We start from the raw sequence: 71,919 nt of genomic DNA on the forward strand, positions 1-71,919 counted from the left end.
TTTATATCTACATTTCTATTTATTTTTTATATATATATATATACACATATATACATATATATATATATGTGTTCCAGAGGCCTATGGACCATGTAAACTCTTTGCAGCCTGTCCTGCCTGTGGAGGAATGGGCAGCTGAATATATGAATATTGTGAAATCACATGGTTTTTTTTCACTAAGAGCCTTATTCCTGCATGATTAAGTAGTTGTGCAGTGCTCAGAGGAGGGCAGGAGAATCACAGTGGACTGACAGTCAGAAGCTGATTCCTCTTTCATCTCCTCTGCCAGAGGAGGGATGTAATCAGCATCTTTCTCTCCATTTGCAGCGTTGGAAAGTCTCTCAGGGTTAAGAGAATCCAACAGCTACTGAATGTGCATTAGCACATGTGGGTGGGCAGAAGTTTGGATCTGAATTCAGAACAGTTTATCTGACAAGGGACCCAGAGAAGATTTCTAGTTCAGTGCAGTGAGGAGAAGAAAGAGGCTCAGTAACCTTCCCTTCCTGCACACTCTGGGTGCTGCACAATGACTCAGGCAGGCATCTCCTTTGTGGGTGTCCTGCCTTTGTTCAGAGAGCAAGGAAGCCTCAGGAAGACTTTAGTTTCCCAAGGCAGCACGTTAACAATGCTCTCTCACCCCGGGTGGGAATGCAGAGGCGCTTTCCTGGGGCTTTGAAGGTGCTCAGTGTTTTGTGCTGTCTCTGAGAACCGGTGGATATTCAGTTCAGAACTTGGTGCTCTCAGTTTAGCTACCCTGGAGTTCAGTCTCTCCCGTCTTTTTTGGGATTAATATAGATGTATCAGGGTCCCAACAATAAGTAAAGATGATATAATGTTCATTCAAGGGGTTTGCCAGCCATAAATCCAGGGATTTAAAATAAAATATATACAGTAGTTCTGGACTAAAATTTGCTCATTACAGGGCTTCATATGGATGAGGATGAATGTTTTAAAGAAAAGATTTTGCAGAATGAATCATTGAAAAGAGAACAATAAATACTATTAAGACCCAGAGAAGTGGGAAATGGCAAGGTCTTGCAGAATAGTTTTAAAACAAGTAAAGAGATAGTATGAACAAAGAGACCTTGGATTAGGTACTAAAAACTGCATTTGGCTTGTGCAAGTTTTACTCATTAGCTAAACCAGCTGAAGTCCTGTGATTTAGAGGGACTTTGACCAGTAATGTGGAACCCACAGCCCTGAGTCTGCCCACCCTCAAATAAAGACACCCCCCCAGAACAAGCACAATGGATCTAGAATGTGCTGCACCTTTAAATCGAGCTGACAGAGAGGTGAGCCAAGAGCAGCTTTGCCAAGAGTGATGGAGATTCACTGTGCTAATCTTGTCCAAATACAACTGTACACATCTGTTTTTGTATTTGGCCTCTGGAGTACTGGCTTTGTGAGGACCACCCATCTCCCTGTCCGGGAAAAACACTAAATAAATCCAACACCTCCATCCTGTGTGTGGGTCAGGTGAAAGAACCCAATTTGGAACAGCAATATGAATGTTGGTGTGGGAAGGCCTGTCCTTTCCCAGCAAAATAAGGGAGTTTTGAGGCACTGCATGTTTAATACTGGCTGCTGTAGGCTGGGCTGTGAGAGGAGCACCCTGTGAGCAGTGCCTGTGTTATTGTGTTTTGGGACATGCCACAGTGATTTTTTTTGGTAGGTTCTGCATCCCCAGCTCCTGTCACTTCAGTGACAAGTAGAATAGGCCCTGCTCATAGTGATGCAGTTCAGGCTCCTTTGAGAAGCATCAGAATCAAATGTGCCACATAAACACATACAGTGTGGAACCTTGGTTGTGCACATGGACTTTCTGTTCTCTGCCAAATGGAGTCCAGTTTAGCCTCATTTGAAGTGTGTCAGCTCTTAAGTTAAAATTCTACATGAAAATGCTTCCAAGGCTGATCCCTTGGATGTTACTCCAGGCAGCTTCTGCCATGGGAATGAAACCTTCTCCAGCTTTGGGAACTTCACAACTCTCTTGGGATGACCTTTCCAGGGTCAAAGAAAATATTAACTAGATGTGAGTGTGTTTCAGAAGTCCTTTCCTGTGCTGTAAAGGACTGGAACCAGAGGCCTTGGAACATTGTGGCTGAAAACATCAGAGATGGGTAGAAATTAAAATAATGTAATCCTACTTATACAAGAAAACCAGCTGAGTGTTGGTTCATTGCTGTGGTCTGGAAAAGGGTAATTTGGGCAGCTAAATTACAGGTCTGACATAAGGACTACACATGGCCAAGATAAACATTTGCTCAGAGGCAGATGAAAGGCACTGAAACTTGAATCCCTTGACTCAATGTCTTTGTCCATCCCATATGGAGCCACGTGAGGTATGTTGTTCTTATGTTTTGCATCTCATAAAAATAAAACTTATGCTTTATTTCTCACCAGTGTTTTCTGCATGCAATCAATACTCTTTGTGGCTATGCCACAGATTTTAAAATTACACGGTAATTTTAACTTCCAGATGTGATGTGACTACCTTGTTTTAACACTCCCTCCTGTTAACTGTGTTACCCATCACTCTGGCTCACAGTGACCTGTGCAGTGCAGGTTATGCTACAGGTTTTCTGTTCACTGCAATGACTGTACATGTCATGCAGAGTTGTAAATAGGTGCAGGGGAGGGTGTCTTAATTATGTCTCCATAGATATTTTGCAAAAATATCTTGTGGCTGGAAGTTGCTGTAAAATTATGACTAGTAGTAAACTTTCATCTTTAAAATGCATAAACAGTAGAAAATAAGCATGATTTAGAATGGTTTTGTGCATGTTCACTAACCCTTGTGGTGCTGGGGGAGGTGTGTATGTGTGTGGTTGCTGTGGCACATGAAAGGGAATGCAGTGGCCAGAGGACCTTTCAGAAGGGAGTTGCACTTTGAACACTTGGTGTGTAAAGGCAAATGTGTGGGCTACACATGATGCACCTGAGATGAAAAGGGAAGTCTGGGTATATGAGCCTAAATTCTGCTCTTGAAAACAGGCTTTATTAGAGCATGTTGTTTATAAATGACAAATTTTCTCCTGAAATATGTCTACATCAAAGGCAATCAGCTTTGGATAGGTCTGTTTGGTCACTATTTAATGTTCTGCCAGATATCCTTCTCCTGGAAAGTGCTGTGGTGCTTCCACTTCCCTCAGAAGTAACACATGTGACAGCAGATGGGTCACTCAGCTCTGCCCACAGACTGCCTTGTCTGCTGGCCACGGATTTGCACTGACATGCAAAGAAATCCAGATGTTGTGATGAAATCCAAGAAAACCAGTTCTAATTAGGGTTAATTAGAAGGCTTAAATAGGCTTAATTGCCTATTTATAGGAAGGAAGTAATCATGTAGATTGTTCACCAGGATTGAAGAGAACCTCCTAATTTTTCTAGCTAACTCAAAGCTCTTCTGTTGAAGGAAGCAGAGGAGGCTGGCCGTGTTCTTTTATGGCTCCTCACTAAGGATTTAATGCTTTGTACCCACCCCAGAGGATTGCCCTGCCTGGCTTGAGGAGCAGTTTTGCCAGATCTGGGCGCGTCCTGAGAGACAGATCTGAGGCTGCTCAAGGTGTGATTGCTCAGTCAGGTGACAAGTGTCACTGCCAAATCAGCAGAATGAGATAATGATCTTTTTGCCAGCATGCTGCCTGGCACTTCTGACTGCCCAGTGTCCAGCCCTCTGCCAGCTTTCCAGGAGTGTTCCTTGGTGCCAGATCTTTTACACTCTTGACTGTCTCAGTGGATCCCTGCTGGCCTTGCCTTCTGCTCCTGCTGGCAGGTGCTGGCTGAGTGCTGGAGGCAGCAGGACTGGCCATGGTCATCATGTGTTTCTGAGCCTTGTCTGGGCTGCACTGGTCACAATGGTGGTGGGTTTTGCTGCTCTGGGTCCTCACCTGGCTGCAGCTGCAGAGCTCATGTCATTCTCAAGCTCAGTACTGTTAAGAACCTGTGCTTGTCCCATGGCAAAATACTCCTGGTGTGGGAACTCATCAGACACCAGAGCTGGAGTAGTCAGCAATGACACTGGGGGTGTTGCAGTGTCCATGTGGAAAACTTACCCAACTGGATGATACAGAGGAGACCTTCTTAGTCTCCCCAGCTGTGTTACATACTCATATGATCCATCTTATCCATCCTCCCTCCTGTTCAGACAGTAATTCCCCAACCAGGAAGGCCCCTCCTCATCTCTACACCAAGGCAAGGCAAATCCCAGAGGCAGCTGCACAGACGTGTGTGAAGAACTTCCCCTGGCTGCCCTTGGAGCAGGCTGAGGCTCCAGGGATGATCTGCAAGGGGTGCAGGACCTGCTGGTCTGAGTGAAGCCTGCGAGTTGTCACTCCTGCTTGGCAGTCTGCCAGGACTGTGGTTTTGTGAGGAAATCCTTGCTCTTGCAGCTGCAGGCACTGGTGAACTGCCCCTGGTTCCCTAGGGGAGGAGGAGGCCTGGCAGGGTGGGGTCAGTGGGATGTGTCCCCAGGCCCTGGCAGCTGCACACGGTGTCTGTGGGAGGACAGAGGAGCAGAAGGGAGCAGGATGGGACCTTGTGCCTCAGGGCAGCAGATCTGAGAGCTGAGCAGGCTGAGGTGGCTCAGCTGCAGCTGGGGAACAGGGAAGCTGTGTCCCTCTGGGCAGGCTCTGCTTACAGAACATTTGCTGTTGCACATGGCATAACTTTTTGGATAGGAGGGAGAAAGAACTTGTTTTCCCTCTCTCCTGTATTTGACCTACAAATTCACCTGCTGCTGCTTCCTCATCCTAGCAGGATGTGCTTGCTGTCCAGGGCTGTTATGGGGCAGATTGTGTGCACAGTCCCTTATCTGCCATAAACCTTTATCATAACCTTAGCCCCATGAAATATTGCAAACAGATCTGAACCTGGCCTAGGTGTTTGCCTGTCCTTCTTGGGGCTGACCAGCTGGAGCTCATCCCTGTGACCTGCAGATGGTTCTGTGTCCCAAAGGCAGAGCCTGCTTTTCCCACCGTGCTGCACACGGAGCTTGGCAGAGCTGGTGGACCAGTAGAGTTGCAGGAATCTGTCCAGAGGAGTCTGATTGAATTATGATTACAAATACTGAACTGAATCCCCTTGCAAACAGTCTTTGACTTTTGTGTAGCTGTTAAACTGTGATTGTGTGACAAGTGATTTCAACTTTTAGGTGGTCACTGAAAGGTGCCTTGTACTGGTTTGTTTCTGTGACTACTTGGGAAAATTTTGCTGCACGGTTATAATATAGAAAGAATTAACAAATAGTGACTAGTGGATAATGAGTGTGTTTGTACACAAATATTCTCAGTCAAGGCAAGGCAAAACATGACTATTCTACAAGAGTCACTGAAAATAAAAACTATTTGGTGTTGCTTGAGAAAATCCTGTTTAGTAGTTGTAGTTTGGTTTGGAAGGGAAATATTCTAAAAAAGTAGGGTTGGCCCTTCATCACCAGAAGCAGATTGCAGTTGTCATATGACAAAAGAGCAGGACTTGCTGTTTGACTCCTTCTGGCAAAAGGCAAACACAGCCCAGGAAGGCTGATCTGGACCGACGTTTGAGTAAAGAAGACATCTGGCACTGGCGTCCTTCCCCCAGAGCTCTGTCCCTGCCCTTTCTGCCCTTCAGAACTGCTGCCCCAACAAGGGCACTGCTTTCCTTTACAAATCCAGGCTTTGCTCCTGCAGAGAAAAGTCTGAAAACTTCAGAGAATTCAGCGCTAAAGTGTGGCCCGGGTGGAACGGCCCTCGGGGCGTTATTGGTGTCCCCGAACAGGCTCAGGGGCCGTGGGAGGGGACACAGCGGAGCGGATCCAGCTGGAATCCCGCGGCAATCCGAGCGGGATCCAGGCGGATCCATCGGGATACGGGGGCTGCGCTGCCAGCGGGCGACACCGGGCGGACACCGGCGTCCATCGGGATACGGGGGCAGCGCTGCCAGCGGGCGACACCGGGCGGACACCGGCGGCTACTGCCGACACCGGGCGGACACCGGCGGCTACTGCAGCCCCTCGGGCCGGGATACAGGGATCGGGCCGAGAGCCGGGACACGGGATACAGGGAACGGGCCGAGAGCGGGATACAGGGAACGGGCCGAGAGCCGGGACACGGGATACAGGGAACGGGCCGAGAGCCGGGACACGGGATACAGGGAACGGGCCGAGAGCAGGGACACGGGATACAGGGAACGGGCCGAGAGCAGGGATACAGGGATCGGCCCCGCCCCGGGACACGGGACACGGGGAACGGGCCGAGAGCAGGGATACAGGGAATGGTGAGGAATGGTGCGGAGAGCAGGGACACGGGATACAGGGAACGGGCCGAGAGCAGGGATACAGGGAATGGTGAGGAATGGTGCGGAGAGCAGGGACACGCGATACAGGGAATGGTGCTGGTACTGAGGGCAGGGACACGAGAGGAAGAGAAGTGTCCCAAGACGGGCAGCAGGGACGGGGAATAAAGAAAAGTGTCCCAGCGGCAGGAACTCCGGACAGAGGGCAGTGTCCCGGGCTGGCTGTAGGGACGTGGGATGGATGAAGGTGTCCCATGCTGGCTGTGGGGATGTGGCATGGAGGGCAGTGTCCCGTGTTGGCTGTAGGGATGTGGGATAGAGGGAAGTGTCCCGTGCTGGCAGTAGGGATGTGGGATGGATGGAGGTGTCCTGTGCTGGCTGTGGGGATGTGGGATGGAGGGAGGTGTCCCGGGCTGTCTGTAGGGATGTGGGATGGAGGGAGGTGTCCCGTGCTGGCAGCAGGGATGTGCAATAAAGCCCCCTGTGCTCTCCTGCCATGACACCAGCCTGCGTTTCACACCTCTGTGCTGGGGGACACACCCAGTGCAGTTCGGGGTTTTGGCATTTTTAGGTTCTTCGGGTTTGCTCTTTAATGGGGAGAGGGAAGCATGGACGCTTGTTAAGGCTCTTTTAGATGACAGGTCTTGGGCTCAGTTTGAGGCTCTCTGTCCTGCCCCAGTTAGGGCAGTTTGTGGGGTGCACAGTGTCCCCAGGAACATCTGCAGTGAGGGAGGTCTGATGGGTCTGAGCAGAGGGGGTCACAGGGGGCTCCCTTTGACCCTTCCCGACTGGGAATGCACTGGTTTGTAGGGACACTGCAGGCCAGGCCTCGAACTCTCGAGGCTGCCAGAAGAGCTCTGGGACTGTTTGCAGCCCAGGTCTTGCTGACTTCCTGAAAAACCTTCCTTGGCTTATGTTGTTTAGGTGTTTTTGCCTGGGGAGCTCTGCCTTGGCTCGTTCTGGTTGTTCTGGTAACCTCACCCTGAGCACTGGCTTTGAAGTGGAGGTTCCTTTGTAATGAGCAATTAAGGAATTGCAGATATTGCTGATTGATTGTGGCATTGATGAAGGGGTTAACTGGAATGAATTAAGAGAACCTTGTGGGAAAGCAGGTGGGACAGCAGGTGGGACAGCAGGTGGGACAGCCTCTCACTGAGGATAAGTGGAAGGAAATGCTGTTTTTCCCTTTTCCATCAGATCAGGCAGAAACAAAGTCAGGAAGCTGAGAGAGGTCAGCAAAGAGCTGTGGGTGTTTATTGCTCATAAAAGAACATTTTTGGTATTATTTTCTTCTTTCCCTGATGCAGACCAAAAGGGTGTCTTTATGTTTTGCTTTCTGTCATGCTTTTTCTATGGGCTAGATTCAAACTAAAGCATCTGCTGTGATCTGATCAGACTCTTATTAATTTCCTGGTAAGATTTGATGACTTGTGGTACAGTAAGATTGTGATAACTTCTTCAGTGGGGAAAATATCACCTTAGTGATGTCTTTCATTCCAGGAAGTGTGTGAAGATAAAACCACCAGAGTTTTATTTCTTACTTTCTCAAACTTGAAATGGTTATTTAAAAAATTAGGTAGAAAGAGAGAATAGGTCAAAAAAGATGTTAATTTTCTTCTTTTGTGCTCGCCCCACCTGAAATATAATGAAAATAAATATAACTATTATTTCTAGCAAAAATAGGATTGTATATCAGCACGTTTACTACCACCAGAGCATTTCCCCTGCACGTGACATAAGTCTAGCAGTGAAAACATTTACAATAAATGTTCATAGGTGCATTTGTGCTCTGAACTCTGAGCTCCAGAAACCAACAGGGCTTTACATGGCTTTCCCTCCAATCAGTGCTGGCTGGGGCACAATTCCTGTGCTTGGCAGGACCCTCCTGGTGCTATTCCAGGCTCCTCTTGCCGAAAGGAGAAAAGGGAAGAACCCACTTATTGAAGAACAAGAACTCAGAGAAGATGCTTTGCTTTCTCTTTTATGACTGATCCTTCTGTTCCCCCTGGATTTACTGTTGAATTCCTGTGTCCAGCATGTCAGTTGGACTGGACTGTGATCAGATAATGTGTGATAGAACGTGTTCTTTCTTTCTCTGAACAGTGGAAATTTGCTTTGATCAGGGGACCTTTGCTCCCCTGACCTACCTGGGACACGTGGCACTGGGCCAGGTGTTCACACTCAAAGAGTTTTCATGGCTGCTTTGATACCTATCAAAGATTCTCATCACAAGTCATTATTTCATTGAAAATTCTAATGGGGTGGGAGTAAAAAAACCTTTATTAAATGGCATGAACTTTGGCATCTGAATGTAATAAAATAATAATTTATGATATATTTTTAAGGATATGAGATTAAAATGCATATTAATGAAATGATTAATGAAAACCTTTATGAGACTCTGCTACAAGTTGCGAGTAGCTGTTTAATCAAATTCTTTCTATGGAAAAATGCATTTCATTATAACATAATTAGCACATCTATTGTGTTTTTAATATGACTTGTGCTAAAGTGTGTTGGATCTGGAGTTTGCTTACGGCAATTAGCAGTGAAGGAATTGAACTTTTTTGCTTTATTCCAGGCTTTGTAAATTATAAGTGCTGTATCTGGGGAAAATTGATATAATTTTTTTTTTTTAAGTGCTAGAATAATCCTGGGAATTGTTGGGGCAGTCTTTAGTTGCAGTAAGAAGGAAGGGTAAGAAATTGTGCTATGTGGAGCTGCAGATTTAGGGATAATTTATTTCCTGTTGCTGATGTGTGACAATCCTGGGCTGTGAGAAAGTTGGGACTTTTTTGTCCCCCAGAGTAATCCTGCCTGCTGTACAGGGAGTGGGAGAAAGCTGCTTTTACAGAAAGTCCTTTGGGGTAATTATGGCTAGTCTGGGTTCTCTTAGAGCACAGACACCAGTGTTTTTATGGTTGAGGTCAATGTGGCACAAAGCCTGATATTGTCCTCTGTGTGAAACTTATTAATGCACAGAAAATACAAATTTGAGATTCACTTTTATGTAGTAAAAAAAAAACAAAAACGGTACAGGAATATAAAAAGGAACTTTACATCTTTATACAAGGGAACTGCATACAGGCTTCCAAAAAAAACAACTTTAAAAAAACCGAGTACAGGTAATACTTAAAAACAAGGATTACAGGTAACACTATCTGGGTGATGCCTACCAAAGTACTTCAGTTACTGCACTACATAATTTAACAACTAACTTTACCTGTTGATACTCAATACCTTAATTACTGACAAAAAAATTAAACTGTATTAGTAGTTAGCATTCTTTATAATGTACCAACATGTGGAACCCCAATAGCATACACTGTTGGCTGGATTAAGCAAGAGAGAATGAACACATGAAAAATAAAGCCAAGGCTGTCATCCCAAAATGTGCTTCTTTTTTTTAGTGAAGGAAGGGATCCAAAACTGATTTGACTGATGGACAGAATTCTACTCAGTTTTCTTTTATCTCATATTTGAAAATTTGAGTGATTGCATAATTGATGTGACTGTGCATTAGTGTCCAGGCAAGTATTTTATTGGATAACTTTTTTCCAGTAGTTATCCAGTTTAGGAGTAATGTGAGACCATATTATAGTGCATTCCTGTTTCCTACCAAGAAAGAATTATGGAGTGTAAATTAGAGATGACATGAAAAAGGGAAAAGCAAAGTTGTGAGGTTCCACTATACTGGTTTAGGAAAAAAATAAAATCTAGTGTTATTTGGTTAGCTAGCAGATTTAAATAATTAAATCAACTAAACTAATACCTACAGCTCCAGCACAGATGCTACCCAGGGCAGTATCTGGGTTCAGGGCTCTGTTCCTGCTGAAGGCAACAGGAACCTGTGTTGCTGCAAGCCAGGGACAGGCCATTGTCCTAAGAGACCCGTTTTTTCCAAAAAGTGTATTTGGCTGGGGAACTTCCCCCCCAGGAACTTTCATTCTGGCCATTCTGTGGCTCTTCCTCAGGTGAGACACTAAACACACAGGGATGGAGAAGCTGCAGCTCCAAAACCTTCCTTCCACTGGTGGTTCCTTATGCAGATGAGAGTGTGGGTGTGTAGCATTCAGGTTTAGAAGTCTGCAGTACTTTCCTAGGAGGAAAATACTGGTTTTACAGTACCCGCTTAGAAAAAGTCACAACAGATTCACAGTAATGAGGCCCTTCATTTGTTTGTCCCTGAAAAAGTACAACTGCATTAATAACACTGAATAAAAACCCTATTCAGCCTCTTTGGAAATATAGAGAGACCTATGCTTCCATCTAGAGATGGAAAAGTACAGTATTAGAGTCTTAACATTCCCCTGATGTCCCCATTTCCTGCCCTGCAGGATATATTCCATGGAGTAACACTAAAATCCTAGTTACAGAGAGAAAAAACAATTTTGCTGTTAGCTAGAGCAGATTCTGTCATGCCAGAAAGGTGCCTGAAATCATCATCAGGCTGTTAAAAATGACAGATGAAACCAGATTGTGTGTCTAAAAATCCTGTCTAATTTTATCTTGAATAACTCGAATATGTAATCAAAGACTATAAAACAAAAATAATTAATAGAATGGAAAGAAGGAGAAAACATGCCTCTTTTTGAAAATGATGGAATAATTTCTAATATTAAGTGATGGACCATATGTTCCTCCTCTCCTCTACTGAGTAAGCATAAGTGTGGAACATCAATAAAGATGTTCCAGAAGGGGCAGGCAAAGCAGCCAGCTGGAGATACAGGGGGCTTAAAACATCCCTTAGCAAGGCCACTGAACCTCTCTCTCCCAGTGGATGGTGACCTTGGATACGTGGATGTTTCCATGTTGATGGAAACAGTACAGGAGGAGAGGAATGAAAGAGAAACAGGGGGGAAAAAGCCCACTTTTTAAGAATTGTCTACCTCGATGGGAATCCTAGGAGACTTGAGCAGGTCCATGAGAAGCAACTTTGGGGACAGAACTGAATGTTAGCAAGGACAGCAGTGCTGGGGGAAGTTAATACACATGGTCTGTGTGCCTTTTTAACCCTACTGTTGTCAGGTTTTTCTCTCACGTCTGTTTGAAATCCTAGTATGGCTTGAGGGAAGAGCCGTGAGTTCTCCTGTGGCCACTGACAGTCTCCTGATGTCTGTGTGTGGTGGGAGGGAGAAAACTCATGGCTAATTTGAACTTAATACACAAAATCTTCACTAGGTTCTGATCCATAGAGCTCAGCCAACATTTTAAACCTGGGTCCCCAGTCATTGAGGAAGTCGTAGTCGACGTCGGAGTCCGAGGAGCCCGACTGCAGGGAGCTGAGGGACTCGGCGATGGACTCGGCCCCCTCGTAGCCGTAGATGTGCAGGGTGTCGTAGGGCAGCAAATCCCTGTCGTTGTCAGCTTCGCTCTTCTTCTCCTCGATCATGCTTTCCATTTCTCCAGCACCAGAAGTCATAGTCCCAGGAGGCTTTTGGACTTGTGCATACGGAGAGGGAGCAGCCTCTGCCTTCCCGCCGTTCCTGCGCACGGAGTTGAGCACGGACACGTCGTAGCTGGTGGTGTCCATTTCCCCCCCGCCTTCCTCGTCATACCTGACCAGCTGCTCGTGGATCTCTGCCACGCTCCTCCCCAGCCCGCTCAGATCCTTCTTGTGTCTCTTCCTGAGGAGAAGCAGCATTGCAAGTACTGCAAAGAGAACTTAAATGAGCACGTGAAAATAGAGAGGCAAGGCAGTGAAACAAATTGCATTTAAGATATGTAACACAGTCTGAAGTGGTTTTTTTTCCTGAAGTGATTTTTTTAACACCTATTTTTTAAAGGAATAGTTAAAAATACTGCTTAGCTGTAGGATTACTATGTTTGAAGAAGTTCAGTCTGGACAGGAATTGCACCCCTGACTCTCGAGCTGTAATCACAAGTACATACATACATACATGGTGCCACAAGTTCATTGAATCACCTACTGCCTGCAGCTGGTAAATCTTTTAATACCAAGCATCAAATGCTACTTATGTGGTACTTGAAAAGTACTTCAAGCAAGAAAAAGCACTGTGCCTTCTCTGATAGATTTCAAATGCAGCAGATAAGCACTGCTCTGCTGGCTTGTTACAGATATATTTATGTATGTATGTTCACTGTACTGTTTAAAGGGCTTCCAGACAAGTTCAGCCTTTGGAAACAGGAATCCTATTGTTATTGCCCAGCAAAAATTTCCTATTCTCTAGCTACATGTGAGCCTGGCAGCAGTAAATCAAGTCTATTATGCATATGTGCAGTAACCTTTCCAGTGACTCAGCCTGCCCAGTGGAGGGAACAGCTTTGTAGCTGAGCTCTGTAACACACCAAAGAGGAAGAACACGTGAGATGAATCAAATAGTTACAGAATTTCTGGCTCTGTGGTCATTTTATAGGTACAAAGCTTTTGTAGATCTCAGTTCAGAAAGAACAAAACCCTTTAATGCAGAGAATGTTACCCAGGTCAGATCCTTACCAATGATGGTGAAGATGCAGATAAAAATGGCCACCAGTGCTTGTATGCTGACTCCCACTTGTTTGGCTCTTTCCTCACAGAAAGTGAAGTTGCCTTTTTCGTTGCACTTGCAGACACTGATGACAAGAGTGTTTGTGCTGCTGAGCTCAGGAACACCGTTGTCTGAGATGATGACAGGGAGGTAGTGGATTTTGGCAAGTTCACGATTAAACTGTCCGTATTTGACAGTGATATTTGCTGTGTTATCTGCAAGAAGTAATGACATCTAATTAAGTAATAATCTCTGCCAGATTTTCCTTAAAGTTTCCCAGTCTGGTGCTACATCTTCCCCTTAGACAGAGCCAGCCTTTAGAGAAACTCGGCTGGCAACAAACAGATTTTTTTTTTCCAGTATGTTAAGCCTTTAAAAATAAATATTACTTAGCTCAGCCAGACCAGTCACAGGTCATTGCTGCAGTTTTTCTCCCCTGAGCCCCAGTGTCCCACTTGGAGCAGCTGAGAAAGGCATTGCAGGGATACTGTACCGTAGTTCTCAATCAGGGAGAAGTTGCTGTCTTCTGTGGCCAGGGAGAATTTGAAGAACCCTCTGGGTGACAGTTCATCCTTGTCAGTAGCTGAAATCCTGACGATCACCTACAAAGATGGAAGAGGTCACAGCTTTCATTATGCATTTTCTCCAGTGATAAAATCATGTAAAGTATTTATGGAGCTGGGCTGTGTGTCCTGGGTAACCCTTCAGTAACGGGCAGGACACAGATATCTCATGATGCTCCTCTTCAAGTTCTTTCAAGGCAAGCAATTCCTTTGTAGGTCTTCTAAAAGATCAGTTTTGCCTCTTCAGATTGTAATGAAAGCATAAAAAAAGCTTTATGCTGAAAGATATGTGGCTTCTTTAAATGCCTAAGGTGGCTGTCTTCTCAAGTGTTCAACCTACCTGGGGGTGTGACTGTCATCCTTGGAATGTCACTGAGGCTGCCACACCTGAATGACATGTTGGGTTTGAAAACCTCAACCTAGCATAGATTAGATGTATAGAATAAAAAAAAAAGTGTGTAATTATGTCCCCGAGATATTTTAAAAATTAAACTAAGGGTGAAATGAATACCTTCTGTGTTATATCAGATTCCCTCAAAGAGTCCAGACTCTGACAAAGTCTCTTAATGAAACAAATATTAAATGTATGGGCTGATGTCCCGGTTCTGGCCCAGACACTGATGTTATTCTACCATCTTACTTCACTGCTGGGGGCAGGGGAAAGGGCCTCTCTCTGTGTCTCTCCTGAGAAGAAAGGGCATTCCTTTTGGGCTGAGGGAAGTGTGGGGGGCAGAGGGTCTGTCCACCACTGCTTTTCATTGTCCCAGGCTTGCTGAGCATTTTGCCTGTACATCACCCTCTCTCTGTACACTTGCAGTCAGTATTGCTGATGGTACTGTCTGTTTTCTTATCTCATTGCTGTTTCCAGTGAATTGTTCTGATCTCAATCTTTGCCTTTTGGGCTTCCAGCTGGAGGGAAGGGAGTGCCAGTGGGAGCACTAAACTGGGGAGTACCATTTCTAAACCATGACACAAAATGTCTTAATTAAACAAATGTTACAACATGTATGGGCTGAATACTTGTGTCTGAGGCTGAACATGTAAATCCAAAATACTAGCATAACACCATTTTTGCCAAGCACTAACACTGTTGTACCTGCAGATATGTGCACTCTGCTGACCACTACAATGATGTCACGTGCAGCAATGTTTCTCTTGCTATTTTAAAGTGGTTTCCTTCTCAGTATCACATATGAATATTTATGTGATAGAACCGAATTGCTGATTTTTGCTCTGCAAACTTGACTGTCCTTCATGGCTCAGCTGCTAATGCTGCTAATGCACCTACAGACTCGAGAGCCTGGAGGGAGAGGAGCAGCACAGCCCATGTGTGTGAGCAGATAAAAGTCAATATTCCAGCAGTGTGATGTCCTGAAGAGATTTTCCTGTCCACTGATGCTTTGGGAATCAGTGAAAAGTGCAGGTGTTCCGGTGCAAAAACTTTTATTAACAGACAACTTTCACTTGAGCTTACAAGTAGTAATTCAGGTTTTGGGGAAAAACTCTCCCGGTCTCACCTTTCCTGGTGCAGCATTTTCACACACTCTGGGTTCCTCAGGATAAACAAGTTCTGGAGCATTATCATTTTCATCACCAACTATTACATGAACATGGGCATGTGATTCTCTGTCAGAAAGACGACCTAAAATGACAACAACAGTGCAGGTCTCAGATGTCTGGAATCCCAGGGCTGGCTAGATCCCCCTTTCTACCCTTTGTGCCCCCCTTTGTGCCTCCTGCATGAAAAATATGGAGAATTTGTAGCTCCATCTTTAATTTAAACTTTTCCCTTGACATTTAGATATTTCCCTACAAAACTTTCCTAATGGGTTAAATCATCAAGGATCTTTGAGGAGTAAAATGACCCTTTTGAAGTTCATGGCTTCCTGATTCTTCACACTGTGTGGCTGTGGGAAGATTTGGAAGATTATTATGCAAACCCTGAAGCATCCATGTAATTTGTAGCTTAGGGGGAACAGGCTGGCAGGTTGTGGCTTTCCTTTTTGATAAGCTACAGCCCTGCTGGAAAGGTGTTCCCTGATTTCTTTCAAACAGGGAAGTGGGTGGCACTTACCATCTTCAAGGACTTCCTGAGCTGCTACAGTGATGTTGTATGAGGAGCTGAATTCTCTGTCCAGGGGCTTGGGAAGTTGAATAATTCCAGTATCAGACACCCTGATATAGTCTCCATTAGGACTTGCTTTTCGTCGAATAAATCTGTTTTTTGTTTAAAACAAGATATGTCAATTCCAGGGGCTAAAACTATGTTTCACTTCATTTCTTTTAGTGGAAGGTCAGAGAGTTCTGGTGTGACAAATTACATTAATATCTTGACCAGGCAGGCTGAGAATATTTCCCTAAAACTATGCAAGCTGTGAGAGTGAAATACATCTCTTGAAAGAATTTCCAGATTATTGTACTTTGCTGTTTCAGAAGTCTATTTTCTTCTCCAAGCACATGCTTGGGAGACTTCTTACAATAAAAAGTATAGCACTAAACTGTAGCCATGGGAAGATATCCAGGATTATACATTTTGCCCTAAATGTGCAAATGTTTCATCAGTAAGTTCATGTGGTAATTATAGGGGTAAGTGTAATTTATGTTCAGTTTTTGGTTACCATATATATCCATGGCTGCAGTGCTGGAAAAATTAAATTGTATTCTTTCTGGTTTTTGTTTGGCATTCACATTTTGAGAAACGGGGCCCAAGCCTCAGTTCTTTGTCAAATTCTTGGCATCCTAAAGAATTCTTCACTTCAAAGTAGAATTACTAAAACTGGTGTTGTCTTACCTGATTTTCCGTTTAGCTGCGTCGGGGTCGTGTGCCCAAACTGAACCAAGTGTTCTTACTTCTGCATCATTTTCCATGACTTTAAATTCATATGGTAGTTTAGTGAAGACAGGAGGCTCATCCACATCAGTGACTTCAATGGTGACTGTTGAAATGCTCCTCGAGCCACCAGATTTAAAATACCGGAGATCAACGGTGGGATCTGTTGCTTCAATGTCAAACCTGTATTCTGCTACTTTTTCAAAGTCCAGGGGCTAAAAAAAAGACAAATACAGAAATTCTTCCATTGGAAATGTCCAAGCAAATGTTGCATTAGCTAGCTGTGCAAACTTAAGCTCCAAGCTCTAACTCGTGTTTGGAAACATTACCAAACTGCATCTTGGCTGGACTGATGGGAGAGCATTTCCCAGCTGAACTTCTGTGTCATAGCGTGGCTTTAACAACCCCTGGTTTGGAACGGACTCATCCAGCATTCTAAGTTCAGTAAGTATTTCTTGGTTTCAACACTTTTCTTTTCATAATCCTGTAACAACCAAACCTGGTTAAGCTCCTTTTCCCCAAGGGCTGGGGACCAGGTTGTCTCTTGGCAAAGCTTTCTGTTCTGAAGGCATTCCAGGCAGACTGCATAGCTGCACTGACTGATAGCTGGGGCATTTAGTGATAAATGACATCCTCTTCCCTGTTCTTCCCATTGCCTGAGATTGTAAAAGGAGTCACACAATGGGAGGAAGGCTTGGAGCTCGGGCAGCTATGGCTCATTTCAGTCTAGGGCCTTTTATGATATTGCCTGAGATTCTAAAAGCACTCTGAGATACACAGGAATTAACTGTGGTGACTCTTGTTTTCCTCTTTGAGCAGACATTGCAGATGGAAGTGATAGTACTTACCTAGCAGCTGAAATTTTATCTCACATGGCTGCATATTTAACATTATGACATGTGCATGGCCAACATCACATTATGAAACAGAGGGGTGAACTCTGCCTGCTATGTATTAAAAGAAGAGCTGATTCCAAATCCCTCTGTAGTGGGGAGTGTTTGTGTGGGGTCTCCTGCTGCTCCTCCTCTGGGCAGCAGTTGCAAGCACTGCATTCCTCAGGTCATGGGAAGACCAGAGGAAGGGCTGCATTAGGTGAGGGAAAGCTGCTTCCTCCCGATGTGAGCCGAGGACTTCACTGCCAGTCTTGAAGTACTTGGTAGTTTTTCCTCCTTCTTAACGACATTTCTAGTCTTAACAGTTACAGAGAGATATTTGGAAGTAAAAAACACATTCCTGTCAACCTGAGGATTACAAGAGGTGATTTATAGTCCTCCCTACTCCTTTTTTTAATAAGTCAATGCAATCAATGAAGGCTGGTTTGGCAGAGCTCTGCATGATGTAGGAAGGTCCCTTGATACAAATCAAGTAGGTTTGAGAATTAAAAAAACCCAAAGAACAAATGATAATATAGGCTTTGGAGAGTCTGGGCCTTCTTAATGAGTTGTAAGAAATTAGTGGGGAAGCTCTGAAAACACTCTGAGGAAGGTAAGGGAGCTGTGGCTCAGACTGGAGCAAATGGCAAACTGTAAAGAGCACTTTTAGAAGTGGTCAGGTGGACTTGTTTGCATTTTCTGCTTTGGTTTCACCCTGGCTGCAGAAGGGAAGGATTCTTTGACTTGGTCAGTTGGTTCAACTCTTAAAATCACTGATTCTTTGAAGCAGCCAACTACCTGAAGTTTGAGAGGAGCCCAAGGTGTGTAACCTGAACATCTGAGTTAGTCCCCATTGCACTCTGCAGCAAGTCTACATTTTTTCAGGACTGGAGATTGAAATGGACTAGAAATCACCAGCTCTTTTTCTCACAGAGCTTACAAAGCAGGTGTTCAGGATTAACATATTTCATACTGACTTCCACACACTTCCACTTTTCCTGCTGCTAATGCTAAACCAAATCAAACAGTCCTGTGAAAAAACCCACAATAATCATCTTTGTTACTGGGAAAATTACCTTCTTTGGCCTAATGATTCCTTCATTTGTGTATGGATTTGCTACAATTTCAAAGGTGTCCCTGTAATCTCCTCGGACAAAACTGTATTTTGTGTTTCTATGTTGTGGTTCATCGACATCTTCTACTTTGACTCTGCCAACTTCTCCTCCTACCGAAATGTTTTCAGGCACTTTAAAGTGAAATGATGCTGTTAAAAAAAAGAAAAAAGAAAGACATGAAGAGTGTGTTTATGGAAAACTTAGTTAAATTCGTGCTTAGCTTAGAAATGTACAGAAAAATATTTCACTGAGAATTCAGCATTTATATCTCTAAGACAGTACTTTGATGTATTTTTTCTAAAAGTATAAGTAATACCCCAAATTGTCAAGATCTTGTCCAAAGTGATGAAATTAATAGAGATTTTTGTTTTCTGTTCTAGGGGTGCAAGTTGGGACGAAATACAGAAGACCTTCAGAATATGCAAGATTCTTTTGGCCATTTTTAAGATAAGTTGCACTGTGTTGAACCAGGACCTAAATTCGGTTTAGTTGTGTCAATGCCTGGATTCCAAGTGCTCCAGAACTTGCATTCCACTCACAGTGTTTGAACACTGGGAAGTTGTCATTGATGTCAGATAAAGTGATGACGACTGTGGCTGTGCTGGAATCCCCTGAAGTCCCTGGAGCATCTTTTGCTTTGACAATAATTTCATATGTTGATTGAGTCTCTCTGTCTAAATCAGGCCTTGTTGTAAAAATCACACCTGTGAAAAAATAACATTGAATATGTTTAGATTTTGCATGTCCATCATCTCTTAACTTTGATAACAAGTTTTTATCTTATGCCACACATTCAGCTCTAAGTAGAATTTTATCAGGGGTGTTTTTCTGAGGTTAGAAATGTTAAAAATCTTTCTGCATGATGGAATATTAGGAGATTCTGTGTAATATTTAAACTGATTTTTTCTGCTTAGAGCAGTCTGACAATGTCTAAACTTGGTCACTACAGCCTCTAGAAACTGTCTGAGCACCTCTTTACCTGCATTATTTGCTCTATAAGACTAGTGTGGTTACAAGAGATACTGACAGGAATTCTAAAACTGGGTAAAATTTAAGCAGGAAAGTATAGGAGATTGAATGATTATTGATTATTGAATGCTGCTTCAAAATTTATGTATTTTCTTTTCCTATTTGGTCAAAGGAATGATATCTCTGGTGAACTGAAAACATGAACTCAGTTCCTGGTCAGTCTTTTCATCAGTGGGAAAAACATGACCTTTTATCTTCTCAGTTCATTAAAGGCACCTGGTATCTTGACTTTTTTAGCTCATTTCCAGATTCAGGTGGTGACACTGCGTGGGTGTGAATGAAAAAATCTTTCTAAATCATGGTTAAAATTATATTGCTTTATTATTATTCCTTTTTTTCCAGAATGAAGAAGGCTTAAAACCCTGTGTTTTCTTCACAGGGTAGGGTAAGGACAAAGTGTAAGGATATTCATGTATCTCACTTACCAGAGTCATCAATGGTGAAATATTCATCTCCTTTAATGACTTGGTAACTCACCGTGGCATGACCTGACACTGTTGGGTCATCAGCATCTACAGCTGTCACTTTGGTGACTGATGTTCCTAGAAAAGGATTTTCAAACAGCATATTTAGTATGAATTCTGCATTTTAACCAGAGACATGAAGGGAGATGACTGACAGAAGAACATACCTACTGGTGACATTTCTGGGACAGATCCATTGAACACCTTTTGTACAAACACAGGGACATTGTCATTGATATCATAAACCTTGATGATGAATTTAGATGGGGGTTCCAGTGACTGGTTGTTTCTTCTGTCAATAATGAGAGCTGTCAGCTCATACTCTGCTTTCTTTTCCCTGTCAAGCCTCTCAAAGGCATAGACATCCCCACTGGTCTCTTCCACTTTAAAGATGGTGTTGGCATATTCCCCTTCGATGATGTACTTGGCGTTGTTGTTCCTCACACTGGATGTGATCTGGAAGGAAAGGATAATTCAAAGAGATAAAAGTGGGCTTTGGCACCTGGATGCAGCACAGTTTCTCCCAGCAGATACACAACCAGGATTCCTTCAGTTCAGCTGGAAACCAGAATGGCCAGCAGGACTTCTGCTGTCAGCTGGAGAGTTACTGAGCTAAAGCCCCAGAGCAGCTACAGTGGGGTTACAGGATGAAACTTGCCTCCAGACTGAAACTTGGTTATATATCAAGAAGCATTTTAAAAAACATATCTTGTATTTCTTGAAGATATAAATGGTTCATGCTGTTAACACATACGAATCATTAAGTGCCTGCAATAACACACACCATCAGGTTCACTTTGAGCCAGTCTGGTTTGCAAGTGCCTTTCTGACCCTACCGGGGCTTTTGCTCAGGTTACACAGGGTTACAGGGGCAAATCTGCATTCACAGCTGCTGACATTGTTTAGCATCAGTCTCTTTTCCTTAGCATTTAGCAGGATTCCTGCCACAGCTGACAACTTGCTTGTGTTTAGTCACATGCAATTTTTTACTGGTCAGCCTTCAGGCTCATGCTACGACAGTAAGGTTAAATGTCACCCCATAGATTTGAAAATTGAAGATCACATGCAATGAAAAAGGGATGGAGCAAAAGGAATGAACATTAATCAGTTTTAAAATGTAATTTAATCCAATTCCAAATGCTTTTGTGCATTATTTAATCTGCAGATAATCTGGTGATTCTTCCCTTTCTATACCTTCACCCATATAAGGACACTGATAGAACATTTAAACCATAATTTTCCATGCACTATGTAAGCATTCTTATTTCAGCAAGCTATTTATCAGGGATTTCTGGGTTTGGCCAAGAGTTTCTGGTCTTTTGTTACTGATGTTATCATAAATTTCAGCTGCTGAGCATTCAGGATTTGATTTATCCCGTAATTGTCATTTACTGTCGAATGTTTTTTTAATTTCAGTTTTCTATTTTGAAATGTGTCGCTAATATTTCCTTCCCTTATTCCACATATTTCATCCTGTTTCTGGCTGCTGGAGAGCAGGTTACAACTCTGGAGATGTAACAGGAGAAATAACCACCCCCTTGTCTCAAAGTCTGTGCCTTCTTATTCCGTGTAAAAAGTAGAGACTTCTGAGAATGCCTTTTCTAATGCTGAGGATGAACACACAAAGGAAAGCACCCAAGGCTGGGAAAGATAAAATCAGGATGTATCAGCATATTCCTGCAGCTGTCACTCAGTTGTGCTCCCGTGGCCTTTCTCTAAAGGGTTTATCAAGTGTTCAGAGCTGCAGATGTGCCCACGCAGCCCTGGCAGAGCAATCAGATGCTGCTGCACAAAGGGAATCCTCTGCTTTAGAGCAGCTCAGCAGTGGAAGTGTTCTCCTCAGTCTGGGCTGAACTGGGCTGAAATGGGCCCCAGATGCCCTGTGTGAGCTGAGAGGACCCTCTGGCCTTTGCTTTGTCCCTCGTGCTTTGTGCAGGGACCAGCAGTGATGCAGAGGAGTCTGTTCCCCTGTGACACAGCCCTGACTGATGGGATTGTTCACCTGGGAGGAAAACCTACAACTGCATCTGTCACAGTGGCTCAGCTTGAAAGACTAGATTGGAAGAACTTTGTCTGGGTGATACGCAGTTAACCACAGGATTTTATGAGCACTGCCCTGAAGAAAATGAGTTTGCAAGCAGGTCAATGCTCATTATTATTTTTAAAAATTGTTTTCTTTCCCTTTGTGAAACAGTTTTTTTGATTGTGTAACAGTACTGCTAAACATAACACCTCTGTTTAGTATCCAGGCTGAGATGTGAACTGTGTGTTTTTTAATGCATATGTTTTTATTTGCTGATCTCTGAGGTTTCTGAAAGAATCTTGTGCTGCCAGAAAAATACTGACAAACATCAAGCACCAGACTCCTTCCTGAGTGTGCCCTGTACACAGTGTTCTTGCACTGAGGATGCTCCATACCTGCCATTCCCTAGAATTTATTTGTATTCTCCAGAAGAATTAGAGTCCCTTTGACATTGTTATTGATTTACTCTTTGCCCAAGATTTTAACACTTTAATACCTAAGTAATAAATCCCATTCTATTTTTTTTTCTCTGCTGCCCAGACTGCAAACAAGCAATGCTTTCCAAGATCCTCATTTGCTGCTTTCTGCTCATTCTTGCTGACAGATTGCTGCTTACCTTGCCCACATGGTGTGGCAATGGTGCATCAATCTCCTCTTTGATGTGCATTTGGTTCCATATCCAGTCTCTCTTCAGCCGTTTGTGACTGGCCTTGTTTGCAGAAAGGTTTTGGGTTTTTTTCTGACTTTCTTTGTCAGCAAATGCTAGAGTAAAGAACAATGAATGGAGTAGAATAATGTAGTCCATCTTCTTCTGCAGCCTAGAAAGTAATATAAAAATGAAAATATATAACTAACGACAGAATGAGATTAAGCAGAGAGAGCACATGTAGAAGTGCAAATGGACATTCCTTCTGTAGGGGAGTTTAATTACTTTATTTCTTTGCATTTGCCTTAGCACCAACATTTGAAATGTCAGGCTTCTTCCTTCCATGAAAGAGTTTTAACTGTAAAAACAAAAAAAATATTTCAATGAAATAAAAAAATGTGTTTTGAAAGCTGGTGAAGAGGTGACTTGAGTGACCATTGTTAGTCTGAGGAGCAGATTGAGCAGAAAGATCCCTATGGACAGTGCTGCCCATGGCAGAGGTCAAAGTTTGTGTTAACTCCACTTGAAATGAAATGTTCCATCTTGACAAACCCCAGTGCAATGTTTTGACAATCCCTGACACAAAATATGCTGTAGTCAATGTCTTCATATGGAAAATATTGACTTAAAATAAAAACTGGTTTTTTTTTGGTGGAAAAAGTGATTGGTGTGAGATTTCCAATCAATTCCAAGTACAATACAGCAAATGATCTTCCTCAAAGAGCTCATTTATTGACTCAATTAATTGTGTTTTGAAACTTTTGAAGACACACATGAAGTTTCCTTATGCCCTCTTCTCAGGCTTTACCATCTACAAAATGATAATTTGTGAAATGATTCTCAGCTGAAACCATATTTTTGCATCATGTGTTAATATTAGCAAACTTCAGGTCTGACTTTCATATCAGATTTGAGGAATTATTTTAATGTAAATTACTAAATTTCCCTTTCCCAATATAAAGGACTGTCAGGGAACTTTAACACTCAAGTAATCAGATTTTAAATTGCACATAAATGACTTTCCATTAGCTTTTAGGAGCTGTCAGGTGCACATCAAAAATAAACCCGTTAATTGTGATGAGAAGTTGACATCACACAGGTTGCTGGATGTGAGATTAAATTAATATTTTCATCAGGAAGGTGCTGAGACATTTCCAAAAGTACTCTTTGGTAACCAGGCAATCAGTGTTATCCTGTGGTGCAGCATCACTGTCAGGAAAAAGATTTTATTTACCATGAAATTTTGCTTTTCTGTACTTTTCTCTCTCCTGCATTGTTATACATAAGCTGAGGAACATTCCTCCTCTGTGGCTCTGGAGGAAGTGACCGAATAAGGTGGCTTTGAAGTTGCTTTTGAATAGCTAAACTGTGCTTAATACAGTTTTCTGGATTCAAACAAAACCTTTTGATTTAGCTAGTTTTTTGTATTCTATGCACTTTGAATATTTTTAGAAAAATTAGTAAGATTTAGTTGGTTTTGTATGTTTTATTTGTGTATATGGACACTTTACAACTGGAAACTGGAAGGCAGTGATTTGATTACAAAACATGGTAACCAAAGGAAGCCAGTTGGCTGATGTCAAGTAGTACAGGCTGTGGTTTTGCAAAAACCAGAGTGTAGTGTTTAAAAAGTCTCTTTCTCTTGTTGCTCTGGTAAGTGGAGCTCTCCTGTACTGCTGTTGGGAACTTGCCCACTAATACAGAAAGTGCTGACTGAATCTTTTTAAATATGTTTGCATTTCAGCTGAAACTTAAGCAAGCCCTTTAACTCAGCAGATCCATTTGTGTTCTTAGATTTTAAGGTGGCTTCACTTCCTTTAACTCTTCATTAATGGTTTCCTTGTTAATACTTGCTCCTTGGTAAGTTAATATTCCTTTGTGGGTAATTTGGTGGAGCTTGGCCTGCCCTCTGGTTCCCACAGGCTGGGATAGCAGAACCTCCTGCAAAAAATGGCTCCTGCCTGGCCTTTGGCACCTTTCAGAAGTGCTCCCGTTGGCAGCAGTGGCAGTGCCCACTCACACTGTGTGTGCTCTGCTCCATGGGACAGGCTGGCTCTGAGGACACTTCTAGGATACCATGCAGGTTTGGCATTTGGCCATTGTGGAGTCTGTCACTGAATTCACCCCAGCATCTCAGAGTGCCCTTCGTTGGCAGCACACACGGGCACTCCCGGAGCAGTGAGGGGACGAGGGCACTGTCCTGGTGTGAAGGCCATGCCCCGTGGATGGCAGCCCTTGACAGGTTGTACTAAATGCTCTCTTTTCTGGCCTTGATAGTTTTCCTTCCCAGCAGATCTCACTGGAAATGCCAGAGGCAGTAGCAGAAGGCAGACATTCCCATGCCTGGGCAGGAGAACGAGTTCCCATGGAGTCACAAGAGAGAAAGTTCCTGGGGGGTGCCAGGGAATGACATTTCATCCCTTCCCATGCCTGCTGTGGCAGCCAGGACTGAGGAGAGGAAATCACATGCACCCCTGCAAATAATGACCCCTGTGGCCACAGGCTTCTGGAGAAGGGCAAGCACAGCCTGGGCTCTGCCCAGTCTCTGCCACGTGGCTCTCCCTGGTTCTGCCAGGAGGTCCCTTCCCTGGATGCTGCCAGGAGGTCCCTTCCCTGGATGCTGCCAGGAGGTCCTTCCCTGGATGCTGCCAGGAGGTCCCTTCCCTGGATGCTGCCAGGAGGTCCTTCCCTGGATGCTGCCAGGAGGTCCCTTCCCTGCTCTCCCCTAATGTACAGTCCCCTGTTATCCCTCTGCCCTTGACTGATTAGCCCAATAATTCAAACTTCTTCCAATTTAAGCAGGGACCATAAATGCTCCTGAAAGTTAGCAGAGGAATGGTTTATTCAAGCAGCTGAGTTTCGTGCATTGCTCTTAAATTTTCTTTTGGCAAATGATGGGTTTTTCCATCCGTACTATTCATTTTATATGTTGAATTATTTTAGCAAATAACTCTTGGTCTGCAGGGTACTATAGACAGTTACCTGAGAAATTCTGGTATTCAAAGTGATTTAATGGAGATGTGGCTCATACAGTGAAGTTTCTTCTTGCAGACTGGAAGTAATTATTAAAAAAAAGTCAGGTGGAGATACAGAAAATACTGTATTAATTAAAAGTTTGCGTTTTACGAGTTGTTTTGGTAAGCAATCAGCTGCAAGGGTGATGAACAGCTAATATAAATAAGGTCTCCATATAATGAAAACACTGGAAGAAATATTCTTATGGGGTTTTTTTTATGGTATTTACCTCTCACTTGGTTCACTTCTCACTCTAAAAGTGTATATTAACGCTTATGTAAGGTTAGTTTAGTTTTCAAAGAAATTAGTTCTATGCTTGCACGTTAAATAGAAGTTAAACCAGGTTTCTGTACAGAGACTTGGGGAAATGAGACAGTTACATCTGAAATTATGTATTTTTCTGGTCGATCAGACTAAAACTCATGCTCATCTTTGAGAATTTTTCAGCACCCAAAAAACCCAAATAGTGGTAGAGGAGTCATAATGAACATCCTGAGCCACTTTGAACAAATTTCTATCATACACCAGAAAAGAAATACATTGTCAAAGGTTTGTGTCCCTGTTGTTGAGATAATTTTCATACCTGGTTGTGAGGAAGGCTGGCAATGAAAGATTATTTTTGCTTACACTATCTTGGTTGGGATCTGAATGATGCAAATGAAAAAAAAAACCATACAAAAAAACAGGGTTTCACAGAGTGGACAACACTGCAAATTTTTTTTTCAGATGTAAAAAATATACATTGATACACTGTCTAAACACTCCCAAATTGCTGTGCTCAGTGAGGATGAGGGGCACAGAGAGCAGGATCTGCCCCAGTAACACAATGACTCTGAGGAGCCTGGTCATACAACACCCATTTGAACATTAATTTCTCATATCTATGATGTATAAAACCAAAAGTAAATGTGTGAAGGCCATGAGCCTCAAGAAACAGAAAGTTAGAACACCACACACGGAAGGGGGACAAATGATCTTTTTTTCTTTGCAGTGCCTGTAGTTTTGCTAAGGAGACAAAAAGAAAATAGCCCTCACAGTGCCTAATCTGCCTTTCAGGGGCTGTAAAGGGCTGTGCAAACACACAATAAAGCTCCTCGTGTCTGTGAAAAGTCCTAGAGCCACTTAAAAAGCATTATCCCTTTTAAAGATGCGTTTGAAGCACAGTGATCTCCTGACAGGGGACCAGGGTCAGGAGTACCAAGAGTCTCAGATTGTATTCTCCACCTCATAATTAGTCTCAGATTTTGCTCTTTGTTCCATAATTAGACAATATTGCTCCAACCAACTTCTAACACCCCTGAGAAACACCCCAAGTGACCACATGGATATGTTTGTTACCTTCACTCCGGGTTCTCCTCAGCATCTACGTGACCCTCCTTCTCTCCTGGAGCTCAGTGAGAGGAGCTGAGGGCTCACAGTAACAATGGGAAGCAGGGCAGGGCTTCAAACTCTAGTGACACCACTGAAAAAAGCTGTCTGAGGAAATTCTGCAACCTTTGATATGAAGCAATCTTTTTTTTTTTTGCATTTTCAGGTATGATTTTTTTCAGGGTGGTCACTTGGTGGTTTTCTCTGTTTTGTCACTTGTCCTCAACACAATGACCAAAATAGGCCTTTCCTGAGAACACTGCTGCTTTTTCCTTTCTGCTTTATTGAGCTGATTTAAATGGGCCTGACTACCTGGTGTTATATTTTTGATTGCCTTTATGGCAATTTTATGCATCTGAGAAGTGGTTTCCACTGATGACTAAAGAGTCTGGAGTTCAAATGCCTACCTGCAAACTGATTCTAAAACGACATTTTATATGCATGATGGTGCCTTTAGGTAAATAGCCACTTTGATAACTAAACAATCTAGAGTGCAAATGCCTGCCTGAAAACTCATTGTAAAATGACATTTTATACATCTTGTGATAGTGCCTTTGAATGAATAGCCACTTCAGCAATGTCTTAAGCAAACTTGCTACTTTAAAAATAACCCCACACATCACTCAGTGCTGTGAGAGCTCTTTTGCTGCATTTGGTGCTGTTCAGTCCTCAGCGTTGATGGTGAGGACACAATTCAGCACTTCTGATTTTCATTCTGGTTTTGGCTCCTTATATTTTTTTTTCCTAGGGAAAAAGAGAATTAATTCTAGTCTGAAATTGTTTTGTGATTCCAGCTCCAGGTTTCTGGTAGGTCTGGGGAAAATGCTTATTTTAATTATATATTTATATAATATATAATATAAAAATATATAGATTTATATAACATATAATATTATACATTATATAAATATATACATTTATGTATAATATTATATATTATATTTAATATTATTAATGATTTTTTCCCCTGTTTGTTCAGCTCCCCAGAAAATCCCCTCCTAGATGATACAAAATACAACTCCAGCTCATGGGTGGATGGAGTCCTCAGCAAGGACAGATTCTTCTTTTGGAAATGAAGACAATTGGCTATAAATTGCCTACAAATACTTGGTGTGTGTACATTAAAGGTTTATTACCTTGGTGGAAAGCAGGCAGCCAAACTGGGCTCCTAATCTTTCTCTTATCTCAGATACAGAACTTGCTAAAAATGGGGAAGGCAAGACCTGAGTTTTTTCTTTTTTTTTTTTTTTTTTTTTAAGAAACAAAGCCACTCTCCAAGCTCGTGAGTGGCAGCTTGTGCACTGAAGATGGGTGAGCAGCAAGAATGAAACCACCCAAAGGTCCTCCCAGAGCTTCCTGACACCCCTGCTTGCATTTGGTGAGTGATCTTCTGGTTCAAAGGGCTTCAGTGAATCCTGAGAGAAGGGCACATGAAAAGGCAGAGTGCAGACTGAAAATAAGAAATGTACGACCTGAGAAGACATTTGTTGTAAACAGAAGGATTTTAGAGAAATGAGTGAGGAAGAAAGATCCTGTTTGTTCCTTGGCAAGACACGTTCATGGAAAAGGGATGTATAGACTGGCAGTTTGTTTGCTAGAGAGCACCTAGACCTGGAAGGTCTGGGTCTGGAAGAGAAGGGGGATGAGTCAGGTGCAGGATCAACTCTGGCATCAGTAAATTCTCCTGACTTTGCTGCAGTTGGTTTTACACCAGTGATGTGCCTCATAATGTCTTAGCTGGGTAGATCCACTGAGGCAAAGCTGCTGGCATGAGCAGGGAAAGCCCAGCCTGTAGCAGGCTTGGCTTATTCTCATCTGTGCACAGGAGAGCTCTGTGTGGGCAGGACAGGTCACAGCCCCACTCTGGCTCACAAAAATCCTCTGCTGGGAAATGCTGGCTGAGGGAATTCTGAGGCAAGTCTGTTGGACAGTCAAGCACCAAGGCCAAAAATCTCAGAGCTTGAAGGATTAACTGATTTCTCTCAATTTCTAGTTAACCTCCTCTTAATGTGCATTTTCCAAAAACTTTCAAAAATAGATTTGCAGTTTGGAGGGTGCTGTCTGTGCTCCTACATGACTTGTGTCTGATAAGGAATGGATTAGTTATAAAACTAATTTTTTTTTTTTTTTAGTGTGTCTTGCTGGTGGTGGTTCAGGTTCAATTTCTTGTTCTCAAATAACCCTTTATTTGGCTTAGATCTTGGTTTACCTGTACATAACACCTGTAGAGCTCGGAATCAGCTCCCAATTGGACTACTGCTGGAATTCAAGAAAACCTCAAACAGTATCTTTTCCTTAAAAAATTTGGAGGAGATGGGCTGATAGATTGTGCCTGGTTGTTCTGTGGTCTTTACCTGTAGCTTTTTGTGGATAGTGTTTGCTTAAATCTGTTTGGGGTCTGAAACATTTCTGTTTGTGGAAATTAATCCCATACCTGCTCTAGTAAAACATGTGGCTCTACTTCTATGTACCTGTAGGGTCTGTACAAAAGTAAACAACTTCCACATAGGTCAAGAGAAACCAGGGCTAATTTTCATGTCAAATTTTCATGTCATGTCAAAACTCCTACACAGTGAAGTCAGTCAGCCAGGAGGGACTATTTCTCTGGTTCATGTGCACAAGCTTTGATTCCTATTCTCATTTCTAATCAAATAACTTTTCTGTCAATCTACAGTAACCTGGTTTTTATCTGAGTTTCTTCCTTGTGAATCTAATATTTGAGAAACAAATTAAATATATGTTTATGTTTTAGTTATTGGGTTGGTCTTTCCATGGACTTTAAGGAAGCACTAGTTTTGGACTAGCTAAATAATTAATTCTTGAATGACTTTTGTTGTTGAAATGACTGCACTGTGTAAGTGGTGGTTGTTTGCTGTGGTGAGGATGACACACGATGGAGGTAAAACAATACTTTGAAGTCATCAAAATGAGTGCTGAGAGCACACACTTTGTGGTCTTCTCATGAGATTGGTTGTGCAAAATTGTTGTTTTAAAGGATGGCTATTTTCCTTTCCTATGAGCGTCCTGGTTTGTCTAGCAAGTACCCAGGAGAGAAACAAGGATGAAGGTCTATCAGCCAGAGGTCTATCAATCCTTGGGTGACTCTTGAGAATGTTCCTCATTTCCCACTCTCACATGCAGATCATGTCTCGTGGCAGGTGCAGAATCCCTGTCTTTGCTCATTTTTCATGATAAAGTTAATTGTCATCACAGAGACTGTAGAGATGCTTGAGTGCTGGTGAAAACCAATTTGAAATGGAGCAGATACAGGATATGAAGCACTAAAATCTGTGTGTCCTGGTGCTGCTGAAGGGTTCTTACTCTTCTACTACAGTCATATAATGCTTTACTATAAACACTTTCCCTGAAGTGTCCCCAAAGTGGATTAGAGTCCTTTAAAGAAGAAGCAAATGGCATTGTCCAGTCTTTCCATGCATAAAGCCTTTTACTTCACATACATATGTGTCATTTTACTTCACATACAAATCTGTCAGTACAAAATACAGGGAAGAATAAAATGTGCCTAAGCACAATGCCCAGGATGAACCCAGCTGTTAAATATGTTGAAGCTCAATTGTGATTAAATTATTAAACTAATTTTTGATGCTGTTTCATAACAAATAAATATATTATCATAAACAGAAGGTTTTGGCATTCTCTGAGTTGTTGCCAGCATGGACAGCATGGAGTTTTAAGGTCACAAACTACTCTGCTATAGCTGTTTACAGCTTCTGCTCTCTGGGAGCAGGTTTACGAGGGCTGAAGGACTCCTGAGGAGCAGGAGTGTTCTGGTGTTTAGTGAATGTGCTCAAACCCACAAGCAGAGTTTAGGTATTGGTACAGAACATTATTAGCTCATCATCCATGTATCATAAAGATTCTGTGCTCTGTTGGTTTGGAGTGTTTTTTACTATCAGGAAGCCCGTAGTCCCTGTGACTGGGATGGCTTATTTGCTTTGCAGATGTTGCAGGGGTGAAGCTCACAGTCAGGTGACAGAAAATTTGTTCTTGGCCACATCTTTTGATAACAGTTGCCAAATGCTGTTGAAATCTGAGCTATTCTGGGGGCTTAACTTTGCATTAGATACAGCCCTGTTCTGAAGTGAGCTGATAAGGTGGGTGGGATAACCCTGCATCACAGTCTGGAACTGCAGACATTTCCCCCCATGAATTCTTTGTCCAAAGTAAAGAGCCCAGAGGAAAATATCTCCTGTCCAGATTAATTATTGATAAAGACAGATGCTGCAAACAGTGATGAAGTGCCAGTGTTGCAAACAGGCAAAGAGCTTGTTCCCTCCCTGGATTCCTAAAGCCATTTTCAGGGATGATCCCGCAGTCAGGGGCACTCACTGCTCAGAAGGGCCTCGCTGACTTTGACAATGATCAGTCTCAGGGACATATTTACATGGTTGTACATCCAGCTTTTTTCTCTCTTGCTCTGAGCCAATTTCCTTTTCTTTATCCCAAACTGTGGTGGCTCCAGTGGGAGAGACAGAGGTGCAGGTATCTCAGCACTGAGCTTCCCTCATCCCCAGCACCACCCAGGTGATGTTTGGTTTTTGGGGAGTGGGGGGACAAGGGAATCCTTCAAAAATTATTTGCTCCTTCCAGTGCAGAAGTGGAATAGTTTGGGCATACTGGAGTTGTTTGTTGTCATTTAAAAGACTTCTCAAGCATCTCTGACCAGGAGCTTTGTTCCCTACAATAAACTGTGTGCACCTTTCAGAATGGATCTGTTTTGGTACTGCCCTTGCTTAGCTCTGCTCTGCACAGAGATCAGCTGAAGCTGTCACTGGATGTTTGAGAGTTAGGACAAGCTGAAACAAAATAAGGTACACTGTAAGAATAATGTAATGAAGAGCTTTCTCCACTTCCCCTTTGTTTCCAGATAAAACCTTACTATCAGAGAGGCCTCCTAGCACAGAGCTCCAGCTGAGTCACTCTCATTAAGGAGAAGTACCAATCCTTTGAGGAACCACATGCAATAAAAAGGATTTTTTAAAGGTGCAATGTAGCTGTGTTTACAGCAGATAAGATTTTTTTGACATTTTCCTTTAACAAAAGCTCAAGAGCAAAAGTATCTGTCTGGAACACAAGCATCATGCCCAGGTCACAGTAATTGGTATTTACTGCACTAACAGTAATCTGAAACAGAGAAACCATGTTCAGCTGGCTCTGTGTGCTCATTCCTTTGTCCAGGGTATTCTCCTGGGGAACTGAATGCATTAGTATTTCCTCTGAAAATTATTTTTCTGGCAGATAAAGAAAGCATGTACATATACATAAATCTCTTGTTTTCTGTCTGGGCAAGAGGCTAAAAAAACAGGGTGTGTCTGGATAGATTTTGTTTAGTGTTCAGTATTTTTCTCCCTTTTTAAAATGTCTAATTCAAATGTCAGTTCATTCTTCTCTGTTTCCTGCCCTTATTCAACTAGACTTCTAGACCAGGCTTAATTAACTTTAGACCTTTTCAGCCCACCTCTATAGTTACGGTCCTTTCCTGGAACATTTCCATTGTTATAATCTCCATGTGTTGTGAGATGATGCAAATGATATTATTACTGCCCTAGTGAATTTACAACGAGCCTTTCAATAGTTCTACTTACAGCTTAGCTCTTGTCAGGAAAATCTCATCTGGAAATCAAACTAAAACTAGGGAAGCAAATTGCCAGTTTGATGTGCTGATAAAGGGAAGCCAAGAGCCTGAAAATTTGAAAATTCAGGGAAGCTTATAAAGATGAGGAAAGCTGTTGTAAGTTGTATGACTTTTTTTTGTCAGTGTGGATTTGTTTCCATGTGGAGTAATTGTGTTTAGCTCTGTTGCCTGTGCTCTGGCTTAAGGAGATCATCAGGCTGATGAGTTTTACCACCCCAGAGCAGAGGCCAGGAGGAACCTGTCCCCCCCAGGCTCGAGCTGCTGCCTGCCCTGGGAGTGATGCTTTGAGTCCCCTGATGTTTGGGCAGTTCTTGTTCCCAGCAGTGCTGCATGTGTGGCTTTGCTGCCCGAACCCCAAACACAGCTGGAGATATTTTCTGGGCTGAGGTGGGATTTTTTGTCTCTTTAGTGGCTGTGTAGGTGGAACATTTACTTCTCCCACAGCTCACATTTTAATCAAGGCCACTGAAAACCCCTTTCCTGTGTGAATGAACCCTTTCTCATCACGCAAAGAAGCCCAAGATTAATCCATACAAGGCAAGTGATACAGCTCACGATTTCACAGCAGGAAAATGAGACAATATATTCCACAGAGAAATGTGCCCCTTTCTTCCTGTTTGAAACTGAAGTCATCTCCAAGTGCAATTACTATTCAGTAATTCAGTACCCATTCCAATCCTGAACTTTTACCAAGGCTGCTGCTGGCAGATCTAGGGTACAAAGCAGATGTGTTTGTTAAATGGTGCTACAGAGATCTGTGAGAGCTCTCTCACTGTCACATTGACATTATTTTCTTTGCAAAACGAACCCATTACAAAAAGCATTTCAGCTCTTTGTGCTCTCTGCTTTCTGCCCTCACTTCTTAATTTCTGTGCTGGGTAAGTGTCTTTGGCAGAGTGCATTGGTAGTCTGAACAATATTAAAATGTGCATGGTGTAGCAATATTTGTTTATGTTTAATGAGAGCCTAAACACCTAAATTAACAGTACTGAGCAAATAGACAATATATGCTATCAATTATACTACTAGTAGACTATATATAATGTATACTATTTCATTGTAGGTTTCTAGATCAGGTGGTGAAAAGTCTGATTATTAGTAGTATTGATTGCTTGGCCTAATTCTAACATAGAATCATAGAATCTTTGAGGCTGGAAAAGACCTTTAAGATCATCAAGTCATGAGTAACTGGTTGTCTTGCAGATAGATCATGTATATCTGAAAGATAATAACAGTAAAAGCCACTAAGACAATGCAAATCTCTTCTGAATTCAGGTCCAGGACTGGAGGTAGGGGGAGGGAGTATTCCACAAAACGAATGGAGATGGTGACCTAAAACTGTGCCAGTGGAGATTCTGCCAATGAAGTTGAACATCTCACAGGAACCATTCCCATCAATGGCAGGATTTCCTCTCATTTGCATGAGAGCAGGAGCAGGCCCTTGGTCTGCTCAAGCAATGTGTTGTAAGGCAGACTTGGGCCTCCTAGAGGATTTCCAGAGCACAAATTCATACCAGATAGCATCATAAAAGGAAGGGGAAAAGGAAGACTGGTCCTACCAAAGGATTGCTTAAAAATGTGGACAAAGGCAGGAGAAGGAATTCAACTGTATCTTCCAGACACAGTGTGGAAGTGGAATTTCCCTTTGCACTGTCATAAACAATAAGGCCCAGGGCCCCTGTGTGCTGCAGATAACCCACCTTGTGCCCCCTGAGCTTTGCCAGGTGTCAGGAGAACCATTCCAGATGTTGGGTTTGGGGAGAGAGGAGGATGCAGAGGATGCAGAGAAATGGTGACTTTAGTGGGGACAAAGCCAGGTGGGCTCCTGTGAGTTTGTGGAGACTGACAGGAGGCTTTTTAAAGGAATGTATAATAGAAATGGGGGCTCTTTCTCCTCAAGTTTTGGCTGGTGAAGTTGGACAGGAGCAGAAGGATCTTGATGACAACTAGACTGGGACAATAGAACTGACCTCTTTGGGTTTTGAAAATGAAGATTTAAAACAATTTTGGTTTTGTTCTACCTCTGCCTGTGACAGTGCTCTGTACCCCCTCTCATTCAGACAGCAGTGTCAGGACACAAGAACACTCTTTGCTCTCTGCTGCTCTTTGGGAAGGTACATGTGCCATTTCTGCAGTGTGTCCCAGGTAACCTCTAAAATACCAGTCATTTTTCACTGTAAGTTCTGGGCCTTCATAGAAAATACTTGAAAACACTTTCAGCTGCTAATCTTTTCTAAGAGTTTTGCTGTCTGTCTGACACAAAAATACTTACTGGTGTCCCTGCACCTGCTTGCCTCTGGTTTACTGGTTGTAAATATTTACTGGCATAGTCTCAGGGTAGCAAAACTGAAGTGTAGACAGTGCAATGGATGGATTAGTTGTCCCTGTGCCCTTCTCCTGTCTTTGCCAACCCTGAAAATCACAGCTCTTGAACTGCTCCAGGCCCTGTGAACCTCCATGGGGTTTATTTAGCACCCAGAAGGGCTGGGCCCCAAATCTCACTGCCTGCCCAAGAGATGTGTGTAGCAGCATGTGTATTAAACAGACTCATGGCACAAACAACATCCACTTCAGAAGTATGAGAAAACTTAAAATATTCAGCAAAACCTTCCATTCAATATATGGCTAGTTCCATTCTTGTTGGCAAATCTGAAATTCATATGAAGGTGTGTGGAAATCAAATAGAAGGGCAAATTTGTATTCCTGCACTGAAGAATTGCAAACAGATTCTTCCAAATTTTGTATTAATTTTCCCATATTTCATGGTCAGGCTCACTGCAGTGACCCTGAGACGAGCTCAGGGTGCTAATGACACCTAGGTCGTGGGTTTGACCCCTGTATGGGCCATTCCCTTCCAATTCAGAATGTGATTCTGAGGGATTCTGGTTCAGTTTGGGAGGTGGGCAGCACATGCAATGAGGGTGTGTCAAGGGGCTCAGTGCAGGGGGCTCAGGGGCAGCTCAGGGTGGGCTCTGGGGGTGGGAGATGAGTGGAGCCCCAGGCAAGAGGCCTGTGCATAACAAAGGGCACAGGTACATGTGCCCCAGCCAGCTGAGGGCTCCAGACTCTGGTGTGCTTGGACTGGGAGGGGAGAACAGCCCAGGAATTGCTTTGTTTGGGAGGTGACAGCTTGGGCTGTTTCTGTGTTACTGCACTGGGCACAAATAGCTTTATGGAATGAGACATCTGAGGCTCTGCCATGGGAAAACTGGGGTGGAACTGGTGAGGAAACTGGTCTGACAGTGTGGGGGGGGTGTGGGGAGTCCAGCAGGACCTGTTGGCTCCTGGAGCCCCTGCTGTGAAGGGGTCCTGTCCCAGCAGTGCCAGTCTGGGGGTGGCAGTGTGGCTGCCAGAGTGGCTCCGGGGTGGTGGGCAGGCAAGTTTCCTTGACAGATGTACATTGATTTTGCCCATCCTTGTTCCCTGCATCAGTTGGTGGGATCCCTGGGTCTGCAGTGGGCTCTGTGCTTGGACAGGCTCTGGAAAAGGATGCCTGCAAGTTCCTTGGCAGCCAAAGTGGGGGCTCCTGGCCATGACCTGACAGGAGAGTGTTCTCTGCTCTGTGTGTCTGCAGTGCTGATCCACCTGCACAGGCCCTTGGGATGGAGTGGGGGCTGAACTGGGATCCATGGGGGGATCAACAAACTCTTATCACAGATCAAACAAGGATCCAGCTCTGGGCTTGCCAAGGTCTCTTCTCCAAGCTCAGACTCTGCTCAGCTCTTCACAAGCACGTGTGGGGAATTGTTCTAGTCATTGTGAGCTAGGCATCTCTGCCCTAGCAAACCTCCAGTTTACACAATAACCACTGTCTGCTGTTCCTGGATAGAATGGAAACCAGACACATCAGGGCTAGACTTGGAGGGGTTTTTGGTTTGTAAACTCACAAGGATAACAGGGGGAAAGACATTTATTTAAAAAAAAATTACACCAAAATAATTTCATGTCCAACAAATTTTCTCACAAAAACAAGGAACCTCTTATTTTGTTCTTGGCACTAACATTTGAAGCTCTGAATTAAACTTCTGGAACCTAAGCAAAACCCAGAAATACCATGAGATGCCTTATAGAAAGCTCAGGTGTTAGAATTAATCCTTTATCTCGACTCTGTGAACCTCTGTTCTTTTAGAAAATATAAAATATTGCCTGGCCTGATTTAAACCTGTAGGTGTGTAGACACATACCCTGATAAGAAAAAATAATTAAAAAAAAGTTTTTCATTTGAAATATTAATTGAAGTAATTGATTTACAGCTGTGCACTGAAGGCCTTTGTTCCACAAGTGCTGTAAATCAGAGCAGCTTCTAAACCATACCCCAGGATTTTTGCCTGTATCCTGTTTTCAGTGTAGTTTCCCTCAGCAGAGGCAGGATGTGAAGCAAACCTGGCATCAGACCTGTTAACTCTGCTCTGCCCCAGCTGCCTCCCACCTCCCACCCTGGAAGCTGCTGAGGGACAGGTATCCCTTTCATGGCACAATTTCAGCATTAGCATTAGTTTTAAAATGTTTGAAAAAGAGTTCTATGGTCCTATGCTAAAGCAAAGCTTTGGGAAATACTTCTGCTGTAGCAGCCTGAAAAACAAAGCCAGGTTTGTGGGCAAAGCAGGAATGATTTGTTAATGGAGTTGATATTTTGCTTTCAAATTAATTTGTTTTATTGTTTGTAATTTCACATTCTTCTCTATGGTATACTGTACTATTCTAAGGCTTTCATATGCTAAATTAATCCAGTGTCCTTTTCTCTTGTGGGTCACCCTTTATTTAAGGATAAAAAGTACCTCCTGGAGATACTGCAGATAAATTGCAAGTCAGCATTTCTGTGAACTGTTCTTACAAGGCACAAATTAACCTAAGATGAGAAGCTTTTGTAAATCACTGGAGCATCCTTGCTTTTGTCTAATATTTTATCCTACATGAACATCTGTAATACTGTGTGCTTTTACAAATGCTGATCTATTGATTTATAATCAGTGGAGGCAGGGACACATTGATTAACTATGCCTTTGTTAACTGCAGTAGCAGCCAACTTGGAAAGTCTTTGGTAGCTAAGAATGCAAGAGATTTTCTTGCAGAGATTCATCTTCCACATTTTTTTTCCTTGCATTTCTTTCCTACTTTTATCTTTATTACAGTGTGACAACCAGCACAGTGAGGTACTGTGCACACTGACACTATTACAGCATAGAGTTCTTACAGAAAAAAAACACAATCAGTTCATCTCTTATGCATAAATGCTTCATCTCTGCAGGCTGTACAGGGAGCTTGTTAGTTCAGGGACCTGTTACAATAGCTTTAGGATAAGATAAAAGCCTTTTCAACCAACTTTTTGTATCAAGCCACTGCTCATAAAATACCTCATCAGAAAAAGTAGGTCATTTTGGACCACTGAGATCAAGAAACCTCTGAAATAAGAATTGCTGGTCTTTTAGAACAGGGTCTGTAAAACCTGGCAGCCCAGGATTAGGGTGCTAAAGCACCTGGGCCACTTTAAACTTGAGTTTAGGAGACAAAATCACTGACCTGTTTATGTAAACTCCCCTCTAAGCCTTAAATAAATCTCTTGGCAGGAGCGATGTGCCAAAGCTGGTACATGGTGGCTGTCACCTCTTGGCACTGGGCACAGTAAAGCCATGGCACCTCAAAGACAGATACCAAGACAACCCCCAGTTTAATCACAGGATCACAGAATGTGCTGAGTTGGAAGGGACCCCCAAGGATCATCCAGTCCAGCTCCTGGCCCTGCACAGGCCCATCCCCAGAGTCACCCCCTGTGCCCCAGAGGATCATCCAAACCCTCCTGGAGCTCTGGCAGCCTTGGGGCTGTGCCCACTGCCCTGGGGAGCCTGGGCAGTGCCCAAACAGCCACCTGATAATAAAACCTGTTACAGCAAATCATAACCCAACACACACCTGCTCCCTCCAAACAGTTCTGGACCTGTAACTGTCCACACCACAAGGGAAATCCTTTCCTAAAGGGTTTACAGGTGCAATTTGCAGGATCATTTCTGTCCCTTTTCCATTATGAATGCGCATCAACAACATAATCTAAATGTTCCTCCAAAAAATCATGAAATGTCTCTTCTTTTAAACAACCTGGGAGTATTGTATTATAGCCCAAGTTAGCCAGAGATTTTCCTCTTACAGTGTCAGTTGTAAACAGCTCTACTGTTGTCTGCACTTGGTGTGAGTGCCCTTGATGTGAGGCCCAAAGGGATCTGTGGTTGTATATAAAATTCAGAGCCTGTTTGCTGGTATTTCTTAAACTATTTTACACACTAGAAAATAATTTTGGTGGAGGTAAAAAACCTTTGCAATGAACTTCACAGCTGAAGGACAGCAAATAACATTCATCTCTTACCTGAGTCAGAGCTGGCGAAGCTTCGGTTTGTCCCCAGATCAGGCAAACTCGAATCAACAGTATCCCAAAATGTTAAGCAGTACACAAAAAATGAAGATCAAATAGCAAAATCCACTTCTCTTTTCGTTAAGCAATACTGGGAGTGTTCAGCTCTCCAGTCTCCAAGGTTTTCCAGCTGGGAGTCAGCCTTTTCCCACCCTGCATCCCGGCATCCTGTTATTGTTCCAAGTTTTAGCAATACAGTGAGAAAAGGGAGTGGAGGAAAAGGAAACAAGATAAACTTAGCCTTATTATTGCTATATCTACTTATTTGTGAGTGACTCTAATGAGGGAGCTGAATAAAAGGAAACTGGCTCTGAGAGAAAGACCAAAGTTGGTGTGTTATTTAGTATTGTTTCAGAAAGAGCTTTAGGAGTTGCAAATCTGAATGGTACTTTCAGGGTCTGATATTTGATCAGCACAAATTATGTCTGTTTTGCACAAACAGGATTTTCAAAGAAGTTTGGAGGATTTTTATACCTGGAAGCCAAAAAGGTAGAGCCCTCATACGAATGAGACTGAGTTCCTCTAAAGCCCTATCAGCCCTGAACGTAAAAATGAAATTTAACAGGATTTTTCACATGTAAAGTGAAAACCCTGGAAACAAGACAGTGTAGGTGGGCCTTCTAGAAGGAGAAAATATTTGTAACATCTTGATTATGGTGAGTTTTAAGCCTGGAGAGCACTCAGAGCAGACAGAAGGGAAAGCTGCAGCGTTTGGGTTACATTTCTGAGGGTGACCGTGGGGCAGTGGCACTGGGGGAATTTCACTAAAATACAGGTGTGGGGGTCTCCTGATGGACCAGTGGGCTTTTCTCCAGCCTGTGCTGAGTGCCCAGACCCTTCTGTGGGACTGTGATGGATTCTTCAGAGCCCCCTGCCTGTTCCTGATCCCTGTCTGCCCGTTGAACTGAACACAAAGGTGTAGCTCTGGCATTGTGCAGTACAAATGGAGGAGGAATTTTTTTACTAAATAATGCAGAAGAAAACTGAGAAGTGTGGGACTTAACTCAAAACTTACTTTTTTGAACGACTTACAGTAAATGTAGGCAAATGTTCAATGTATCTTAAGTGGGATTTAATAATTTTAATTATTAAATTAAATTAAATTTTTAATAATGTTCCACAGTTATATATTCTCTTGCTCCTATTTGTCATCACAGTCCAACACAGGTTCTGGCATTGATTTCCCTTGGCTTGCCAGAAGGCTGAGGTTGGTCAGATTTTTTCACATTTCTAGGATGTACAGCAGCAAAAGTGAATGGCTTTAAAAAAAAAGTTACATTAATTATTAAAAAAAAAAATTAAGCAAATAATGAGATGACATTTTTCAAAGTCTTATGCAAGGAGCCCAAGCAGAGTCCAGTTTCCTCACACAAAAACCAGCCGTTGCTGTGTCACTGCTGAGCGAGGGGCAGGGAGGATGCTGATAGGAGTTTTCCAGGGAAGCTCAGCTATCTGATCAGGATGCAGCTCCCTGATAATCTGGTGCCTGCAGCAGACAGCAGGCCCAGAGATGATTTACCCTTGCAAATGTATTCACAACCGTCCCAAAGCCTTTGATGTCCCTGTCTGTGGGCCTGGGAGCTGCTCAGCTGCTCTAAACAAAGGGCAAGGGAAGGGAGCTCATCATCTCCACTGCTCAGAAAGGAAAGAAGGAAACCCCAGTGTTTCACAGAATTGTATTTCACAGAATATTCTGACTGGAAAGGACCCACAAGGATTAGTCCAGCTCCTAAGGGAATGGCCTGTAGGGTGTTGGACCCACAACCTGGTGCCATTAGCACCCTGCTCTAATCACTGAGCTCATCTCATAGGCCAAGGTTATCCAGGTCTGTTTTATACCTGCTACATGAGCTCTGTATTACCTGATTTGTTTAATCTCTACTGAAAAGTTCAAGGAAACAAATGAGAAAGTTTCTAAAGGCCTTTTCACATGCTCTTTTTCAGACCTCAGTAGAATAACTGAAAACCATTTATGAGCTTTGAGGAAGACACTTCCACTGAAATTTTAGAAACCTGATTTATGATCTAGACCCTTCCCCAGTATGCTTTAGAGATTACATCTCTGCTGAACTGATTCTTTAAGTCCTCTTTCTGACTGTGAGCAAATGTCCACTGAGATTTTATGGAATGAAGAATCCATCCTTGCAGCCCATTCCAACAGGCAGCAAAGCTCCTGATGGCTCAGAGCACCCCGTGTCCTTTGGCATTTGCCCTGCTGTCCCTCCTAGGCAGTGAATGTCACCACATTTCAGAGCTGCTGACTGAAAATGTTGGCAAGCAGGTTTGCTTGTAGGGCTGAGACTTCCAGATTTATTTCTCTTTATCATTAGGGCCAAAGCAATAGACTTTGGAAAAACTCCTTGATGACTGGTGCCTTTTGCAAGCATGGGGGTAGTGTTTTAAACAACATATTATTAATTCACACCAAGGTCTGCTAATGGGAAAAATCCTGTGCATGATCAGACAATATTGGCAGGTACACTTACTGTTTAGGTGCCTCATTTTGTGTATGAACTCTTGACTTGTGAAAGTGAATAGGAACAATAACATCTAACAACTTTCCACTGTCTTTGTGACTCCTAGATGGAGATGGTGGCACAAATAAAAGGAGTGATAGTTATCTCCTTGGAATTTCACAGTATTTTCCTCCTGCTCTCTTTCCCAAATGCAACCAGGCCTTTTTCATTGGTCAGTTCAGTGCTACTGTATGAGCTTTCCATGTTATATCCAGCTGCCCCTACTGGATCATTTGCTTCTTTCCATGAGCTTTTCCCACAGATGTTGATTAGCTGCTGTTTTGGGACTTTGTGGCACATGGCTTAGCTCTGTCTGGTTCAGAGCAGCATCTCTTTCTATGAAACTTTATGATGTTAGCCTGTGCTACTTAAATGCAGGTGTCTGAGCAATCTGCCAGACTACTTATGCTAGTAAACTTTAAAACAGTCTTCCCTTTTTGAATAAGGGGGTAAAACTCAACTCTGCTTTGAAGGTGCTTGTGCATAGTTTAAATTTGACTTTTCTGGGAATCTAAAGTAATAACTGTCATCTTGCTCCTGCTGAGGGGAATAATGTGTTATATTGGGCAGAAACAGAGCCCTCATGCACTGTGCTGTCTGTGGAACCTGCCTGCTCTCCCTTGCACAGACACCTGTGAGTGGGTCAGTGCAAGTTAATAGGATTGGTACCTGCACGGAATAAATGTGACATCAAAACTTGCATCTTCCTTCAGAATTATATTTTGTCTGCTCCTGAGGAGGCTGGTCAGGTGAGCTGAAGCTCCAGTTCCTCCCTTGCAGCCAGGCAGGCTGACTGCAGTGGTGACAGCTCTTGGTTACAGCTGGTTTCAGGTTTTCACTGTAGTGCTTGTTCTCTGCCCCCTCTGATCAGGGCCTGTGGAGGTCTCCTCAAAGAATTCATGGAAACCACAGCTGCAGGAACACATTCATTGCTTCTCTAACCACCACAAATCCCAGCGAAGTTGGTAAAGCAGCCCATGGCGATTTCTCTTTTTGCAAGTAATTCCATTTCTGGTGAAATTCCACATGATAAATAAGCCCTTCTTAATAAGCACAGTCATTGAAACCAAAGACAGCTATTGACACAGCTGCAACTAAGGATTTTGATTCTCAAAAGCAATGTCCTACTATCTGACTCTCACTGGGGAAGGGCTTTACCCTTGGCAATAGAGCCCAGGAATGCTTTTGTAACAGTTTATAAAGGTTAGACCTAGCAGTCTGTCTTGTTAAACTCAGACCATTACAGACACTGTGCAAGTGAAGGTCTGCCAAGGTTTGAAATTCAGTCACAGCAGTAACCCTGTGTCAGTATTTTTCTGACCAGTCAGGAATTATAGGAGAGCATAAGCTTTCCTTCAGTTATGAAAATAAACCCCAAATGCTCATTTTGAACAGCTCAGACAATCGTGGTAAAATCCCTCCCATTTGAAATGTGCAACTGCATCTGACTGTTGTCTGAAGGCTCTCTGGAAGAAATATTACTTAAAGTTTAAAAAATAACAATTACTGCTCCATGTGGAAAGCATAATCTCTGCAGCAGGTTGTGTTGTTATTTCTGGGCCTTTTAATCAGGGCAGTGCAGTGCTCTTAGTCATTTCCACCTGGTAACTGGTTTCCTTTTTGTCACAGCTTGAGGTGTGTATCCTGGAGGGAATCTGACTCAGCTTCCTTTTGTCAGGTTTGTTAAACAAAAGAATGTAGCTCTGACTACTTTTTTTTTTTTTTTTTTTTTTAGTAGAAGTTGTACTTAAAAAACTGCTGAGGAATTTTAGTTAAAGCTGGTGGAACTGGATGTTTGCTGGGGATATGCAATAGCATTTTCTGGGATGTTTCCAGAGCACTGTTATGGCTGTACCATACGCATTTCATTAAATTAGATCTCTTGTGGAAGGGCCAACTCTGTGCTCCTTAATCAGGTAAATCTCTCATCAAGTATGAGACCTCTGGCTGCATAAAGACTAACGACTGCAGGGTTTTTTTCTAAAATGTTCAGCAGGGAATGATCCCAAATGATCTTGTTTCCTTGTTTGGAAATGACAGGAAAAAACAGATGGCAGAAAATGCACCCGCTTTGTACAAAAGCTCAGTGACACTCTGAGCAGGAGCTGTAAAGTGGAACTGCGTCACCAGTGAGCTGAAAGGAAGGAATCATGAATCCCTTTGATTTGTGCAGTGAAGACACACAATCCACAGGAATTTGCAACAAGCAAGCCTGCAGGCTAACTCAGGCACCCTGACCTTCATCTGTGATTTCAGTTTGAAGAGCAGGAAAAATTTCCACAAAGGTTTCTGACAAACAATCTTGATTTCAGTGAAATCTTTTTCACACAAAGAACATATCTGCTTTAATTGGCATGTCTCTTAAAATAGAACCCCAAACCAACACAATCTCTTCTCCCACTGAAACAAAAATGATGAAAATCATCACCTTTCATTCAGTAACTCTGCTGGTTGTTTGTCGAAGCAGCCCAGCTTCCACCTCTGACTGGTAGTGTAAATAGGAAGGTCATGTTTTGGTGTAGAAGAGATGAAATGAGAGGGATAATATCCATCTTAATTTTTGGTAAAGTCTGCAGTGCAAACACTCTTTATGACTGTGGGTTAATTCAGAAAATAACCAGAAGCAGAGTATGCAGCAGGCAGTGGAGAGGTGATGCTCTGGGGCTGCTGAGGCAGGAGGGACTGTGGAGATTTCCCTCTGTGTGAGCCCTGCCTGTGCTCCCCAAACCCTTTCCTTCCTACACTATTTACATAGCTGTGTGCCCATCCCGATCCTGGCTTTCATATGGCTTTCTCCCCATTTTCCCCTCAGCCTACAAGCTCCTGACTCCAGTGGTGGGATGACCAAGGGCAGTGGATCTCGGTCCCTGCACTCAGCAGCACTGGCTGCTTGACTTCATCAGCAGTTAAATGTCTGCCAGGAAGCTCTGAAACAGAAGATGATTTTCAAAAAGGTCAAAATAATGTTGATTTTTCTTTCAAAAAAAGCTGAAATCTAATTTTTTATGCATCTTACTGTTCTGTGAGAGCTTCAGGGGAGATGAAAAGTCAGATTATTGCTTGAACTGCAACCTATATACCAAATAACCATTCTAGACACAGGAGAGCCATCATCCCAAAAGCTGCAGCACACAGATACCTCTGCTGTACTGGGATTCGTGTGGCCAGTCAAGTACAGAGGGAGTTTTATCTCAAGAGTAAGATTTTACAGTGTTGGGGTGAAAAGAGCAGGGTGCTACAAAGAGCAGGTCACTTTGGGTTGCTCTCAGGGCTGTGCTGGGGTGTTGTTCATCTCAGGGTCTTTCCCCACCCACCACATCCACTCATAAACTGGCGAGAGAAGGGACGTGTCTCACTCGTGCTTTGTTCCCTGGCAGAGTCTGCAAATAAACGTTTAAGTTCCTGAAGGGAAGCTGCACTGGGTGTTTACAGGACATGAGATGACCCATATCTCAAATGCTTTCCTTGATGCCCCTTGAAGTGTCTGGATTTTCCTTTCATCTGTTCCACTGAGCTGCCAGTGCTCCAGTGGTTTAATCTCCGTGTGTGAAGTCATGCCAGTGACGTGAGTGTCCCACAAAACCAGTCACCCCTCCCTTCTCCTGGCTTTACCATAGAGGGTAAAACACACAGACACACATGCGGACACACACACAGACACGTGGAAACACACACACAGACACACAGACACACATGGAAACACACACACACAGACACATAGATACACACACAGACACACACAGACACACACAGACACACACAGACACATGGAAACACACACACAGAGACACATAGATACACACACATACACAGACACACACAGACACACCCACACACACAGATACACACACACAGACACACAGACACACAGACACAGACACACAGACACAGACACACAGACATATAGATACACAGACACACAGACACAGATAGACACACAGGGACACACACAAACACACAGACACACACACACAGACACAGACATGGGCACACACACAAACACACACACACATACACAGACACACACACACAGACACAGACATGGACACACACACAAACACACAAACACATACACACACACACACACACAGACATGGACACGCACACACAGATATGCTCACATGGACATACACACAAACACAGACACAGACACACATGGGCACAAACACAAACACACACACACAGACACACAGACACAGACACAAATGCACACACGTGGATACACACAGGTAGACACAGCACACACACAGATACACAAACACACAAACACACAGACATACACAGACAAAACCCCATACACAGACACACAGACACAGATACACACACAGACACACATACACACACAAATGCACCAACACACACACAAACACACACATACTCCACCCCAAACACACACAAATACTCTCACATACAAACGCACACAAATACAACATGCACAGCACACACACATGAACACAGGCACACATGATCATGCACATGAACACAGACACACACACATGAACATACACACACATGAACACAGACACACACAAACACACACATGAACACAGACACACACAAACACACACGTGCTGTCTCCTGCTGCACAGCTGTGCTTCTGCTTGGAGCAGACAGTGTCACCCCAGCTGGGTGGCACATTGCATTTAGGGCCGGCCAGAGCTCCCTGGAATATGGTTCCATGGTGGGGAGAGACTGGGACACCCTGCCATCCATGTGAGAGGCTGGGACACCCTGCCATCCATATGAGAGGCTGGGACACCCTACCATCCATGTGAGAGACTGGGACACCCTGCCATCCATGTGAGAGAGGCTGGGACACCCTGCCATCCGTGTGTGAGTGCTGTGATGGGCTGGGGGAGTGCCAGACGTGGGGTCCAGGCTGTGCAACACCACAGACGGGCTGTGAGACTCCACAGTTCCCACCCCATGTGTCAGATGGACCCCACTGCCAACTCACTGCCACCCTTCTCCCAGGGGCACGGCACTCCAGGCTGGTTTGTGTTGTCAGAATGCACATGGGAGAAGGGAAGGAGATGCCTGTGCCTTCTCTACAAGTTCTGGTGGACGTGTGGCTGGGCTGAGCCTGCCTGGGCTGAGCCTGCCTGAGCTGAGCCTGCCTGAGCTGAGCCTGCTGGGCTGGGCTGCTGAGCCGCCTGAGCTGAGCCTGCCTGGGCTGAGCCTGCCTGGGCTGAGCCTGCCTGAGCTGAGCCTGCCTGGGCTGAGCCTGCCTGAGTGCTTGCCAAGAGCAGGGTAGAGGGAGCTGCTCTCAAAGAATTCTTGCTGAGGGGCTGAAGTGTGAAAGCCAGAGCACTAATGCCTCGTAAATTGGTTCAGTGACTTTTACTCATTTCTCTCCAGTCCCTTTATTGCACCCCCAGACCCGGGCTGCCTCACTGCTGGGGTTGCTGCCAAGTGCTGTGCAAATGCAGATGGTTTGAGTGCATCCCTGCCATCCCCATGTATTGCTCCCGTGCTGCAGTGGGCATTGTGCCTCTTAGCCAATGAGTGCATGTGTAAGAACTCCTAATGGCTTGGAAATCAGTCAGTATGGATTTTTTCCCCCCAACTTGTTGAAACTCAGACATCTGTGTGGAGGCTACAGCAGCCAGTGTTTGCCTTTACTCAAACACTGGAGGCTGTTCTCTGCTGTGCTGTCTCCTCTGCAGTGAAGCTGCTCTGATTAGCACTAGTTTGAATTAAGCCATTGCAGTGGAATGTGGAATATAAGTCTCAGTCTTTCCCTAGAACTGATAAAATAGAATTTAATTCTTAATGGAATAAATATGTTTATAATTGCACAGCTTCTTAGCTCTCAAGCACGGGGATGGTGCAGATCAGATGGGAATCTGAAGATTTGGGTTTGGATATTCCCATTTGTAATTCTGGCATAAAGAAATACCCTGCAAATAATCAGGGAAACTAGTCACAGAGGCTGAAGGGCTTGGTCTACAAAGTACCATATTTCACTGACTGATCTTTGCAATGCAGTGGAAAAATAATTTTAATCTTGTGGTTACCTGTGAATTGGTCACTTTGACAGTGCTGAGGTGTGGGGCTGGTCTCCCACACTAACACTTCTGAGCTGTGAGGATCTCAGTGCAGCTCTGCTAACTGAGGGAGTACTGCTCGATGAAAAATGGGTAATGAATAATGAAGAAACTCGGGCTTTAGGAATTCATAATTCACGCTGGACAGATTTCTTTCGCTGATATTTCCTCATGAACGTACAAATTGTTATGCTGTGCCCATCCCTGTGCACTTTAACAGAGATTAAAAAGAGTAAGAGTTGCTCCCTAACATTCAAACAGAATCTCAAAGGAGAGAATATGTATATTTAAAAGCACAATGGGAAATTTAAGACAGTTAAATCTTTGCTTTGACTTTTCAGGATTTACATTAATTTTGGAAACTCAGAGAAATAGAAAAATGATTGATCTTGCTAGTTAGCAAGGGTTGTGCACGAACACTTCTATTAGGATCTGTCTTCCTGAGTGCTCCTGAAAAAGTGTGCTGCAAAATTAATTTATTCTCTAAAGATATATTTACAATAAACAAGAAGAAAGATAAATGTTCATTAATTACTTCAAGTAGACTTGCAACCATTTTGGCTTGTCACCAGTTTAATGCAGCAGAAAATTATGCTGATTTAACTTTAAAAATCTGTTTTGGAGAGAAAGCATAATTTTACAACACTGGATTTGCCTTTTTTTCACACTGAGTGCAGTATTTTTAAGTGGGCTTTGAGTATCTATGAAATAAAATGGCTGGTAATTGATATTATTTGTGTTGCAGAGTAACTCTCAGCCTCCTCTGAAATCTGCCTCAGGTTAAACCAGAGCAACAGAACCTGAATCAGGCCATTTTTTGGTGGATGGAGTAGTTCAGCCAGAGCAGGTCTGACCCAACCCTTGACCCTTCCCTCCCCTCAAACCCAAGTTCTGTGGCTGTTCCTGTGCTGTAAAGCACCACAGAAACCTCTGTGAACGTGAGGACCTGGCCTGCCTGGGTCTTGGTCTGAAACAGCCACATGTCAGGGGGTTTGTTCCTCAAAGCTGTGTGGGGTAAAATGGACCATTTCAGTTGGAAGGGACCTGCAATGATCATCTGTATTTGGCTTCTGAAAGGCTGGGCTCAGATCTCATTAGAAGAACTTTCTTAAGACACTTCCAGTGTTTCCTGTTGCACTGAGATGACAAAGGAGCTGGCTTTTGTGAAGAATTTTGTTGTTTCCTTCCCTGACCTTGGCCGGCAGCTGCAGGTGTGAGGGAGCACAATGAGAAATCCTTCTACGTGCTGCCCTTCCACCGCCAGAGAGGTTGGTTTGAGGGAGCTGGGGTGAAACATGAGCCATTTCTAATCATCACCTTCCCGGGCAGGGGCAGAGGAGGGGCAGGGACTGAGCTCTGCTCTGGGGGGACCAGGGACAGCAGCCAGGGAATGGCTGGAGCTGTGTCAGGGCAGGCTCAGGGTGGATCTCAGCCAAAGGTTCTTCCCCCAGAGGCTGGTTGGGCACTGCCCAGGCTCCCCAGGGCAGTGGGCACAGCCCCAAGGCTGCCAGAGCTCCAGGAGGGTTTGGATGATCCTCTGGGGCACAGGGGGTGACTCTGGGGCTGGGCCTGTGCAGGGCTGAGGGTTGGACTCGATGCTCCTTGTGGGTCCCTTCCAACACAGCACATTCTGTGACCCTTGTGTGATCCCTGTGGATCCCTGTGGATCCCTAGCACACTAGGGCTGCACGTAGCAAACGAGTGCAGAAGTGTTCTGAAGTGTGAGCATTAAATACGAGCACATTTTAAAAATGAGGCTGTTGGAAAGGCAAAGGCACCTACCCAATGGCAGTGACTGCAGTGAGTCAACAGCCTGGAATGTGCTGTTGGCTGGGGGAGATGCTCCTTGGTGGTGTCCAACTGGGTGGGGGGAGAAAATGCACATGGTGTGGCTCTTCAGAGTGTTTCAGTCAAGTGGAGTGAGCCCTGACTGTGTGGGATGTCCCTGTGCTGGAAGATGCCTCGCCCAGCCCAACAGGGGACAGCTTGCCTCGTGTTAAAATAGAAGAGCACATTGTGTGTATTTGTTTCACACAAGCACTTTCTGATTGTCATGGCAAAGAGTTTCCATCCCATCTTACCTGGAGGAAAAAAAAAATATATTGCTATAATTACAAAAAAGAGATTTATTTTCACAGTCTTGAGACTAAAATGCTGGGTACCCTAGTGGCTGCATCTATGGGCAGGCTGAGATATTTAATATATTATAGTAAAGCTTGTAACAAAGTGAGGTTTTTTATGATAAATCACTTTACACTATTGGAGAAGACTTGATCTCTGATAATTACACAAGTGTGATTATAAAGAGCTTCTACCAAGGCTGTAAAGAACAGTTGTCCAAAAACTTACATTTTAAAACAACTTATTACAATTATAATAATAGTTGAAAGAGTGAATTTACTTCTTTAGCAGTGCTTGATCAGTTCAGGTGTCTTGGGTTATATGGGAAAAAATGCTGTGCTTTATTTTAATTTGGCAGCCTGGAAGTAGAGAGGAAGTAAAGAGCAATTGCAGGCATAGGTTGGACTATTCAGCAAGGGCTTAATGCCTCACAATCAGGGAAATGAGAAATTCCAGGTTTTGTTTTGGCTTTCCAGAGCAAGAGACCAACTAGAATATGATAAAATGAACCTGCTGTGTCTCCTTTGTTCATAAAGATGCACAAGTAGGGTTTGCTGCATAACCAGAAGAATTTAGTGGCAGAATAATTTTTGCTTCCTTCTACTTATTGCTGGAGGGTCAGAGACTGTCTTTCTTCTGTAGGAGACGTTGTGCCTGTCAGGCAGAGCAGCACAGTTGCACTGGAAAGGTGTCATGCTGGTTTGAAGGGAATTGCTGGGGCCAAACAGGTGGTGATGGTTGGATGATTGCACATATTCCTGTCACAAAGTAGAGAATTTGTTTTTTGTGTTGCACTTGAGGGGTTCCCTTCTCACCCCCTCCTTTTTCAGCCAGCACATGGCATTTCCTTTGTTTTCCCTGCCAGTCCACACACACTCAACGTCCTTCTCCTGCTCCTTCCTGCAGCTCCTCTGCTTTTCCTCTTGCCCTGGTTCCCTCTGCAGTGCCTCCAGCTCGTTCTGTGCTGCAGAGCTGTGCCCTCAAACCCGTGCAGAGCAGAAGGGAGCAGTTGCCCCCGTGGGACCAGGGAATCTTGAGTGATTGAATCCAGCTTTCCTGCTTTTCTGCTTTTTCCCAGCAACAATAGATAGTGCCAAAAATACTCTCTGGGATAAAGGGATTGTGCCATTAGCCACCCTGCCACAGTGTGATGTAGAAGCTTGTCCTGGGGCTCTGTGTTTCAGGGCTAAAACACCTTTTCCAGCTTCACTGGTGCCTCATCTACAAAACACATGCAGTGCCACAAACGCAGGTGAGACCTGCTGGGTCCATTGCTGATGAAGGTTATGAGGATGTCCAGGGTGGAATAGGGCCCTGTTGTGCTGGACATTGTGCAAACGACTAATTGGTTTGAAATCTTCAGTTCTTGGCCTACAGAGCTCTCTTTTCTCCACTCCTGCAAGGGGTTGCAGGCATTAGGGTAACATTTTTATCTGTTTACCCAGCTGTAGCTTAATTAAGCTTTAAAAGTGACTTTATGTTAAATTCTGTGACTGAACATCACTGAAATGGTTGTTAAGCACTGGAAAGGAAGAATTGGAACTTTAGCCTGGAGAAGAGGATGCTCAGGGAAGACCTTCTCACTCTCTACAACTACCTGAAAGGAGGTTTTAGCAAGGTGGGGGTTGGGCTCTGCTCCCAGGGAACAAGGGACAGGACAAGAGGAAACGGCCTCAAACTGCAGCATTCAACATTCAGGTTGAATGTCAGGAGGAATTTCTTGCTGGAAAGGGTGGTGAGGCCTTGGCAGGGGGTGCCCAGGGAGGTTTGGAGTCCCCATCCCTGGAGGTGTCCCAGGAAGGCCTGGCCGTGGCACTGAGTGCTCTGGGTTGGGGGACAAGGTGGGGATGGGGCACAGGGGGGATCCATGGGCTGGGAGGGCTTTTCCAACCTCAGTGACTCTGGGATTCTGCACAGACTGCTCAGGGCAGTGGTGGAGTCCCTGTCCCCGGAGCGATTAAAAACCAAGTGAATGTGGCACTTGTGGACATGGATCAGTGGTTGCCTTGGCAGTGCTGGGGGATGGTTGGACTTGATGATCTTAGAGACCTTTTCCAAACTAAACAATCTATGATTCTATGAAACAAATTTGCCTGTGAATAGCTCAAATATTATTTCCTATTAATTTTCTTATCGATTTCCTAGTTTTTGTTTATCACATCTCTTTAAGGATGGCTTAGATCTTTTCATTCTGGATTCTGATCTATGACCCACAATGTTATGATAATACAACCATGGTGGGAAGAATTGGCCCATTTCCTTTTCTAGTACTGCTGGAATAAGTAAGGTAATCTGAATTTCTGCTTTACTACTGGAGGATGATGCAGCTTGGAAGTGTATCTTTTGAAAGTAGTAAGAACTACAATGGTGATTTTAAAGGCTTTATAACTGTTTAAAATCAAATGATACCTTCATTTTCTGGAAAGCAGAAGCTGACTTCTGGTTTTAATTGGATTGGTAGCATTTTGTTTTGTGCACCATGTAGTGTGAGCTGCTCTGGGTTCTATAAATGACACAAACACTCACAAAGCACTTCATCAGCAGGAAAAGCCCAAGCTGAGGATGCTGCTGAGGTGTGTTAAGTGCTGGACTCTGTCAGGTGCTGCTTTGTTCTCTGGTTTAAGGGCTGTCGTAGGGACGTGTCCTCTCTGGCACTGTCTGTCCATCCAAGGCAGGGTGACACTGGGCTGCCATTGCAGGAGGTGCTGTGGAGCTCAATTACCCCAGGCTTGGATTTCCCATGACATTTGCTGCATGTTCTTACCTACTGAATGACTTGTGTCCCCTCTCCTTGGTCATGAGAGGAGATTTTCATTGAAGAGAAAATAACCAACTGATTTCTCAGCTTTTTGAAGGCATTCAGTAAAAATCACATATCGTGGTGAAGGGGAAGATTCAATCTGGGTGCCAGTAAATGCTCTCAAATACTCTTTGAATAGAATAATGGGTGAGAATGGGAAGTTTTTTCTTTCTGAATGCAGTAGTTCTGGTTTGTTTTGACCCATCTATGCTCCTGTGGAAAGGATTTCCGTTGTATAACAAAGCTGGGGACAGGAAGCACATTGTGTTTGGGCTTTTGCTGAAACAAGCTATAGACTGTTGTAAAATGGTAAACCTGTACCTTTAAAGTGAGCTTTTCTCTGTTGGGAATGTTTTGGTTTTTTTCCACACTTCAGAAACTGGCTACTGGGGAAACAAAGCAAAATGTAAGGAAAAGGAAAAATTATTTTTCTGTGTTTCTGTAGTATTTTAATACTAATAAATTTTAGAAGTAGGAGATCTTGGAGGAGATCCAAGATACCTTTTGCCATGTATATCAGTTCCTCCAACAGATAAGGTTTGTGTCTCACCTTGCCTACACCTGAAACCCCCTCAGGAAGAGCTATTGTACCCCAAGATATGGTAATCCCCTCGTGTGCTGGTGTGATTCAGCAGGCAGACACCTGCTCAGTTCATGTCTCTTCTAAGGCTGTGACATTTTTTTCTCTGTATTTAATGACAGCTTAAAAGAAAATCATTACCATTGGGCCATTAAAATCAGTGATAGCACTAGTAGATTAAATAACAGATCATGTAGATTAGTGATACGTGAAAACTAACAGCAGCAGAAATATTTTGTCTCTAGGGTTTAATTTTTTTCTATGCCAATAGTTCAATGATGCTTTTAGGTCTGAATTCAAAATGTGTTCTGTGATCTTGTATAAGCAACCTGAGTTCTAAACAGTCAGTTTGCACCAGTGACTAAGCCTAGAGATGAAAACTCCATGTCCTGGATTTTGTGCCCAGTCCCAATAGGCAAATCTTCAATGACCAAGGACTTTCTAACAGGAACGTGTATCTGTACTGTGCAAAGGCAAACCCTGTTATTAATTCCTTCTGAAATTTTCTTAGTAATCTGATGAGTAGATTTTTGTTTGATGTGTGTTAATTACATCCTAATTACTCTTGGTTGTAACATGAGAAGTAAATGGTGAGACATATCTTACAATGACATATGACTTCAGGAGCAGAGAAAGCTGAATTTTCTAACAGAACTTCTTTGGCAGTTATATGGGAGGGTTAAGAGGATAAGGGTAGGTACCATGAGGCAGAGATATATATGGAGAAAAGTAACTGTCCATTAAAAATTATTTGAAAAATACTTGTCATAAGTCCTGTCTATGATGTTGGGTTCATTATATAGACAATACTAATCCAGGCTGGCTATTGAGCAGTTTTCTTTTTGGGTCCCTTCCCTCAGCAGACTTCAAAGATGAGAGAAAATGTTGAATTTTTTTAGTTATATTCCAGGTTAATATCAATAAACCTTAATACAGCATAATACCTGAAACATCAATTGAGGTTACAGAGTTTTTGAGAGGGAGGTGCAGTGAGCTGCTTGGTACAAGGTCTCGGTAGGAGAGGTTTTTGTGCACTTCTCTGGACTCTTCCTCAGCACTACCCCAGGTCTGTTTTCACCACAATTTTATCTTTCCTGCATGCTGTTTTGTGCTGACCAGCTCTCATTCCAGTGCTTAAAAAATGCACCCCACCTAGTGTGATGAATGAATTGGCTTTAAAGAACAAGAGGAAAAACACACTGAATCCATCACCAGGCAAAATCTCCTGGGAAGAAGGAGTTCAGGAAGGATGCAAGAATGTGACCTGAAAGCCAAAGTAATCTTAAACACACTTTTTTAACCTTGATAGGATAACATTTAAGGTTACTTAGTGGATGGTTATCTGTAGCCAGAGGCTACTGAATTTTGGAGCAGAGCACAGTGCCACTGAGGGAGGTGGGTACTAAAGATCAAAACAAGGGCTTCAGCTTCTGTTGAGAAAGCTTTTCACAGAGCACACCAAGCACACAGCCCAGAGCAGCTAACTGTAAACCCATGTGTTTTCTGTATAACCTTTAGAGTCTTTCTAATCTGAATGATCAAATAGCCTGGGATGCTTGTAAGGGACATGGAGCTTTTAACTTGTTCCCTCATATGGCTGGAGAACAATGTTCAGTGCCCAAGAAAAGTGGGGTTTCCAGTACATGGGCCATGTAGCATCTGCTAAACCTGGATTAGTGGCCTTTTCAATTAATTAAGGGACAACAGGGCATGGTGGAACTGGAGCAGTTGCCTTTCTATAAAAAGAAGGCTACTTGGGCAGTTGCAGTTTTCCTTGGTGAGCGAAGAGAGCTTGGGGTTGACATTGCTGAAATATTTAGCTCAGTTGCAGTTCAAGCATTAGACTGTGGGAAAAAAATTGCATCTTGGTCCAACATTAGGCTCACTTAATATGAAAAGAAGAAAGCACTGTTTCAGTAAGTGTAGTCAGAGTGATATTTAAAAGAAAATTAAAATAGTCTCCAGATAGGTGGAGAAGGCCTGAAATGCATCACTGAAGATCCAGCAAAGGCAACATTTTCTCCCTTTCTACAGAGATGTACTTACAGCTGCTGGGGCTTGTGTGGAGACTGCAGTCAGTCCTCAGCTGTGTCCACTCTGGGCATTCAGCCTCAGGCTGTCACCTGATACAGCCCTGGGCTGCTCTGCTCCCACCTCCCCTCTCTGATCTCTCATCCCTCCAGGGCACTGTCTGAGTTGGTTCTGGCTGAGGTGCATTCACCTCTGCAGGTGAATCTGAGAAGGAATTCCTGTCTGATGCTGAAAGAGTTGTCTGTCTTTAGGCCCTCTAAGGGTGACACAGCCAGCAGGTTGCTCAGATGTGGCACAGAATTCACATCAGGAGGTATTCCAGTCAAACATGGAAAATGGTGTCATGTTTTACACTTGCTAGAGCCACAGTCTGACATTAGACTGACTCTGGGCAGCCTCATAATAGTCCCATCCAGTTGAGGCTGTTCAGGAATTTCAAAAAATAATTTTCCATGTGAGAAATTATATGAATTGGTCCCACAATGCTGTTTGCTGGTGTTACTCATAAAGCTTTAATGGTCTGGATTGGTAACTGCTAAATCATTATAGCTCTGTCATCTTTACTGATAGATTTACTATTAATGTGAGAGCTAAGTGACACATTAAATATTATAGTCATTATTTCATCTTCTTTTAAAATATAGTCTGGCTTATTAAGTGTAATTTTATTTCAGCTAGACTTGTGTAACATATTATGCCAATATAAATGGCTCTACTGCAGGTGAAACAGAACTCTGAGTGAGGTCAGGATGTATAAAGTTTAGCTAGCTGTCAATTTTTATGTATCTGTTCTGAAATACTTATGCCCCCAGAGAGAGAGCCCTTCAACGTGGAGCAGAATTTACAGCTTTAAAAAAACCATGACTAGAATATGGCAATGCTCTCCTTAATACTGGAAACTTGAGAATCTGAGAATGAAAACGTGGTAGGCTTGCAAAGGTATGAACAAAATTGTATTGCTGTTAAGAAACCAAATGAATGTAATAGAACACTTATCCTTAGAAAGGATAACAAAGCCAACAATAACAGCAGTGATAAAGGAACACTCAGGTCGTGTCTCACATTCAGGAGTGGCAGTTTTTGCAGAGGACATAGGATAGTTGTTGTCACAAATGTTATTTAATTTTTAAGTAGCAATAGGTACAAATCAAACCCATGAAATTGTGTGTCTTACATGTGACAACCAGCTGACACTAATTCTGGCCTCTGGTAGTGATGTCACCCCAGTAACTCTTAAATGTGTGTACATGCACCAAGAGCTCACCTGTTAAAACTCAATTAGGAGGCAGATAAATAGTAGCAGTCCTGAAATTTCCATTTGGACTGAGAACAGCTCAGTGTTGATCACAAAATGGCTTGGGGATGACCAGAGTGAAAGACTAGAGAATGGGCTCTTTTAAGGCTTCTGATATGTATGTTTGGTTGTGATTAGAGAATTAAATAAAACCACACCTCTGCTCCTAAAAGGAAAATTAAATTAAATGGCCCCAGAAAGAGATTATTCTGACAGAAAGGGTTTTCTAAAATGGATTCCATAACAAAAGTTTAAAAAGCTGTGGTCGCTTATTTCTCTAAGAAACCAAGTAAACATTTTGCGCAATTGCTTTTGGGTTGAATCAGTGATTCCATTTTGAGGTCAGGCTGCTTTTACATTATCATCACCTCTAAAACATAATGTGATATACAGACAGTCATAAATTGCCTCTTGTAACATGAGAAATAAAAATGTAATGGATTCCCATTGGATTACAAATGGCTGTGCTAGGAAGACCTTCATAATTTTGTGGCTTTACCACATATGAATTATAGGCATGATCTCTCAGCAGCAGGATGCATATAAATATCTATAATCATTGTGCATTCATTTATGTATTCTCTATTATGCTTGTAATGTGTCCAAGGGTACAAATTATGGGCTGTAGCTGACAGCAGAGTTCAGCAGGAAAATAGTTCTGATGGTTGTGCCCCGGCGGTTTGTGCTGGGAGGAGAAGCCTTTCTATGGTATCTTGTCACCCTCACTGGGGGGTTCCCCTGACCTGAGAGGGACTGTGGGCACTGGGAGAGGCACTGCCTGCTCCTCCCAGGTAGGAATGTAGGTGTGAAGGTCAAGGAGTGGGCAGCAGTCATGGATCTGCTGCCCCCCCACTGCCAGCAGCTTAAGGGTGTTTAAAGGACACAGTGAAACTCAATCACTTTGGCTTTTCCATTCAGGGTTTCCTGACTGTTATTGTACAAACAAGTGGTTATGGTTCAGTCTGAACAATAAAGTATCAAAATGAAAATATCTGCCAAGCTGAACCAAGTCCGTGACTGCTCTTGACAGGCTGGTTTGTAGTTCATCTCTTTGCTGGTGCCCAGTTAGCACTAACCAGGGCTTGGGGCTCACTCTGTCCTGGTGGGCAGCTCGAGGCTGCTGAAGTGTTCAGTGAAGCTGGGGACCAGATTTGTGGTGTTTATAAGTTTGCCACTGTCACCTGGTGTAATTCACTGTCACCTGGTGTAATTCAAACACAGCAGTGTCCCTGTAGCTGTCAGCCTGAAAAAGGCCACCAAAACCTTATGGAGCTGGGGCTTCTCTGTCTGATGATTTTGACATATCCCACTGCTTCTTGTATGACCTAATTTAGGGAAAATATGCTTGCCACTCCTGTGCTTCCTGCATGTGGTGTGGCCTCAATGATTCCTGCCATGTATGTTAGAACTGCTGGTTAAAATGCAAGATGCTTCCTTTCCTTCTCCCCTTTTTTATTCAGATGTGTCCTTATCATCAGCATTGTATATTTGAGCTATTTTGCCTCAAGAGAAGACAACACTGAAGGAAGGGTATTAAAAACAATTTGTACCTCCCCTAACAAAAATGTCAGGCCCCAAGGGGAGGCAGGTAATGCTGTTCTTCCATCCATGCCAGTGGTGCTGGGATTGCCTCCTCACTCTGGTTGCAGACCCAGATTCCCCTGTGCTGGCTTAGGAGCTTTGACAGTTCTTTGTGCCCCAAATGAATGAAACCTTTTCTGTGGGCTGGCAAGAGGAGTTTCTGGGTCCAACACCACAAGAACACAGTGTTTTCAGCTTATTTCTGCTCTTGTTTAATGAGCTTCCCTTTCTGCTTTTCCAGTGTGTTTTTGGTAACATCGAGAGATCTGGTTAAATGACAGTGCAGACTGTATCATATTTCCAGTCCATTAAAGGTTTATTCCAATATGAAAATCTTGAGTTAGTCTAGTTATAAGTAGATGATAATTTTCCTCTTGGACCTACCATAAGACAAAACAATGTTCTGTGGGCACTGCTGGTTTGGAAACTGAAAAAACCTTGGGACTCTCTCAAACAGGGGCTGCTGTTTTATTCCAAGTTCTCTGTCCAGTCTCCACTGTCTGAAGATTTATTTTAATGCAGTTACCTGTGGAGCTATTTAAGAGCATTTTCTGTTGCAAGTCTCCTCAAAAGGATTCTGCAAGTACTACACTTAATTATTTCAAAGAATGAAAATGACCTTTAATATGTTCTCCTACATTAACCTTCTTCCCTGTGGTAAATAAGATGGTGCAAAGTATAATTTTCATGTACTAGACATTACATGAAGCAAAGAGATAAATGAATATTTCTGCAAGTTATAGTATATAAATCTATTACATCAGGTTTCTGCTTTGGTAATTTGGATAATGTATTTCCCTTACTTTTGTGCATGTTACCGTCAATTGTTTGGATCATATAAGCTGTGTGTCCTCTGCAGCTGAGATGGGCAATCATTTACTGCTCCTACTTACAGTAAAAATGTTGTCAGGATTTCGTGGGAGGGATAAAGTACCATGGTTTGGTTGTCACTGATTTTTTTTTAAAGAAATATACTACTTTTAGTTTAACTCTTAGACAAAACATGATTTTTTACATAAAAGATCAAGTGTAATCTTGATTTTAGAGGGAGATATAAATGGGTTTTTTAGCAGTTTTCTCCAGAACCAACTCCATCCCAACAGCTTCTCCATGCTGTTGGAATGCAGGGATCTGGGCTGTGCCAGGGTCAGGGCTGAGTCATTGAGTGCAGGGATTAAGCAATTGCATGTGTAGTTTTCAGCAAAAAAAGTGAGAAGCTGAGGGTAAAAGTGGCTGGAAATATGATCATTAGTAACTCTCAGAGTTAATAAACTTCTTAGATCTGCAGACATCCATCTGTCTGGTTGCATGGACGGGGCAGGGTGCAAAGCTCCCAAAACCTGAGGTAAGGATTGCAGTATTTGCAGAGCTGTCCCATCTCACACTCGGTGTCCTCCTAAATCAGAGCAGTTCACTCTGTGCTCACACACTGAGGAATCACTGGGAGGGTCAAGCTGAGCCAAAGCTGCTGTTCCTGGGGCTGAGCAGGGCCCTGTTCCCCACAGCCCTGGGGCTGCTCCAGCTCCTCCAGGACGAGGAACTGCTGCCTCCAGAAGTTCTGGTGAGATGTTAAAGCAGGTCAAGGAAGGCAGAACTTGGACCCCAGTTCCCCCTCTTAGGGATCACTTAAGTCACTTCTCTTCCTGGGAAAACACTGGTAGCCCTTAATAAGGGTCAGTTAAATTGTAATGAATGAATGGAGGCAAGTGTGTGTGTGTGTGTTCATTTTATATGTGTGCAGTTGATAGTGGTTTAAGTCATGAATTTAAATGCATGCAAATCCATCTAGTGCATCGAATTGATAGTTTTTGGAGACTGGATTTCAGAAATAGTTCTGTCATGGAAATGAAATGGTATTGAGAGACAGTTTTCCTCTACTGTAGCTATAACTAAAGATTTATTCTTCTTAACCATCACTGTCGTTCTCTATTAGCTAAAAAAAACCACCCCAAACCCAACAAAATAAAGTACCCTAAAAGTGAGTGAAACCTTCATGTAAATAATTACTTTCTGAATCCCCTGCTAAATGCTATCAAGTTAAAAATTGAGAAATAAAGCTGTGAGTGCAGTAAACTTGATTGCACCATTATGTAGATTTTGCTGATCCAAATGCTGAGAATTTGCTGTCTACTTTGCACTTTTGAGTTGAAAGATTCACTTCCTTCCTTTTCTCTCCAACTTTGTAGAAAGTTCACAATTTCTGTTCCCCACTTAAAAAATTTGCTGTTCCTTTTTTTATACCTTCCTCCCTCCCCAAAATAAGGCATAGTTTTCAGCTGGTAAAGGAATACTGAGAAAAAATGAGACACAATTTTTTGTAAGAAATTGTGCTCATGCTTATTAAGTTTGAGTCTCGAAGAGTCTTTGGATAAATTGCCAGAATTTCATAGCCAGCTGCTAAAAGTATCTGAAAGGGAAGGTAACATTTCCATGTGAATGATTAGATTATAAATTTGAACAAAATATTCCAGCACCTTTCAAAGTAGCCTCAAGTTGCATGTATTGCAAATAAGTTGTCAGGAAGTGAGCAAAAATGTTCTTATTGGACTTGGGATGTGGAGGCCTGTTGTAGTTCAGTAGTTTGCATTTTATTTGTTTAAAGATTTAATCTGGTTTAGTTGGATTTAGTCTCTTGAGTTTGTCTGATCTCTTTAAGCAGTCCAAGAATGTCAAGATGATCTTCTGCTTGCAGGTAAAATATCTGGAGTTGATCTACTTCCCCCACTCTAAGGAATATCTTCAGGTTGTTCTGCACAATAACCTTGAGCAGGAGCAGAGCAGTTCAGTGTGGCACAACCCGGTGTTCTCATCAGGACCTCATGTTCTTTCTTCTTCAGGCAGTGTCTTCTTCAGACACCTGACCCCCAACATCCTTGGTGTGCTTTTTAAAGATGTCACAACTTTATGTTGCAAGAAGGAACCATGGACAGTTTTCCTTGAATTTGCCTCAGGCCTTTTTCCAATTAGAAAAGTAAGGACTGAATCTGTGTGCTCAATCAAAAGTAGTTTGTACCCAGAAGTTGTTCAGGTGGAGAAACAAAGCATCTGTCAGTAACTCAGAATAATGGAGCCTCTGAAAATTGTCAGAGCAGGGTGAGCAGGAGGAATGGCCTTGTTTTCCTAAGTTAGTCACTGGGAAAGGCTGAGGCTGTGATTGATGAGGTGCCTTAGGAACACTAAGAGTATCAGTCAGCTGGCATTTTGTTACTGCTGTGAGCAGTCAGAGTCAGCTCAGGACTGTACCCCAGGGAGGCTGACACTTGGTGGAAGTTTTATCCCTGAATAATTCAACCATGGCTTTGGTGCTTTCATTTTAGAACCTTGAAAATAAACACTTTGGGCTTCACCCAGTCAATGCTCAGGTTGGTATAAATGGCCTAAGACAGCAGGAGTGGAAAAAGAGACCAAGCATATGGCAGTCCTTGGAAAAAGGAAAACTTTAGCTGCCCTCTGAGTTCCAGTTAGCAGAGAATTCCTTAAAGAACAGTCCAGAATGTGCCAGAAAGAAGAAAAGTAACAGCAGAGACCTGATCTGCTCATCTGCAGAGGGAATTTAATTACACTTTTGTTTTGCTTATGTAATTTTCTTCTTCCTTCCCTCCTGTCAGACCTTGTTCACATCAAGGGATATCTGACAAGGAAAAGATGTGAATAGGATACAGCTGAAAGCTTTTGAGCTCTTGGGATTTAGGTAGGGAATTCAGACTGATCCAAAGCCTCCTCATCTCCTTGCTGCTGGATTTCTCTCTGCCTCTTGGAGAAGAGAGAGGAAAGATGGTCAGGAAGGTGACTCCAGGGCACAGAACCAGGACTGGGGCAGATGAGGGGCCTGACTGCCCTCACTGGAGAGAAGGTCTCACCCTTCCCTGTGGGCTCCCAGAGAAGAGCAGTCAGCCCAGTGCAACAGGGCTGGGAGGCAGGAAAGCTTCACCCACCTTTACAGATTCCTGGCATAAGGAAACAGAAATCCTGCTTGTTCTGAAGTGGCCACAGCTCATGGCAGCAGAGATGAACATTTGGGCCCCAACTGCTGAGACACAGCTGACACCCCCAGGGAAAAGAGACCAAAAGCCCCCTGATCCTGGATTGCAGGGTTACCAGGGGGCTGCTCAAGCTAAATTAACTTCATCACTTGACAACTGTTTTAATTAGCATTTTAATTGTGCTTATTGTGCTTTCCCCCCCATCATTCCTAAAATAAAGATGTTTCTGTGCCCAGAAGGTGATGGTAGGGCCAGGGAGAGGATGTGCCCTTTGGACATGGGTGATCTTTGCTCCTCACCTTCCTCAAGCCAAAGCACTCCTCAACTAGTCCTGATTTTCCTGTTGCAGTTACACACCTGCAAAGCCTGGTACAGTCTCCAGCTCTGATCATTAGCAGTCTACACTCATCTCATCATCTACACTATTTTCCTGGCTCTTCATCCAATCTGTCTTTATTTTACTGTCTTTGTGGCTTTCCATTGACACTGCTCTTTGTCAAGTGAGTGCTTGTTCCCCCAGTATATTGCTTCCTATCAATTCTTCTTGTGTGTTTATTTTTGTACTGCTTGTAGCCAAAACCTTTAGTTTGGTATTTCATTCCTTTTCTTTTCTTCTTTTTTTTTTTTTTCCTAACCAGTCCCAGCTCCTGATCTATCCTGCTGTCCCTGATTAGCTGGCACCTATCTTCCCTAATATTAAACTCTTACCTTTCATGCCACCCACAAACAGGCAAAAGGAACAGAAAAACATTTTGCTTGGCAATTTCCCAAGGAAACTTCTGTAAGGAAATATGGGCATGAACTTTACTTATGAAGTCATCTCAAAGTCAGGCAGGTTATCGTGAAAACTAAAGGTGTTTGTATTTTGTCTGCTTGCTCCAAGCACTTGCACACTCCTGATCTTAAAGTAAAAAAGTCTGTAGTTAACCTGGGCAAAATGAGCTTGTTGTTGCTTCAGGGGCATTCTCAGAAGTGGCAAAAGTGTTGTGGTTGAAATACTCACACAAAATGTCTCCCTTTGAAATGCCCAAACTGTTAAAGATTTGACAAAGTTTGCACCTGCAGCTGCTGTTCTGCAGTTCCAGGTGTCAGGCAGCCCCATTACAGCCCCTGCCCTGCCTGTGGCTGAAGGCTTTTCACAGGGTTATGATTTCTGTGTGCTCCCATCCCTCTGGAGTTTAGCAGAGCTGCTTTGCTCTGTTCATCCTTCAGGTCTGCCAGCTAGACATGTCTTTGTACACCACCGAGGCACTGTTATTCTTCTACAGGTATTTAAATTCTGTAGCACCAAGAATCACGGAGGAAATGTGTTGATAGATTTGTTAATTGTTGGTACATAATGGTATCTTTTGAAGAACAGCACCTGGCCAGGCTGGAATGTGCTGCCAGTTGGCACTACGGGGATACCTTAAAGTCAGGACAAAAGCTGTCTGAAAAGCTGCTGTATCACACCACTCTCACTATGCAGTGCACAGAGCAACAATATCCTGCAGGAAGAGGCTCTCTGCAGCATCTGAAGGGCAAACAAAGGGGAAGGAGCCTTGATTGGTGAGCCTTGATTGTATTACAGAGGGATCAAAGGAGATAAAACACAGTCTATTGCACTGTTTGCAAAATAAAGATTCCAATTACAGAAGGTGGTGCTGCATCTGTGCCGCCCTGACAGCTGTGAGGAGAATGAAGACAGCAGCTCTCACTGCATTGAGTTATTAATAATTAATTTTTCCTTGGAAGTCTGCACACTTAGGCACTGCACATACTGGTAGTAGAGTGGTTTGGGTTAAGGCTGGAATTTTCCAAACTGCCACCTTCCCCCTTCTAACTCCCAAAGGACACAAGTACTCAGGAGTCCTGGGGTCTGTGTACAGTGAGGGGTGCAGAGAGCTCAGACAAACTCAGGGATGGGTGTAAGGTGAGGTAGAGCTGGGGAATGGGTGTGGACCCTCCTCAGCTGGGGGGGCTGTTTTGGTCTTACACGGGACGTGCAGGGGACAGGTACAGCAGCTGAGGTGGCAGCAGCTCCTGCCTGGCACTGGGGCTGGCACATGTGGCTGGAGCTTACCCTGACTCCAAGGTGCTTGGCTGTTCTCTTGTGCCATTCCCCCGTGGAATTTCCTGAGCAAAGGGAAACTGGGCCTGGGTTGTTGCTTTGAAGAGGAACATCCAAGGCACTGTGTTTCTGAGGATTGCTCTGGGAAACAAGCTGCACCTAAAAGGAAAATATTTCCTCAGCTCAGCTGGAGGCTGTCTCAGGTATCTGAGGTGGTTGCTGGGATCCATGGGACGTGGGAACTCAGTGTCCTGGCCTGGCAGTCTGTGTACCCCACGCTGGGAGAGGGACCTGGGTGTGGGAAGTGTCCCCTCCGAGGGGTCAGGGCAGTGAGCCCTGTGCCTGGTGCCAGCAGGGACCCGAACTGGGATGTGCTGCTGGACCATCCCTGTGGGCAGGGCCTGCCTGGTGCTCAGTGCTCAGCCCAGCACCTCCCCCGGCGTGTCCCCGGCACTGCTGGAAGGGGAGCAGGGACAGGCGTGGGGAACAGCTCTGCCATGTGCCTGTGTGGCACTGGGCCAGCCCAGCAGAACTTGCCTGTCTGAGAAATGCTTTTGTGAGTTGGCTGTGATGTGTTGGTGGATTAGGCCTCTGAAGGTGCTTGCAGCCTCCTGCTGGGAGGGAGGATGCTCAGAGACCCTTACACACCTCAGAGGTGTTTGCACATTACACAGTGCTTGCAGTCTATTTGTCCTACCTTTGATCATGCCCTTGCTGAGTGTATTCTAGTTGTATGCCCTTTCCTCTCTCAGCATTGATCCTTTTCATAGTATTTTATAACAACTTGGGTCTAAATTCTCTTACAGCTCTCTAATTAGTATTCTTTTCTTATACTGCTAAGGCAAATCCTGGGTCTGTTACACCAGCTGATAGTGTGGCTCCACATACACTGCTTAGTACATGTGTATGAGCATTATGTAGTGCATAATATGTACTGCTTGTTAAATTTGGCATTTTTGTGTGTGGTTATAGGTACTATGGCAGTACAATAAAAGTGATATCTGGAAGGTATATTTTTAATGCCTCAGATTTCAATCATACAAGAGGACTTATTTATCCTAGCAGGGGATAGAATTAGAGTTGAGGATAAACTTTAAATGCTAGGGAACCCTGAATTTTAGGATAGGTGTATTACCCCAGCAGGAAGTAACGCATTGGCACGTGAGGGGTTGGCTCTGCTGTCTGATGGCACAATGAAGGTGTAAGTCTGCCCATGGCTCTGTCACAAGCCTTTTTCTCTGCATTTTTGGGCACATTCCTGCCTGGGCTGGCTGTGAGGAGCAGGCTTGGCTCCTGTGCCTGCTGGAGGGAGCAGAGTGGCCTTATGCTGTGCTTGCCAGAGATTTACAAGGAATACACCAAATATCTCTCCTCAAGCTGTGCTAGGAGACTGTGTTCAGACACATGCTGGATAACAGCACACCATCCCATGTACGCTTCCAAGTCCTGTAAAATATCCCCTCAGCTTCCATTTCTTTTCCTGGAGAACTTACCAGATGCTTCGTTGTTGTTTCGCAAAACAGGCTGCATATTACCCATATGTTTCCCCCCTTGTTTTTCAGGAGGCAAACTAAATGTTGGTGCCTGTTTCAAGTATTCATTAAATATTTTAGGCATGTTGGAAGTGAAGAGCAGAAGCTTTTCACAGCAGAGAGCAGACAATTCTGTGCAGTGGGGCTGGTCGTGCAGTGTCTGGGGATGGGGCTGTGGAAGCTCCTGGGTGGCACAGGCTTAATGGGAAAGGATTAATAATGTTCCATACACTTGCAAGAAAGGGAATATTTCAGGGTGTTAGCCAGACCTCCTGGCGAGAGGTGGTAAGAGGTTTTTGATCCTTTAATCTCCTTTTCGAGGGGAAGGAGATAAGTTTTCTCTGCTGCATCTGAGGGGGTTTATCAGCAGCCCTGAGGTGCTGCAGGGACAAGGGGGAGATTGGGGCAGGCTCTGGGTCTGTCTTAAAGCCAGGCAAAAAAGGGAGAGGGGCTGTTCTCTGGAACTGCTGCAGCAGAGGATGGCTGAGGTGAACGAGGCTTAATTACAGGTCTTTGTTTTATATTCTGCTGCTTGACAGAGCCTCATTAAGGGCATAAAGCTGTAGCTACACACATATCCTGTAAAAATGGGAATTCTGGGACAAATGCACCGTTCGTGTGGTGCAACTACTCAGGTGAGTTAGGTCTATGCAGAAAACGAAGACATTACTGAAAGCGAATTGTTTATAAAATAAGTACCTCTCCCAGAGTAAATATTAGTTGGAACCACAGGATAGATTCCTGTCAATAGTGCCTTACTTCCCAAGTATTCCCTCTGGTGTTAATGCAGCTGTGCTGATACTTACTGATTTGGAAGAATTCAGATGGAAACTGGCAGATATCCATGTTTTGCTTTGTTGAATTTTCAGGAAGAAGCTACTGTTTCAAAGTTTCTGATAAATATTTTGCTGTGTAAAACTCAGCCAAACGATGCATAATCCAACACATTTCCCCCTCATCAAATTCCTCAGGAATTTCTACACTTTTTCATCTTGATTTTATAAATGGCTTTTTGTTAAACTGCTTTGCCATTCTTTAATGAGTCTTTTTGCACCTCTTCATCTAATACAGTTCTATAATAAAAAGCTTGCCTAGCAACCAGTGGCTGCACTAAGTATTATGGAAAAACTTATTAACGTCACTTATTGACACAACCTCAACAATTCAGCTGTCAAAGGGTTGACACTTCAGTGGGTGACAAGTGCAAGAGATTATTAATAGTGTAATTTCTGCTGTGTTTTATGTCAGAGTGGAAATATCAATTGCTTGAGAGCTGAATGTTGGCTGCTCCGAGATTGGCTAAGGGACCAGAAGGAAAGCAGGGGCCATGGTTTGACCATAGGTTCATAATGTGCCCGCTCTACTCTCAAAGGAGAGATGGGCTCACCCAGCGTGGGATTTCTTTGGAGAAGAAGGGGCGGTTCTGTGGGAAAGCTGGAGCTTCCCCTGGTACCTCACAGGGGTCTGTAGCTGGGAGGGGAAAGGTCTGTGATCTGATGGCTTCTCTGCCTTTAGAGGGTACAGACATTCCTGCTTAGCATGATTTAGACAGGATTGACCTTTCTTCAGAATACTTGAGTAACTTCCCAAACGATGCTCTATGACTTTGGCTCCAGCTGTCTGTGCCATTTTGCTTTAAGTGCCATAGGTTTTTATTTTATTTTAACTGTATCCTGACTAATACATAGTGCTCATCTGTATGAAGTCATCCATCCTTTGTTTCCAGCCAGCCCCCAGTGCCCCCATGGCAGGGGGGCTGTGGTGCCCTGTTGTTGCTCCGTGGCTGGTTGTCCCCTGCAGTGAGTGCTGTAGTTGGTGCATCTGTGACCTCCCTCCACCTGCTGCAATAATGCCCCTGCTCCAGCTGGCCCTGTGACACAAAGGAGATGGGACTATGACAGTGAGGAGCCATGCTCTGACACTGAATCCCTGCAGGCAGGAGCTGTGCCCAGGGTTCAGCCTGGAGGATGTGTCCCCATCTCTGTGGGGAATAAGGCACATGTTAAAGCTGAGGAAAATTCTGGCTGCTGTAACTGGAGGGCTCTGCTCTGCCTTCCTCCCCCGTGGGAAGGTTGCAGTTTAAGGCCATGAGAAATGTCCTACCTGTTTTACTGTGGTGTGACTGCTCAGCCAGTGGCTGCCCTGCACTGATGCCCCGGGTGGTTCCTGGTGCCTTTGGGAGCAGCTGGGAGTTACCCAGGGCCAGCCAGGACCCAAACCCAGGAATGTGGCCTCCTTGTGTGTGTGTGTGAGTTGGAGGTGCTCAGAACTGATGGCCTCAGCAGACCCAGGTCATTCATCTCCTGAGTTTGTGTCTGTTCTCCTTCTGTAAGGTAATGCTAATCAGGCATGACTTGGAAAATCAAATATAAAAATAGAGTTTGTAGTGCCTATGCTGTGCAGGTCTGCAAGGGAAGTTGCACATGTGCCAGGGCAGTGCACACACAGTAAATCTTTGCCCTGCATTGCATAAAAAATAAGATATTTAATTACAAGCTACTAAGACTTTACAAGCAAGTGAATCTGATTCATGCACATCATAACTTGCATGAAAATAATGTCTGTACTTCAACAGATGAGCATAAAAATGAAAATGTTAAAAATAAAATACTTTATTTCCTCCTTAATTTGTGGTGGTTCAAGGCAATAACTGTCACAGACAAATTAATATGCTTTATTAGGAAATCAACATGTTGGAGATGTAGCATAATCTGTTCTGCAAGGGAATCATGCCAGCATGTAATGACAATACATAATGTATACAATTCCTATTGATTTTTTTTCTAGTTAGGATCTTGAATGAGTAGCAGCTTGAACTGGTAAGTGGAGAAGTCTTGTAGAACTCCTGACATCTTTGAAGCTGAGTGACAGCATTTTGGAAAACATATAATTGCTAAAACATAATTAATAACAATTTTTAGCTGAACAGGAAAATACCACAGGGATGCTAATCATTAAATATGCCAGAAGTGTTATTTATGTGCCTACTCATGGATTTGGTCAATGTGTGTATAAGACCCTCTCAGTACAAGTTAGGAGATACCAGTTCTTCCCAATTATCCACACCTTGTTAGACCTTTAAACATTGCACAATAAACACAGGAAGCTCCATTTCACAAATAACTAAACGTGCAATTGTCCATTAACACTGTGGTCTTGGTCTTGTGGAGCACTGATGCTCTCCTGTGTAATGCTCTGCCACGGGACTTTAAGGTATTGTATATGTATTTAAAAAACTGCTACTCCTGATTGCTGTTCTGCACAGCTGAAGTAGCTTTGTTAACCAAAGGTGGAGAAAATTGATTGGGACAGCTAGACTGTGGTTAAAAGAACTAGTCATAAGTTCCCTGTTAATCAATGAAGTATTCTGTAGAGCAGTAATGTATTCTGATATTTTTCTCTGTATTTAAAGTGACTGGCAGCAGGCCAAAGGCACTGAGGCTACGGAGTGTAGTCTGTTTGGAAAATAGCAAACAGGATTTTAACTGCATGATACCAATTGACTTCCAGCATTTACAAAGAAATGGATTTATAGCCCCAGCTATGAGGGAATTAGGAACACTTACCTCTACTCATTGAATACCCTACCAGCTGCTTTGAAGTGCTGGCTTGATTTGATCCTGAGCATTCTGCAAGAGGGATAGGTGGAGGATAAAAAGCAAAGTGGGCAACAGTCACTTCCCCCAGAGGTGTTTATTAGCCCCTTCTTAGAGGGGGACACTGACATTCACTGTGGCTTTTTATACTCCTGGTTTACCCTTTGATAAACACAGGTCTGTACACTTTGTCTGGCAGGGCCTGGAGTGTCTTCTGTGAAGAAGCTCCTGGAAAACAACCCAAGAATCAAATCTTTCCATGGGATTAGAGGCCAACCTACATATTTATTTTGTGCATGTGTGCACATAAGTATGGGTAAAAAGGCAACACTGTCTACCATTTGAACAGTCCATGTCCCCTTTCCCCCTGCTCTGTGCTGCCACTGCCTGACAGGAACAGGTACAGGTACCTTCCCCATGTGATGCCTGGGTTATGTGGGACAGCAAGCTGCTCTTTTTCTCTGGTTTTTGTATAGTCATTCTTCCATTTCTTTGAACCTGCTTAGTGAACCTCTCAGTGCTGTGCTGGTATTTCCCCCATCAGCCACTGTTTCTGTAGATGACAACCCCAGTGTGACTGTGTGGAGTCGTTGTGGCTCATGAGGTGCTGCCCCAGTGTGGGACTGGCTGTGCCAGCTGCTGTCCCGTGCTCCTGAGCTGCTCCTGCACTGGGCTAGGACTTACTTTGCACTCTAAATAAATGCTGACAGCACTGGTGGGTGCAAACACCTCAAAGGGCTTGTCCTTTCCCTCTCTGCCCAGGAGTAGAGAGGAGCATGAGCTGACCGAGGGAATAGGCTATTAGGAAGTAGCTTCACAAAAAACCCGTTCTCAGTTCTCTCTGATTTTCAGTGGAAGGAAATATATGTATTTCAAAAGGGCCAATTGTGTTTCGGGGTGCATTGACCACAGCATTGCCAGCTTGTCAAAGCAGGGGACTGTCCTACTCTGCTCTGCCCTGGGGCAACCTCACCTGCAATACTGGGGCAGTTTTGGGTGACACAACATAAGAAAGACATGAAGGCATTAGAGAGTGTCCAAAGGGGGCAATGAAGATGGGGAAGGGACTTGATTGGAAGCCGTGTGAGGACACTGAGGGCACTTGGTGTGTTCAGCTGGAGCAGAGGAGACTGAGGGGAGACCTCAGTGCAGTTCCAATTGCTGGGCAGGGGCAGAGGAGGGGCAGGGACTGAGCTCTGCTCTGGGGGGACCAGGGACAGCAGCCAGGGAATGGCTGGAGCTGTGTCAGGGCAGGCTCAGGTTGGATCTCAGCCAAAGGTTCTTCCCCCAGAGGCTGGTTGGGCACTGCCCAGGCTCCCCAGGGCAGTGGGCACAGCCCCAAGGCTGCCAGAGCTGCAGGAGGGTTTGGCTGATCCTCTGGGGCACCGGGGGTGACTCCTGGGGATGGGCCTGTGCAGGGCCAGGGTTGGACTGGATGGTCCTTGTGGGTCCCTTCCAACTCAGCACATCCTGTGAGTCTGTGAAATATAGGAAAATCTCATCTTTTCCGTGTAGCCAATGGTGGCTGCAGCATTTTGCAGCTCTGCTTCACAAAGACAGTGCAAGACAACCATCTGCTCCCTGCCCATCAGCATTCACAGCCCTCCCAGCAATTTGCATTCTTAGTTTGCTGTGGAATTAGTGCTGTTTCCAAGACACAGGGGAGTCTAGAGAGACTTGTGAAGAGACCATTTTATTCCTTGTGATACCATTTATTAGGGAGATAATTAAAAATTCACCATAAATGTTCTTTAATTAATACATCAAGATGAGAATGTAAAGCCCTTAGGGTGAAAGAAGAAACTTCACCTTTAAATAGAAAATGTACCTTTCTTGCTTTAAAGTAGACCTTTGAGAATGGCAGTTTTACTTATCTCAGCTTTTTAAGAAGTTGAAATCTCTTTGTAACAGGTAGATAATGGCTTCAGCTTCTTTTTTTTTTTTTTTTTGTGGGTAAGGAAATAACAGCATATATTGAAGTGGAATACTGGTATTTTCATAGCTGGGAAATTATCCATTTTACACTTTTGGTAGATAAATTATCTGAATAATTGGAGAAGAAATTCAGACTTCATGTGTAATATAAAACACCAAAGAAAGCTTTTAAGGCGAAGAATGCTTTTCAAACTTTATTTTCTGGAGGCTGGAGAAAAAGGAAAATACTTAAATAGGTGCCTTATATATACCCAGCCATACTATTCAGAAAAACACAATAGCATTATAAATTAATTCCACAGCTTATTTCTCTTGAGGTCTCAGTATCTCAGCATTTAATGTGTGCCTTCTCAGATTGTCTGATGTGCTCTTTGGGTTTGCTTGAAACCATATTGATGTTAAACCTACCTTATAAATATTCACAGCTTGGGAAACATGAACACCACACGATGCCTCTGCTCCCCCTGACAGGCAGCAACACTTCTCTTGGGTCCTGTGGGTGCCTGAGATAAATCTCTGGGGAACAAACTGGGGCTGAGCCTGCTGTGGCCATACCAGAGCACTTGGATCTGGCTGTTCCACTTCTGGGAGCAGCTTTGGGCTCTCTCTTCAGTGGCCACCAGCTTGAGCTGCCCCTGTTGTCTCCAGTGAACACAGATAAGCAAGTTCTTCCTCAAAATAGGAGTTTAATTGTAAATTTGTGGTCTTACTTGGTTCTATTCAGAACTAAATAGGTGGGACCCTCAAAAAGTGCAATAGAACTTTATGCTTCACTTTTAATGAAGAGGCAAAAGCATTTGAACCTAAATGGAAAACCACCTATTGCTGGTTTTATTTATTTAGTTATTTATTTTTAATATTCTGGCGGCAACTCGTGGAGCATGAAGGAAAAATAAAATAATGAGAATGAAAATATAATGTAGTTAAAGATAACAGAGATAATCAGAATGAAAGAAAATGTGATGTAAGCCACTATGAAAGGTTATTTCACCTCATCCCGAGGCTACTGAGACTCTGCACTGCTGAGATGGTGGAACTGTAACTCTGGAAGTTAAAGCTGCTTGAAGAGGTATCAACTTCCCCTCTCCATCTTCAAAGAGAGGAATAA

General features: G+C 43.6%; 1 protein-coding gene across 2 annotated transcripts; it reads right to left on the reverse strand.

Annotated features, from left to right (window-relative positions):
- Positions 1-8,298: 8,298 nt before the first annotated feature.
- Positions 8,299-38,902, reverse strand: CDH5 (cadherin 5). 2 transcript variants are annotated; one of them, XM_018086561.2, is made up of 12 exons: positions 38,701-38,902; positions 22,274-22,475; positions 19,802-20,090; positions 19,596-19,712; positions 18,681-18,845; positions 18,103-18,290; positions 16,116-16,369; positions 15,399-15,541; positions 14,842-14,966; positions 13,255-13,363; positions 12,731-12,976; positions 8,299-11,925 (listed from the first exon to the last, which is right to left on the reverse strand). In XM_018086561.2, exons 2-12 carry the CDS (start codon positions 22,460-22,462, stop codon positions 11,432-11,434), a joined length of 2,319 nt encoding a protein of 772 aa, XP_017942050.1. In that variant the 5' UTR covers positions 22,463-22,475; positions 38,701-38,902; the 3' UTR covers positions 8,299-11,431. The 2 variants fall into 2 exon arrangements, with proteins under 2 accessions (XP_017942050.1, XP_008926583.1); XM_008928335.3 differs by having other exon boundaries at positions 8,299-11,937.
- Between the last annotated feature and the right edge of the window lie 33,017 nt (positions 38,903-71,919).

Source organism: Manacus vitellinus, unplaced genomic scaffold (assembly GCF_001715985.3).
Source record: "Manacus vitellinus isolate BGI_N305 unplaced genomic scaffold, ASM171598v3 scaffold_10_pilon, whole genome shotgun sequence".
Lineage (NCBI taxonomy): Eukaryota > Metazoa > Chordata > Aves > Passeriformes > Pipridae > Manacus > Manacus vitellinus.

Excerpts from the sequence above, each read along its gene's own strand:
- CDH5 (XM_008928335.3), bottom strand. The coding sequence starts at position 22,462 with ATGGACTACATTATTCTACTCCATTCATTGTTCTTTACTCTAGCATTT. Across the intron at positions 14,967-15,398 it reads TCAGGAAGTCCTTGAAGATG|GTCGTCTTTCTGACAGAGAA; the intron begins GTAAGTGCCACC and ends TTGTCATTTTAG. Across the intron at positions 12,977-13,254 it reads CTCCCTGATTGAGAACTACG|ATAACACAGCAAATATCACT; the intron begins GTACAGTATCCC and ends TACTTCTTGCAG.